The sequence below is a fragment of the Pan troglodytes genome, chromosome 21 (assembly GCF_028858775.2).
Source record: "Pan troglodytes isolate AG18354 chromosome 21, NHGRI_mPanTro3-v2.0_pri, whole genome shotgun sequence".
Taxonomy (NCBI): Eukaryota; Metazoa; Chordata; class Mammalia; order Primates; family Hominidae; genus Pan; species Pan troglodytes.
This window is the reverse complement of record NC_072419.2, coordinates 31,834-103,922: the sequence shown is the minus strand read 5'-3', so window position 1 is coordinate 103,922 and position 72,089 is coordinate 31,834. Positions and strand designations below refer to the sequence as shown.

Below are 72,089 nucleotides of genomic sequence, written 5' to 3'. Positions count from 1 at the left end.
TTGGGAGAGCTATGGGAGCTCTCACACTCCTTCCCGAGCCAATTTTTTAGGGAGTGAGAGAAACATGGCCTGTCCAATACTTGTTGTGGGTCAAGATATTTTTGAAGCTACGGTTGTTGATTTGCATGGGAAAATTATTATATCTTATTATTTCTTGTCCCACTTTACCATAAGGGCTCCTCAGCTTCTTACTTCAATGGGTCTTCCATGACAAACACACTTTATTAACTCTAAGAGTGGAATTTATTTTAACAGATAATTAGCATAGGTCAATATATGCTTAAAATAGAGTCAAATTAAACCTACTAGCTGTTATAAAGGACAGATGACAAAATCCACATAGAAGCATCGACTCTTAAATAATCTGAAAGTACTATTTCTAAGAGGGGCGGGCATGGGTGAAGGGAATGGTGGACATGTTTCAGAATTTCAAACGCCAACTTTAACCAATCGTTTCCTTATTTTGTTCACCTTCTTGGGAGCTTATGCTAAAGTGAAGTGAATAGCCATAAGGCTGGCTTCAGGAGAAAGGTGGTCTAAAAGAACTGGATAATTATAAGCAAAATTGGTCTCGAATGATTGAAAATTGATGAGAATGTGCTTGTCTCCTGATTTGGCATCCTGAGTTAGATTCAGGAATACTGAACATGGATCCCAAAGGCTTTGGTCTTTTTTGATATCCTATTGGATAATCATAAGCAGGCTAGAAAAATAGGAAACTAGAATTTATTCTCTTTGAACTGACAAATCTGACCAGTGGGCTGCATTCTCTATATCTGAAAAATCTTAGTTTTGATTGAAAAAGTTAATTTTACAAAGCAATTTTCTTTTTTTAAATTAAATTTCATTTATTTTGAGACAGGGTCTCACTTTGTTGCCCAGGCTGGAGTGCAATGGTACAGTCTTGGCTCACTGTAGCCTTGACCTCCCCAGATTCAGGTGATCTTCCCACCTCAGCCTCCTGAGTAGCTGGGGCTATAGGTGCACGCCACTACGCACAGCTGATTTTTGTGTTTGTACTACTCATAGGGTTTCTCTGTGTTGCTCAGTCTAGTCTCAAACTCCTGATCTCAAGAGATCTGCCTGCCTTGGCCTCCTAAAGTGTCATGAACCACCATGCCCAGCCTACAAAGCAATGTTCTAGGAAAAACTACAGTTACTCTTTGATTATGTAATTGCTGGAGAAGAAAAGCATGGCATTTCTAAAATGATGAACTATATTACTTATATTTTAATATCTCATAAAGTTTGAAATAGACATTTCAAACATAAACATGTATAAAAATTTTTATAAATTAAAAATATAAAATAAAAAATATTTTACAATTATTTTATTATAAAATTATTATAGAATCAAAAACATTATAAATTTAAACAACTTTTTAAAAAATTTATTTTGGGATTTACCATGGAGTGATGGAGAATAATGAGACTTGGGAGAGCTATGGCAGCTCTCATACTCCTTCCTGGGCCAACTTTTTTAGGAAATGGGAGAAATATACCCTGTTCAATGTTTATTGTGGGTCAGGATATTTTTGAAGCTATAGTTGTTGATTTGCTTCAAACTTTAAAAAAATTATTATAAAATTATGGGATGTAAAAAAAATTATTATAAAACTTTGAAATTTTCAAACTTTCAGAAAAGCAGAGAGATGAGATTAATGGCACTCACAGGCAAGCATAGAACATAGATTGTAAACATTTTGCTATATTTGTGTCATGACTATTTTTTGCTTGTGTTTGAAAGTATATTAAAGAAAATGATATTTTACCCCTAAATTCTTTAGTACAGATTTCTAAAAAAATAAGAACATTTTCCTGTATAGTTACAAAATCATCTTTTCAAACAAAATAAAAAATGGCTTTTTTATATCATTTATTACCCAGTCCACATTCAGATTTCCTCAATTATTATGAAATGTCCTTTTATTTTTTGAGACAAAGTCTTGCTCTTTCACACAGCCTGAAGTGCAGTGAAACAATCATAGCTCATTGCAGCCTCAAACTCCTGGGCTCAAGTGATCTTCCTGCCTCAGCTTCCTGAGTAGCTAGGACTAGAGGTGCACACCACCATGCCCAGCTAATTTATTGTTTTTGTAGAGATGGAGGTCTTACTACGTTGCCCAGGCTGGTCTCAAACTCCTGGCCTCAAGTGATCCTTCCAGCTTGGTCTCCCTGAAATATCTTTTGTGGCTGGTTTGTTCAAATTAGTTTCTTCTAATCAAGGGACACACATTGCATTTGATTATTTAGCTCAAGACTTTTTTAACCTGGAAAATACCCATACTCTTTGTTTATGTATCTATTTAGTGAAATTGACTTGTTGAAAAACTAGTCAGTTGTCCTGTAGAATATTTCCCCTTCTGGAATTTTCTGGTTGCTTTTTATGGTGTCATTTAACTTTTCACTCTGTTTTTTCCTGGTTAACTGGAAGTTAGTTCTAAAGGCTTTTAGGCCTGCTATAACAAAATACCAAAAACTGGATGACTTATAAAGAACAGAAATTTATTTCTCACAGTTCTAGAGGCTAGCAAGTTTAAGATCAAGGAGCATGTGGTTTTGATATCTGGTTAGGACCAACTTTCTGGTTCATAGATTGGCCTTCCTGCTGGGCCCTCACATAGTGGGAGAGACTAGCTAGCCCTCTGGGGCCTCTTTTATAAGGGCACTAATTCCAATCATGAAGCCTCTGTCCTTATGATCTAATGACCCCCTAAAGGCCCCACCTTTTAATACCAGCACCTTTGGGGTTAGGATGTCAACATATTAATTTTGGGAAGACATACACGTTCAGCCCATTGCAAGGTTTAGTTAGATTCAGGTTCAACTTCTTTTTTTAAAGACTATTTCATAGGCAATAATGTGTATTCACATCCCATCATTAGTGATGGTGAGATGATCGCAAGGTTAGGGTGATCACTGCCTATCTCCTCTGCTATATTCCCCCTTGGGTCAAGCCAGTAGTCTGTGACGTGAACTTTGTACCATGTGTATATTCAGTTATATTCTGTATCAATAGTTACTTGATTGTTTTAGCATTTATTAATGATCCTTGCTTGAGTTGATTATTTCATTAGGGGTTTCAAAATGGTGAATTTCTAATTCTCTAATTCTATCTACATGTTTTAGCTGGCATTTTTCTATAAGCAGACCATTTTCTTCACAACTGGGTTATTTGGCTACCCTGAAACATAGTTCCTTCCGGGAAGGCAGAACATGTTTATTTCTGTCTTTTAAAAATTACTGGTGTTTGGAGTGAAGATTAGGTGAGCTAACTACCTCCACAGGTGACAAATGAATTTTGTTTTGTCTCACTTTTGCTTTTTTGAATATCACTGTGGCTGCTTGGATTTTTATATTTAATTTGAATGGATTAGGGAATAAATGAGAAGATAGGTTTTATCTGTTTCTGTAGTTTTTATGTGGCTGTGTGAACTTATTTTTAAAAATTCCCAGAAATATTTTAATTCCCCTTTAAAGATATAAACTATGTCTTACTATAAAGCAAAAGAAAAACCAATCATGTGAAGAGTAAATAGTATCGTTTAAACGAATTGTGGTTAAGCTTAGTTTGTAACTAATTAGTTTTTTATTTTCTTTCTACTTTTATCTGCTTCAGAGCCTCTTCAGTGGTTTAGATCTTCTATGTGTCAAATTATTCTAATCTCTTAAAAAGTTTAAGAGCTAAAATACAACACAATGACTACAAGAATGCCTTTGTCCTTTTCTGGGTAGGTACACCTAAGGCAACTTCTTTTTCTCTTCTTTGTTCTCTTCTTCTTTCTTATTCTTAAATCATCTTCAATATTGGACAGATGACAGCACTATGCCTGCCTCAAGAGGTTTCTGACTTTTTCTTTTTCTTTTTTTTTTTTTTTGAGATGGAGTCTTGCTCTGTCACCCAGGCTAGAGTGCAGTGGCACAATCTTGGCTCACTACAACTTCTGCCTCCTGGGTTCCAGTGATTCTCCCAACTCAGCCTCCTGAGAAGCTGGGGTTACAGGCATGCACCACCACGCCTAGCTAATTTTTTGTATTTTTACTAGAGACGGGGTTTCACCATGTCGGCCAGGCTGGTCTTGAACTCCTGACCTCAAGGGATCTGCCTGCCTTGGCCTCCCAAAGTGCTGGGATTACACGTGTGAGCCACTGCGCCCGGCCGTTTCTGACTTTTTCTAAAGTCTTCTTTCTCTGGAGATGACATTATATAATAGCACTGTTCAATAGAAGTTTCTTTGATGATGGAACTGTTCTATAATCTGCATTGTCACAGCCACTAGCCATATGTGACTACTGTAACACTTGAAATGTGGCTAGAGCAACTGAAGAACTGAATTTTGCATTTTACTGAATTTTAATTAATTAAAATAGAAATGCAAATAACCGTAAGTGGTTAGTAGCTACCATACTGGACAGCAAAGATCTATAATTCAGCATTTAAAATCAATTTTGTTTTGTTTTCAAAAATGGAGTCAGACTGTTACAACCCAAAAGAACTGTAGGTTAAATTAAGGTAAATCACCAAATACTACATACACATTTGGGAAATCCAAACCAGATTTTTTCATGTGATAACCACACCCTCTTTTGACTTTAGCCTTGGAGGTAATGGAGTATGGCAGAAAAAACCCTGTATCAGCAGCTGGAAGACTCATCTTCTTTTCCTAGCTCTGCCATATATTGACCAAAAGAGTCAAAGTCCATTCAGATGGTTGAGGGGCCTTGGAATTTTGTTTTTGGTTTTCACATACAAGTTGGAGGGCAGATGCGTTAACCTCTTGAAATACCCAGAAACCACTTGTTTCCTCATCTAAAAATCAGGTATGACAGGATCATTTAATTATCCTGGAAATCAGATGAAGCACTGCATATGAAAGCACTTTGTAACATCGATAGCACTGGGAAATGTAAAGACCTTTTACTGAAATATAAAGGTGTATGGTCAACTGAATATATCTCAGATAGTTAGGATTTGACTGTATATATTGAATATAACCTGTAGTGGGCCCCTTGGTAAACAGCTTACAGTTTTGTTGCAAGTTTTAGCCAAGAGAAAATTTATTTGTTGACTAGTCATGCCCTTTATTGGCCACATGATGAGCAGCCAAGATATTAACACACAGTGCACCTTGCAGAATTCAAGAATGTCTCAGTGTCTTGTGAACTAGGAAGCTGAAATGCAGTGTTATGCAGAAGGCTGGCTCAGTAGGAGCCTTGGGAGTGTCCTCCAGATAGATGTTTGTGCAGGTTGTATTTGATTCCAGTTGGCCATGAAAAGCTGGTTGCTCTAAAGAATGAGAATATACTTGGTTTTGCATTTACTAGAACTATCTGGGGAACAAATCTTGGGGTGGAAGAAAGAAGGGAGGGAGGGAAAGCTGTGCTTCAATACCTAGGGCTTCTTTCCTGGAATGGATCTGAGAATCTGGGATTGGGTGGCTAATATCTCATCTCTAGAAGGGAGAAAGAACTGGGTGGTGATGGCTTTGTATTTTTTATTGGAGTTCACTACAGAATAGGTGAATGGAATGGGCTGCTATGATCCAGACATTAGGGAGGACAGGTTTGTGATACATTAGAAAACTTGAATGAGCCCTTCTATGGTTCTCTCTTCCCTCTTTCTACTTCCCGTTCTTAATCACCATCCGCAGGTTGTGGAATTAGCAAATCTATTATGTGAGCAATAGCAAACTTACAGGAGCCCTTGGCTCCATCTATCTCCCTGTTTGTGTCAGTTCCTTCTGGATGCTTTTAGTCTGTGGTCTTCATTCGCTCTTTTTATGGGGAAGTAAAAGGAGTGGGACAGATTATGAGAACAGCTGGGTCCTCCCAGTTGCTGGGGTGGTTATTTTAAGCTTTGTTTAATGTGTCCAGAGACCCAGATGGCATTTTTAACTAAGCTGCTTTATTAAATCTTGTGATAAAGCATAGTGATGTTTATTGAAAAGGCAGACACGCATCAGCAACATTATGCGTGAAACTTGCTCTAAGAATTTTCTATAAAACATCTGTTCTCTTTGAGCCTTTTGTGAACTCTGGAAGTTTGCTAGTTTCTATACAGACTTGAGGACAAGAAGTTGGAACCCACTTTTGGAGATGTCCAAGCATAGGTATTGGAATCATTAATCCTAACCCTCTCAGTTTTAAGGCCCCGGATACCCTTCTGTTAGACAACAGTAACATGAGCAGGCACTGTAATAACATTTAAACAAGATTATTTGGAAATAATGGACAAGAAAAATTAGTATAAATTGTTTGGGGATTTTAAAATTAAAGATAAAAAGCTAGGGCTTCAATGACCTGTGCCAGCCTATAGCCTTAAGAGTCAATTTGCAAACACACAAGATTTGGCCAATATGCCTCTACTACTTCTACTTAACACAGTCAAAGGGAAATTTTTAGATTCTTTCATCTGATTTGACTCTCTTAGTTACGAATAAGAGGATATCTAGAATATATATGTGACTTGTTAAAATGAAAATCCACCTTCTCTGAGTCTTCAAATATCTTTCATATCTTACATTTTTAGTCACATCAACTTTTGAAGTCATGTCCGTAGTTGTATGAAAAGAGAAATTTCAGGAACATTCAACCTCAAAAGTTCTTTTTCTTAGTCTGAAGTCGTAGAAGCATTTGACTTTTACTTTCTCTTTTTAAGTTTGTACTAGTAGGTATTTTGTATAAATATAATATTTAATTATTGCCTTTGTATTCTTTTTCTCTAGTAAACATCCTGGTTTTTAGCTATCAATATGTGGTTTTACATTTAGGGATTTCTAATGGAAAGAGAAAGGAATCTGAAATCAGAGGACGAGAGTTTATTCTACTTGACCAAACACATACACAATACTGGAAGGAGAGTTTTACAACAAATATTTAATATCTATGACATGTAAAACGTTTTTTGAAATCAAGAAAATTCAAACAATTCAATACAAATATCATCAATAATAACACATGAACAGGTGGCCAACCTTATTAATAACCAGAGAAATATAAATTAAAACAACCCATCAACTTGTAAAAAAGATGAAATTACCCAGAGTTGGTGTAGGTGATGGAAAATTTTCACGTTTGTATACTGTTCATAGAAGTTAAATTGACATAACTTTTTGGTCAGGCAATTTGGAAGTATATATCTAAATTAATAGAGTAGTTTTCTAATAACCTGGGAATCTCTTAATCTAAGAATCTTTACTGTAGATTTTTCTAGAACAAATGTACAAACATCTGTGTACAAGGGTACTCACTGCAGCATTTTGCTAAGGAAAAACTCAGAAAAAATCTATATGTTCAACAGAGAACAGGTACATAATTTATGACACAACTGCACTATATACACCACTAAAATAAAGGATATAAATTTATATGTAGTATGAAAAAGATGTGAATGATAGCTTGTTGGTGAAAAACAGCAATGACTGGAATATTGTGTGTAACGTAATCCTGCTTTTCTGTATATAATGTAGGCATAGAAAATAGGATTGAAAGGACATACTCTAGTCAACAGTGTATATAGCTTGGTTGGAGGGGGTGTATAATGGGGAAGGAGAGTCCCTTTTCCTATCTATTCCATATACATCTCTGGATTTAAAAGATCATACATGCATATGCATTACCTTCAAAATTAAAATGATAAAGACAAAAGGAGAAGCTTTGGATTTGAATCATGATACTACTGTTTGCAACTTCTATGACCGTGGGGAAGTCGCCTAGCCTCCTGGGGTTTATTTCCTCATTTATAAAAGTAGGGAAAGTAATAATACTTGTCTACATATCTTCTAGGGTTGTTGGGAGGATTGAATGTGATAATGGGTTACAGCGTTATGAATTATTTATTCATAGAACACAATTATTATAAAAATATTTTGCTCTGATTAAAATAAAAGAAGGACGAGATCGTGTGTGTTTTTCAGTCCCAGTAGCTTTACTAACCAGAAAGCGCCTGCTGATGTGGTTATCACAGTTGCTTTGGTGCAGCTTCCTCTTGACTTTTGGCATTTCTCCATGCTGCTAGCTAAGGCTGAGGTGGCGACTGTGGAAGGTGTGATCTCCTCCCCCTCCCAGCACACATTTGTGTGCATACTCACACTCATGCACACACAAACACACACATGCACACTCTATCACAGTACATGAGGTGGCAGCAGCTGCTCCGGCATAGACTTTCACACAACATAAAGGGCTTTTTTGGTGTGGTCTGTGCATTATTTCCTGTTAAGCATGAGCTGAGTCAGTGCCATGCTTTTCCATCTGAAACCTTTCTGAGGCTCAGGCTGTGTTAAGAGCAAACCCTCTCCCCTCCATGCCCACCCCATGGCCCTCTACTGAAGCCAGATCATAATCTGCTCATTTCATGAGGATTTTCAAACCGAATGGACTGGGCCATGTGAGAGATCACTGAAAGGAACAGACCAAGCAGAGGCTAAGAGACTCCATGCTAATCTGCTGAGTCGTCTGAAAATGCACAGCTGTGGGAGCTCACGGTGCTTTAAAGTACTTTGGCAGGATGTTTGTTCAGGGGGCCTGTTCCTGCAGCCCTGCTGAATGTTTGGTTAGGAGTCATAATCATTTTTTGGACAGGATCTCCCAAATGTAAAGTGATAGATGCTAATGTGGAATATAATACAGAAGATCCAGCTTGGGTGTCATAAATAACAATAAATTGTTTAATCTTGCTGAGTTGTAAATCTATGATTACCAGAGGTCTTTAGTTCACTGGAACATAGTATGGGGGCAGGGGCACTTAGCAAATAGGCAGTTATTATTTTCCAACCAGACAGAAACTGGTCTGATGGAAGTTATCTAAAAAGGCATACACATGTATTTTAATTAATTGTGACAATTACTCAGAGAAAACACATGGCCCTAAAGAGGCTGAGGGGTTTTTTTGTTCTACCTATAAATGTATATGTATATTCACCTATATTCTACCTATGTATAAGTAAGAGAATGAGTTTTTGTTTTGGGGATATATATTTATACGTGTCTATACAGATAGATATACACATACTTAATTTCTGTCTACCTATTAAGGTGCGGTGCCAGATGGAAAGTATTTCTAAGCATTTAGATAGCTTATTCTATAGCATATGTGTGCATATAGCCCCCCCCATAAAGCTTTGTCTCTTTTCTGGATATATTTAACAAGAGGCTAGAACAGAGTCCAAAATGTCAGAAATGTTTGAACATTCCATAGAAATGAAGGAGGTGTTTCCAAATGACCTATGTTTCTATGGCAATAAATAGAACTTGTGCTGCGTTGGATGGGTCAGGAGTAAGGAATATAAACAGTGTAAGTATGACTATTCCAGGCAGAAATCTACCTTGTAAGAACAGCTTTGTGCAGTGAGCTCAACAACATTGATCAGTTAGCAGTCCGGTTCAGTACAACATTGATCAGGTAGCAAGCCGGTTCGGCAGTGCCAGTCGGAGACACAGATGGGGACAATCAAAGAAGATGCAGGTCAGGACAAGGATGCAGACATGTACCTGTCATTACCATGGACTTCAGCAGCTTCTTAGTGAGCAGGTTTATGATCAAAGAAGAAAGACATCGTTGATATGTAAGCATGTTACAATTAATTTGCTGTTTAGTTATTAGCAAACTACATCCAGTTTTTAGTTTTTAGGTTTTTTTTTCTTTTTTCTTTTTGAAACAGGTTCTTGTTCTGTCATCCAGGCTGGAGTGCAGTCGTTATCCAAGCTCACTGCAGCCTTAAACTCCTGGGCTCCGTGGATCCTCCCACCTCAGCCTCCCAAGAAGCTGGGACTACAGGTGCACGCCACCGTGGCCAGGTAATTTTTCTTATTTTTTTGTAGAGATGAGGTCTTGCTGTATTGCCCAGGCTGCTCTTGAGCTCCTGGCTTCAAGCCATCCTCCTGTCTTGGTTTCCCAAAGTGCTGGGACTATAGGTGTGACTCACCATGCCTGGCCTACATCCAGTTTAATTTATACTACAGTGTGGGTTTAGTCCTCAAACATGTTTTTGTTTTACATATAAAAATTTGAGGTAAAAGAACATTTTTACATTGGTCAATAATGGTACATTTAAACAATGGACGACTATATCCATTAAAATCGTGTTGTGGAAGAATATTCAGTGACATGGAAAGATTGACTCAAGGGCAAGTGAAACGTGTCAAGAGTCTGTTAGGTACTAGACACTGTAAACTGGGTCTTGGCTGTGTTACTTGCTTACATCCTCCATCATGTGATCTTTTAGATAACAAAATCGAGATACATAGGGATTTGGGATCTTGTGCAAAGTCACCCAGGCAGTAGGTGGCAAAGTCAATTCTTACATTCTTTCCCATTGAAAACCAAAATCTCAGCTTACCTCAGGGCACTCAACTCTGCTTTCTTGACCCACACCCAGGTAGACCCAATGGACACTTGTAGTTCTTATCCAGCTGGGGTGGTCACCTCATAAAATGGCAACAAGTGGGGCCCTTTCTTGTTCTAGTGAGTCAGACTGTATACCTTAAAGATTTCAGAGCACTTCCTATGTACTGAAATTGCCTCATTACCAGGAAGGACGTACTTCCAATTTTCACCACCTCCATTTTGCATCCAAGGAAGATTAGATTTCTTGATCTTCTCAATGAAATCTTGAGAAATGGGTGGGCCGATTGAAGAACAGGACTTGGGCCACACTTCTAGATGCCTGTGACTTTTCTGCACTTATTCAGATATTAGGAATTGATTATGAAATCCATGGTGGTTGGATGCTAATGAACTCTCATCTATCTCTCCAGCATGTGTGTAAAGACTTCCAGAGGTACAGGAAGTTGAGGATGAGCTCTCTTACTTCCATCTGGTCTCCATGTAACAAATCATATAACTGCACAATTATCCAAATGCAAATGAAGGAGTCCCTTGATGTTTGGATAACCACATTCATGCCTCGAGTTTGTTATTTCTTGAAATTGCCCTTATCCATCACCTGTTTACCCATGGACAACACTACTTCACGGCTGGCACTCTGCAACCCACGGCAGCTTGGCTTTGGGGTTCCTTCCAGTGTTTTGTTTTTGTTTTTAACCGAGAAGACAGGAAACAGGCATCTTTGTGTATATGGCTTGCCACAGCCCTTCGTAGATGGACATGGTGGAGGCTGTGTGGTCCTGGAGAACACTTCCTCTGTGAAGCATCAGGGAAGTTTCTGTTCATTGTGTCTTCACTCTCTCCAATTCACTTGTGGAGTGATAGGGATTATAACACAGTGAGCAGAGGATATTGGGGAATGCCATGCTTAATTTTCTTTTCTTTTTTTTTCTTAAATGACATTTAAAGCTAAAAGAGAATCACAAAGGGTAAGTCTGATTTAAGACATTTCACACATGAAAGAAATCCTGCTTTCATGCGTGTTATGTCACAGGAAAAACTCATTTATAGTCAACATTCTGCACCTACTCCGAAATTTTAGCCTGAGGGTTTAAATATTACCTCGCTGCTCTCTAGGACTTTAATTTGAGCTAATTAGAAATGGAACTCATACTAAAACTAATTTAGGAAAGAAGCTGTTGATGTTCTGAAGAAAAACAGCTGTCAGAAATAAGATCATTAAAAAACCATAGTTGTATATGGCACAAAATGTAAAGGAATAGAAATGCTGGGAGAAAGCTTTTATAGAATAACATTTTATCTTTCTTTGGACACTGGTCTAAGGCATGTGAAAGGGCATATTGATTCCCTTGGCACCTGGTATGCTCATTTATGGATGAAAAAGCCCAATTACATAATTTAGGTGAGGTTTAAGGCTTGATGGGAGGCATTGGTGCCATTAGAAGGACGGACACAAAGAGTTCTTAAGTAACGGCATCATGGGAAATGATAATTGCACACCCCTTTCTACTATGTCTTGGTTTTCCCAAGCATTTAGAAGTCACAGCTGGGTAGGAACAAATTTATCATGAGTCTGTCTGTGTGTTTGGGAATGCATATGCCTCACAGATGTGTCTGCAGGGGTCTGTGTGATAATGTTCATATATGTGATAGATGTGGACCCTGGGATCTGTATCTCTGTGAACCCTGGGATCTGTACGTGTGTGTGAGTGACAGTGGACTAGGGTCCACTTTGCCCCCTTTTCCACGTGGGAGTTGAAGGAAATGCCCCTTAATGGCAGTAGCATCCGCTTGGGTGTGTGCACCTTCTGGAGGACTGGGTGAGGTTGCCCTTCTTCCAGCCAAAGCCAGACCTTATGGTGTGGGATGTTCAGCGGGGAGCAACAGAATGCCATGGCTTGGTCCTCCCTGGGCTGTGGTCTGGATTTCACTCAGGAATGAAAGTCAGATATTGCCTGCTTCAATGCTGTAAACATAACTAAGGATAATTATGTAAGTAGACCATCTTTTCCTTGCAAGGTAGCGGTCTGCTGCATTGACAGAGGGTAGTATTTCTAGGACTTTTTCAGAGAGTAAAATGGTACTTTAAGGGATAATCTGCTATCTAAAGATGAATTTTAAATGTTGGAGGGGGTTGTGGGATTCGGGGAAGACAATAGAATAATTTGTGTCATGGTTAATTTAACAAAGGGTTTTTGTTTATAGAATCTGATCTTCGGTGGATTTTAACAACACTCTTCTTCCTTGGCTTTTCAAATAAAGACGCAGAGCCTCAGAGAAGTTAAATGATTGATCCTACGTCAGGGGGTAGAGTCAAGACTCATACCTATGCCTTTTAACTTCAAGTTGAGTGCTTTTTCTTTATACAAAAGGGCTTCCAAAAGTTATATTTCTTTTTATCAATGACTAGATCTTGAAAGCCATACCTTTTCTGATGGCATTTATCCTGGGCTAATTGATAGAGAGAGGGTGAACAGAAGAGAAGACATAGACACGCAGAGAAGAAAGTGACGTGAAAACAGAGGCAGAGATTGGAGTGATGTGAACACAAGCTCAGAAATATGTGGAGGCAACAGAAACTGGAAGAAGCAAGGGAGGATCCTCCCCTAGAGCCTTTCGATGAGGCAGACCCCCAGTGACACCTTGATTTTGAACTTCTGGCCTCCAGAACTGTTAGGGAATAAATTTTAATTGCTTTTAGCCACCAAGTTTATGGCAATTTGTTATAGCAGCCTTGTGAAGCTAATACAAACTTCGTATTAGATTACAAACTTTGTATTCATTTCCTAGGACTCCCATAACAAATTACCACATATTTGGTGGTTTAAAATCACAGAAATTTATTCTCTCACAGTTCTGGAGGCCAGAAGTCAAAATCAAGGTATCGGCATGGCCACACTCTGTAGATGCTCTAGGGAGAATCTGCTCCCTGCCTCTTCCAGCTTCTGGCAGCAGAATACATTCCTTGGCTTCCCGGGTGTGGCTGCATCACTCCAATCTTTGCATCTGTCTTCATATCTCCTCTTCTTTGTGTCTATTCTAGTAAGTACAAAGTGTTGCATCTTCCGTGATGGAAGTGGCCCAAATTAACCAATCTACCACCAGGTAGCTGGCTGATCATTTGGGGAATGGTACCATAAGGAGACTCAGTGTTGGTCCCTGCTGCTGGTAGAGTAGGCACTCTGCAGTGGCCATAGCCAGGTCAGCCTTGGTGAGGGAATGTCCATGTTGTTGAGCCCATGCATAGCCTTCATCCCTGCCATCACGGCCATGGTATTACAGCATTCTTGCATTGCTATAAAGAAATACCTGAGGCTGGGTAATTTACAAAGAAAAGAAGTTTCCTTAGCTCATGGTTCTGAAGGCTGTACAAGCCTGGTGCCCGCATCTCCTTGGCTTCTGGTGAGGCCTCAGGAGCTTTTACACATGGCGGATGACAAAGTGGGAGCAGGCATATCACACAGCAAGAGTGGGAGCAAGAGAACAAAAGAGAAGGTGCCACATACTTTTAAACAAGCAGATCTCATGTAAACGCAGAGCGAGAACACATTTATCATCAAGGGCATGGTGCTAAACCATTCATGAGGGACTCGTCCCCATGATCCAAACATCTCTCACTGGGCCCCACCGCTAACACTGAGGATTACATTTCAATATGAGATTTGGAGGAGACAAACATCTAAACCATAACAGCCACTTGGCTCATGAGCCCATTGGACAATGACAGGAATGGCTGGGGGAAAGCCACTCATTGACATCCACAGAACTGGTCATCCTGTTGTTAAAATCCTCCTCTGCCTAGGTCACCATTTGGTGAGTGTCCATAAGGGACACAAATATCTTCACGATTTTCCATGTCTTACCTCAGAAGCCCCATCACCCTCTCTTTCACATCTCCTCCAGTACTTATCCCCCAGATGATAGGACCATGTCCAGCAATATCTCTTCTCTCTGGTATTGATGGGTTAATGAGCAGATCTCACATAGGTAAAATTTCCAGATATCTAGAATTTAATCTTCTGTTAATTCTCCAATTATAACTAAAGTATTTCAGGTTGAAACTTTATTCAAGTGTAATTACTCACTTTAACCTTCTTAAACAGAATGTATATTACCTTTTCAAAAATAACTGAAATGTAATAAGATAAAAATGTATCTATAATCGTTCCTACTTAATAATTTTACATGTTTATTTCTGCATTTATCTAAGTCCTTGCCCCAAAGTGGACATAATTTTATACTGTAATAGCATAAAATAATTTTGCATTTGACATTTTTGATTTGGCATTAAACTATTGTTTATGTTTCTTTTGCTACTGCTTAAGAAAATGTGGGTGGTTGTAATAAATAAACCTGAAATGTAGGCAATTTTTATTGCCTTAAAAACAATAGAATGTTATTTCTCACTCACACAATAGTCCAATGAGGATGTCCCTGGTGGGCAAAGACTATTGTCTACCAAATGGGATGGGGACTCAGTTTCCTTCCCTCTTGTGACTCTGGCATTGCCTAGAGCCACATGATTACCTGTACTGAATCTGTAGAAAGAAAAATAAGCAGTGTAGAGATGATATGTCTGTTTTCTGATATCCTCAGCCTAGAAGAAACACACATTACTTCTGTTCTTATTCTCATACTAGTTTATCACCCATTGTCCAAATGCACCATGTGGCCACACCTAGATGCAAGGGTGGGTTGGAAAATGTAGCCCCTGGCTGGGCAGCTGTTCCTCAGCATTGACTCTGTGCTATGGAAGGGCTTCCTAAGTTTTTGTGGACTGCTATCCCAGTCTCTCACCACTATACAATCTTCATAATTTTCCCTTTAAATGGCCGAGAGAAAATTTTGAACAAAAGCTACAAACATTTTTCAGATTCTTGATTCTCCAGACTTATTACTTGAGGGCAGTGACTAAATTATTTTCAGTTCTATATCAGAAGGTTCTTCCATATTGCCGGTTTCATGGTAGATACTCAATAAAATGAGTTGAATGACTACATAAATTTTAGCAAGAGCATATGGAAAATAATTTATCATGACTTTGGGTAATACTATAGGTGTAATTATTGTCCTTTCTCTTTCCTGACTTGATTAATAGCACCACTATCCATTAAGTTATTAAAGTTAGAAAGCTGAGATTATTCTTGACTCCTTTTCTCACTGGTCCAGTATTAGTTATTTATTGCAGTGTAAGAAATTACCATGAAACTTAGTGGCTTAGTTGGGGCTTGATGGGGGCTGGAGGATCCACTGCAAGATGGCTCAGTCACTTGGCTGGCAAGGTGGTGCTGGCTGTTAGCCTCCCATCTGATCCTCCTCTTTCCACTCCTGCCACTCTTCAAGGTATTTTTTTCCAGAGCAGCCATTCATCATTCATTTATTTTTTCCCATTAATTAATTCAACAGATATTTATTGTATACTTACCATATGCCAGATTTGTTCTAGGTTCTTGGAATATAGCAGTGAAAAAAAAACAGTCCTTGAATCTTATATACAGTGGGGAAATAAACATATAATGTAGAAAATTAGATGGTAATATGTGTGAGCACATATATTTATTATTTCTCATCATTTCTGAGACAGGAGATGGATATTCTGGCTTGGGGACTCACATGAGGTCACAGTTACATGTTGGTATTGGTTTGGTCATATGAAGGCTTGGTGGGGGCTGGAGGATCCACTGTGAGATGGCTCAATCCCTTGGCTGGAAAGCTGGTGCTGACTGTTGTTGGCAGGCCTTGCTTCCTCTTCACAGGGCTTCTTGAGTGTCTTCATGACATGGCGGCTGGCCTCTCCCAAAATAAGCTGTCCAAGAGAGCAGGGAAGAAGTGTCCATGCCATTTACGGCCTCACCATGGAAGTCACACACAATCACTTCTGCAATATATACTGATTACCCAGATCTGCATCGTTCAGTGTGGGAGGGGACCACAAAAAGGCAAAAATGCCAAAAGGCAAGGACTATTGGGGCCATTTTGGAGGCTATTTACCACAGCCCCTCTCTTCCATATTCCAGTCCACCTGCATATTCTGTTCATCCTCCTTCCAAAAATGTATCTCAAACCAAACGACTAATTTTCATTTCTGTTGGCTCTAGCCTAGTCCAAGACTCTATCAACACTCGACTTGAAGAGTCTCCCATCTGATATTTCTCTTTCTGCTCTTGCCCCCCTTCAAGGTATTTCTCCCAGAGAAGCCATTCATCATGCATTCATTATTCTCCATTCATTAATTCAACAAATATTTATTGTACACTTACCACATGCCAGATTTATTTTAGGTACTTGGGATATAGCAGTGAAAGGTCCTTGGGCTTTACATACAGTGGGAAAATAAATAATATGGAAAATGTTAAAGGCAACATATGTGATCCAGAAAATTATAGCAGGGTGAAGGAAATAGGAAACAATAGAAAAGTTAGGGACTTCTGGCTATAGTATTATATAGGGCTGTCAAGGATGCTATCTCTGATTAGCTTACACTGAAACAGAAACCCAGAAGACAGTAGAAGGCAGGTATGTTAATATCTGGGCAAGTATTGTAAGCAGAGGAAAAAGAAAATGCAAGGGCCCTGAGGCAGGATCATGTTTGGTATGTTTGAGGAATAGCTGTTCTGTTCCGTTGTGGCTGGAACAGAAGAAGGAGGGTGGGAGGGCGATGGAGAATGGTACATGATGGAGGTCAGATTATGTAGGGCCTTGTAGACTACAATGAAGACTTTGGCTTTGTTTTGGGTTGGTGGGGGACAAGGAAAGCTATTGGAATGTTTTAGTGACTTGATGTGACTTACTTTTTAATAGGACCATTTGGGCTGCTCAGCCCATGATGTTTAAAAATGCAATCAGGTCACTTCCACTGTTTAAAACCTTTCAATGGATTCTGGTTGTACTTAGAATAAAATCTAAGCTCCCTTAGCTATTATTATTATATTATTATTAAAATTGACGTCCTTTATAACAGCAGTCTAATTCCTTCCTAATATGTACCTCACTAGTAACTATTATTATTATTGCTTGTTTATAATCTGTCTCCTCTACTTGAAAATATGTAGCCTGGGGATCTTGTGGATTTCCATACTAAATCATCCCAAGGCCACTTTGCTTTTGAGCTCTCTCTCTCTCTCTCTCTCTCTCTGTGTGTGTGTGTGTGTGTGTGTGTGTGTGTGTGTGTGTGTGTGTGTGTTTTGATATCTTCTGTAATTTTTTTTCCCCTGATCTCGCTGATTGTTATATTTGGTCAGTGACTGACCTCTAGCAATGATGGTGCCAGGGCAACTTTGTTGTTGAACTGTATGTTAAGGTTTGTTTTGGCTTGTTGGTTATATCAGTACTTATCAAATGAATTATCTGGGAAGAGAGGAGAGGATCTTATTAAAATACAGGTTCTTATTCGGTAGGCCTTGGGTGGGCCTTGAGGTTCTGCATTTCTTTCTTTCTCTTTCTTTCTTTTTCTTTCTATTTCTTTCTTTCTCTTTCTTTTTCTTTCTCTTTCTTTCTTTCCCTTTCTTTCTTTCTTTCCTTCCTTCCTTTCTTTCTTTCCTTCCTTCCTTCCTTTCCTTCCTTCCTTCCTTCCTTCCTTCCTTCCTTCCTTCAGACAGAGTCTCACTCTGTAGCCAAGGCTGGAGTGCTGTGATGCCATCTTAGCTCACTGCACCCTCTGCCTCCCAGGTTCAAGCAATTCTCCCACCTCAGCCTCCGGAGTAGCTGGGACTACAGGGGTGCACCACCATGCTCAGCTAATTTTTGTATTTTTAGTAGAAATAGGGTTTCAACACATTGGCCAGCCTGGTCTCGAACTCTGGAGCTCAAGTGATCTGCCCACCTCAGCCTCCCAAAGTGCTGGGATTTTAGGTGGAGCCACCATGCCCAGCTGAGGTTCTGCATTTCTATCAAGCTTGCAGGTGATGCCCATGCTGCCAGCCCTTTGAGTAACAAGGGGGCTTTATTACCGAGCTTGGCTGAACATTGGGATCATCTGTGGAGCTTTAAAACTACTAATGCTGGGCTCTCAACCCCAGAGATTGCAATATCATCTGTCTAGAATGCAGTTTGAGTACTAGGATTTTGAAAAGCTTCATAAGTGATTCTATTTTGTAGAAATATTGAGAACTACTAGATTGGATGATATTGAATCCAATTTTAAAACAAGGTGTAGCAATAAATGTTCTTCAGCCCTGTGTTGCTGACTTTTTAGAAAGTCAGTTTTGTAGCTCTAGAAAGAATCTGGCTGCATCCATGGATGACCTCCAGATCTCTGCTTAGCATGGCTGGGTAATTTCTCCAATGTCTCCAGCACATGCTGTCACTTAACAGCAGAAAGAGAATTCCTACTTTCAGGAGAAAAGTCATTCCTGAAGATTACAGTTAAAATATGCCTACAGATGATGAGGTTGTAGTAAATCAGTCCCCTTGCTCTCTGAGCTTGTTCTAAGTTACAGGAAGCAGAAGAAGCAGAGAAGCACTCCATTTCTTTTTTCTTGTAATCTCTAGCATGTTCATATGCATAGTTTCTGAGTCAGTAGCAAACTAAGAACTTCTTGTGTGATTCAAGCTAACCCCTCGATTATCAGAAGCAGATGTTTCAAACGACTGAAGATCAGTGAGGCATATCCTATTTACAGGTTAATAATTGACTACTAGATGCAGGTGCACCAAATGGTCTTAGAGACATTAGATAGGAGAGACAATGTCAGTGCTCCCCCTACCCTGCCTCCCCTAATCTAAAGCCTACTCTGTTTCTTTTATCAAGTGATTGGCTGTATGTTAACAGAGCCTGGGGCACTTTCCTGTTGAAATGCCTTTAATCCCAAGCAACTGGATTGATTTTTTTTTGGATGGTTTAGATTGGACGACTGATTATTGGACAGAATGGCATCTTGTCTACACCTGCGGTTTCCTGCATTATCAGGAAGATCAAGGCAGCTGGTGGAATCATTCTAACAGCCAGCCACTGCCCTGGAGGACCAGGGGGAGAGTTTGGAGTGAAGTTTAATGTTGCCAATGGAGGTATGTGGTTCAGCATATGCCTTAATAATCACGATTTCTTTCCTCTTATATTATTATAGTCTCACAGTGACCCTTTGATGATAGACAAGCAAGGTGCAGAGGACCTAGCTCAGAAAAATTTAGTGAGGTGCCCAAAGTGACCCAACAAAGAAGTGGCATGAAGGGCTCATGAACCCATTTGGGTGGTCTCTTGGTCCCCTGTACTCTTCAGCATAAACTATTGAATAGTTGATGCTTATCTGATATGGAAGGACTCTGAATTTTAACATTAAAACATACCCTGAAGGTCGTTGTCTAAATGACAATGACCCTCATTTTACACATGAACAAATCAAAGGCCTGAGAGGCTGAGTTACTGCTGAAGGCCACAGGGTTGATCAGGGTCAGATTAATGATTTTTAGCCCAAATCCTGGGCTCTCTTTTTCCTACAGTGTTGACTTTCTCTCAAAATCATAGAATTGTTTCACTTTTTCTTATATTCACAGCAATTTATAGTTTGGGGGTCCTTAGTGGAGGGGGTGGGATATATGTATGGAGTAATTTTCTTTTAAAAATTGAACACACAAAAAAATAGGGAGAATAAGAAATAGATAACATGTACTCATTATCTTGTTTTTCTATTTTGCTTATCTTTTTTTTCTGAAGAATTTTAAAGCAAATTATAGCACAAGAACATTTCACACCCAAATATTTTTGTATGCATCTCTTAAAAAGAAAGACACATTGCTGCATGACCGTGCTAACATACCTAACAATAATAACATTAATTCTCCAATATCACCTGAAAACTAATCTATAGTCAAATTTTTCAATAATCCCCAAAATATTATTATTTATAGCTGTTTTATTCAAATCAGGATACATCTAAGGATGCCATGCATTTGCTTGGCAAGTCTCTTAAATCTCTTTTAATCTAGAACGCTGAGTTTGCATGAATGTGGGTAGGAGCCAAATTTTAACCAGCAACAGTTACCATTATAAATTATTCCTCATCCCAGGCAAAGCAGTGCATTCTGAAGGGAAAACTTATTATCTATCCCTCCTTGTAGACGTTTTACACGTTATCCAAACAAGAAAGTGTATTCATGTTGAATATTTAAAAAACAATATTGTAACCACAAAGCAGAAAACTAAACCACCAAACCACAAAGGTAGACAACAATAGAGGAAGAAGAGAACAAATTATCTACAAAGTAACCAGAAAACAATTAGCAAAATGGCAGGAGTAAGTCTTTTACTATCAATAATAACCTTGCTGGTACATGGGCTAAACTGTCCAATCAAAAGATATAGAATGGCTGAGTGGATCAACAACAAGATCCAACTAGATGCTGCCTACAAGAGACCCATTTTTAAACTTTAAGAATAGGCATATATTGAAAGTAAAGGGATAGAAGGAGATATTCCATGAAAACAGACAGTTACCAAAAGAGAGCAGGGGTGCCTATACTTATATCAGATAAAACAGACTTCCAGTAAAAAGCTGTTCCAAGAGACAAAGAAGGTCATGATTTAATGATAAAGAGGTCATCTTATCAAGAGGACATAACAATTGTAAACATACATGCATCCAAAATTGAAGCACTTAAATATGTAAAGCAAATATTAGTGGACATGAAGGAAGAAATATACAGCAATATAACACTAATAGGGGACTTCAGTACTCCACTTGCAACAATGGAGAGATCAACCAGACAAAAAATTAACAAGACAACAATAAATTTGAACTATACTTCAGACCAAATGGACCTATCAGACCTACATACATCCAACAACAGCAGAATATACATTCTTCTCTAGCATACATAGAACATTCTCCAGGATAGACCATATGTTAGGCCACAAAATAAACCTTAACAAATTCAAAAAGATTGAAATCATGTCTAGTATTGTTTCCAACCACAGTAGTGTGAAGCTAAAAATCAATAACAGGAGGAATCTTGGAAAATTTACAAATATGTGGAAATTAAACAACATGCTTATGATGAACTAATGGGTCAAAGAAGAAATCAAGAGGGAAATTAAAAAATATTTTGAGATTAATGACAATGGAAACACAATGTATCAAAACCTACAGTATGCAGCAAAGTCAGTTCTAAGAGAGAAGTTTATAGCAATAAATGCCTAGATTAAAAAAGGAAAAAGATCTAAATAAGTAGACTAACACTATGCCCCAAGGAGCTAAAGAAAGAACAAACTAAACCCAAAGTGAGCAAAAGGAAGGAAATAATGAAGATCAGAACAGAAGCAAATAAAATGTAGTATAGTAAAACTATAGAAAATATAAATAAAATCAAAAGTTGGTTCTTTGAAAAAATAAAATCTACAAACTCCTAGCTAGATTCACTAAAAAAAGCAGACTCAAATAAATAAAATCAGAAATGAAAGTGGAGACATTGCAATAGATACCTCAGAAATAAAAATGGTCATAAGGGATTATTATGAACAATTTTATGCCAACAAATTGGAGGACCTAGAAGAAATGGATAACTTTGCTGCTACTCAGATACATTTTATTTCAAAAACATACACTAAGGTGTTGCTGTTGGATCTTTCCAAAAACGTATTCACACAGAACTTTCAATCACACTGAGCCATATTTGAACAATCTTTCAAGGTCAGCTCTGGCATAAGCTAACATTATACCATTTAACTCAGAAATTTCTTTAGTATTTGATTAATGGGTTTATGTTTGATATGTAATGTAATTTTCTAATGCTAAATCAAGTGGTAATTTTGTTAGTCAAGTTGATTTAGTGGCTTGGGAAGAAAGCTTTTAATGTTCCCCTAATTTTTCTTACCTTTGACATGATCCTTCACATGTCTTATTTTGCTTAGTGATTTTTCTTTTTTTTTTTTTTTGAGACAGGGTCTTACTGTACCACCCAGGCTTGAGTGCAGTGGTGCGATCACAGCTCATTGCAGCCTTGACCTCCCAGACTCAAGCTATTCTTCCACCTCAGCCTCCCAAGGAGCTGGTACTACAGGCACATGCCACCAAACTTGGCTAATTTTTGTATTTTTTGTAGAGACAGAGTTTTGCCAAATTCTCAGGCTGGTCTGGAATTTCTGGGCTCAAGTAATCCTGCCTTGGCCTCCCAACATGCTGATATTACAGACATAAGCCACAGTACCTGGCCAGTTTTCTTTTTTAAAAAATCTCTTGGTTATTAATTTGAAGCCTTCCTTTTCATAGCTGTGCTCCTTAATTGGGAGCAAATATGAATGGACCACAACTTAGCCAATTTTCTATATACGATCTTTGCCATCCTAATTTAAAGGAATATTAATTCTTTCTTTTCCTCTTTCATTCCACAAACCTGTATTGACTACATCTAAGTTCTAAATGGTGCACTGGATGTTGAAAAAGTTGATGATGAGCAAGAACAAAATTCCTCCTTTCAGGAGACTTACAGTTCAATATGGGAAATATAATTTGTTAAAATATAAAAGTGCAATTGTGTTACATGCTGTACGAAGTACATGTTGACATGTGAGTATATAATAAATGGGCTGGAGGCCAGAGGATTGCCAAAGAGAATGGGCCTCCTGCTAAGATGAAAAGTTGAACAGGGATTAGTTGGCGAAAGTGGAGGGATGATCCTTTCTAGGCAGGAGGAAGAACATGCACAGAATCTCTGAGGTGTGATGCAACAAAGTCTATATAAAAAACTGAAGAAAGGTCTAATGTGGCTTAAATACAGAAGCTAGTAGGAGAGGAGTTGAAAAGAGGCTGGAGAAGTAGAAAGTGTCTGCATTCTGCAGGAACTTATATTGTATAAAAAGAATTTCTCTTTATTCTAAGTGCAATGTGAGTCATAGAACCCCACCCCTGAGGACTTTTGCAGTTTAAATAGCAATCTTGAGTAGTTTTCAAGTTTTTATTTTTTATAATTCTTCAGAATTCCTTTATTAAATAAACTCTTACATGAAACTCGAGATGGATGCATAGGTGGGTGGGCAGATGGATGGATGTATGGGTGGATGTTTGGATGAATGGGTGGGTGAATGGATGGGTTGGTGGGAGGGAGGGAGGTAAAACAATGGGAACAGTGTAGTTAAGCAGACACACCCTAGAGCCAGACTACAAAGGCTCGAATCCTTGCCTTGTCATTTACTAGCTGTGTGACCTTGAGTAGTCACTTAGACATTCAGCACTTCAGTTTCTCATCTGATGATGGGCATAGAAGTTGAAACCCATGTCATAGGAATATTGTGAGTACTGCATGAGTGAATGTATGTGAAGCATTTATGATGGCACCTGGGGCAGTGGGTACTCTGTAAATGTTTCCTATTATTATTATTATTTGAGACGGAGCCTCACTCTGTTGCCAGGCTGGAGTGCAGTGGTGCGATCTTGGCTCATGCAACCTCCACCTCCCAGGTTCAGGTGATTCTCCTGCCTCAGCCTCCCAAGTAGCTGGGACTACAGTCACACACCACCATGCCCAGCTACTTTTTGTATTTTTAGTAGAGAGAGGGTTTCACCATGTTGGCCAGGATTGTCTCGATCTCCTGACCTTGTGATCCAACCCCCTTGGCTTCCCAAAGTGCTGAGATTACAGGCATGAGCCACTGCACCCAGCCTCCTGTTATTATTATTACTGCTGACTGAAGCTGGGGAGAATCTCCCCTGTCCCGACCAGTGCAATTCCTGAGACATCAGAGCTCCTGGGAAACATTGCTTTTAGGCCACTTAACTAGTTCCTTTTCTTATTTAATGGAGCAGATAATGAGGCCCAGAGAGAAGATATCACTTGCCCAGGCTCACACAAAGCCAGATTTTGAACCCAGGTCTCCTGGCTCTTGGGCTTTGTGATTCTCAGAGATCTTTCTGCATGTGATGAAAATCAAGGCAGTACATGAGGAATTTGAGAAGGTCCAGCAACCTGTGGCTCTGACCTTGACTGAGCTGCTCTCTCTGCTCCCGGACCCCTCCAGGATGGGTCCAGAGGCCTTCTGCTAATGAAGTAGCAACTCGAACTCTCTTCTGGAGCGGCGATGGAGGTGGATGAAGGCAGTGAGCTATGAGCTTAGTTCACACTTGGACCATGTCTTAAGAGCATAGGATACAAGGTGTGACCTGCAGTACATGCAAAGTGCGGTGATTAATTCACAGATAAGCCTTGTCAGCTTCCCCTCATACCCTCCCTCTCACTCTTGCTCTGACATATTAGAGCAACTGTCTCTCTCCTCTCCAGAAAGATAGGCAATCACAGGCAGTGGTGCCCCTCTGATATTTATGTGGGATCTCCAAGGTGATGGAGGAGAGAGGCCTTTAGTTTGTATCAAAACCAGAAGAACTGTTTATCTTCTATCAGGTGACAACCCTTCATTCCTTTACTTAACACATTGATTAGCATCTGCTATGTGGCCATGTGCTAGGCAGGGCCACTTTCTGAGTCCTGCGAAGTCAGTTGCATAGTGTCCTGCACTTGAAAGTGCCCCGCATTCGGTTTAACACTCTGCTGTCACATTAATAACGATATCTTTACACTTCTGTTTTGTCAGCGAAGTCCTGTAGGACAAGGGGGCATGCACAGGAGCAGAGGAGCCACATGTGATGTGTGTGGCCGCCGTTCCCTGCCGCCCCATTCACATAATCTTCTCCATGCCCCTGGGGAGCCATGCTGTGGGATGTGCAGGAAACTCAGCATGCTGTGAGTAGAGGCAGGGTTGTTAGTCAGTGACTGAGTGAGCGGGGCACTAACCAACTGGAGAGGCCTCACTTTCCACTGAAACCAGAATGCGCTTGTACACAGAAAGAAGGCAATGACATTTGTAGAGACACAAATGACTGAGGAGCTCTGTTGTATCCTCTTATTGGAGTTACTTCCCTGTGCTAACCGACCCCCGTGTTGAGATGACATGAAAGGAAATGGCAGGACACTATGGCCACAGTGCCCTGAGGGTGCCCAATCTCGTCTCAGAAGCTAAGCAGGGCCTGGCCTCGTTAGTACTTGTATGGAACAAGGAAAGGGGAAGAGAGAGCAGCCTATAGCTCCTGTCCTTTCAGTCCTTCCTTAGTGTCCATGATCCCAAGGTAGAGAGTATTGCTGGAGTGTGTGGGTGTCAGGAAGTGAGATAGAAAGAGCTGAGCTAGTTTTGTGCAGCGTATCTACTGTTTTAGCAAGAATGAAATACATACACATGGATGAGCTATGGAATGTGAACTGTGTAATTGTGTTGATTCTACATATGAAGTCAATGCTAATATTTTCATTTATACCTTGCATCCTACAATATAAAAACAAATGTTAAAAAGTCACGATAATTTAAATTTATTTTTTATTTTATTTTATCTTATTTTTTTTAGATGGAGTCTCGCTCTGTCACCCAGGCTGGAGTGCAATGGCATAATCTTGTCTCACTGCAACCTCTGCCTCCCACATTCAAGCCATTCTCCTGCCTCAGTCTCCCGAGTAGCTGGGATTACAGGCATCCGCCACCATGCCCAGCTAATTTTTTGTATTTTTAGTAGAGATGGGGTTTCACTATGTTGTCCAGGCTTGTCTCGAACTCCTGACCTCATGATCCGCCCACCTCAGCCTCTCAAAGTGCTGGGACTACATGCGTGAGCCATTGCACCCAGCCTTAAATTTGTTTTTTAACTTAGCATGACATTAAATAGCAAATAAAAATACCATGACAAGTCAAGTGAGAGAGAACACAGAAGAAAGGAAAACACTGTATGTTTGAGCACCTTCAATGACACTTTTTCCTGCTCTTTGAACAGAAGCACTGCATTTTCATTTTGCCCTGGGCCTCATGTTACGTAGCTGCTCCTGGTGTTAGGTACCCGGACGCACCACAAACGAAACAGATTCGTTCCCCACAGAGCTTATTAGTCTAGTGAGAGAAACATACTTTGAATAGTCCCAGAAATACATCATTATAAGATAAGTCTATGAAAGAAGTGTAGAGCATTCCTATTCTTGTCTCTGAACAGGGCAGACTTCTTGGAGGAAGTGAAATTTGAACTGCGATGTGAAGAATGAGCAGGAGTTAGTGAGGTGAAGATGAGAGAAGGAGTGTTGCAAACACAGGTCAGTCTGTGCAAAGGCCCTGAGACACAAGGAGCCTAGAACCACGGCTCGAAGACAACTGTCTGGCTGGGGCATGGCTCGTCTTACAGATCACATTAAGGAACAAATAATTATGTTAAGAGTTATGGGCTGCCATTAAGGATTTGGATAAGAGAGTCTTACAATCACATCTGTGTTTTCGAAAGGCCTGACACTGATTGGTACATGGAGTACAGCCTGAAGGGAACAAGACTTGTTAGAAAGGAAGCTATTGGCTGGGTGTGGTGGCTCGCGCCTGTAATCCCAGCACTTTGGGAGGCTGAGGTGGGCAGATTACTTGAGGCCAGGAGTTCGAGATCAGCCTGGCCAACACGGTGAAACCCCGTCTCTACTAAAAATACAAAAATTAGCGGGTTGTGGTGGTGAGCACCTATAATCCCAGCTGCTTGGGAGGCTGAGGCAGGAGAATTGCTTGAACCTGGGAGGCTGAGGTTGCAGTGAGCCTAGACTGCGCCACTGCACTCCAGCCTAGGTGACAGAGACTTCCTTTCCAAAATTAAAAAAAAGAAAGAAAGAAAGAAGAAAGACAGAAAGGAGGCTATTGCAGTAATGCAAGTGAGAGACCATGGTGGCTTAGGCAATGGTGGAGATGGAGGAATTTGGGGGAATTGATTGGGTTCAAGAAATAGGCAGGAGGAAACACGATGGATTGGGTGGGAGTAGGGAAACAGATGAGAAGAGGTATCAGGAAAGCTGCCTAGGTTTCTGGTCTGTGCCACTGTGTGGATGATGAGAGAATGTGTCAGCGGTGGAGGCCAAGGTCTGAAAGTGGAGGGGGTAAGAGTGAGAGAGAAAATTGTAAGTTTACCTTTATGTTCAGCTGAGGTCCTTTCGAAACATACAAGCAGCAGTATGAAGAATTCCATTGATATATTTGTCCGGAGCCCAGAGTGACGTTTAAATAAGAAGAAATAAACTCGCTAGTAAAAATTGCAGACACACAAAAGGCTTGAACAGGCACTTCACAAAATAGATTTTCCAAATGACCAATAAACACATAAGTACTCAACATCATTAGCCATTAGAAAAATGCAAGTTAAAACCACAATGAGATACCATTTCACACTAGAATGACTAAAATTTTAAAAGACTGACAATGCTAAATGTTCCCAGGATGCAGAACAACCAAAACCCTCATATATTATGGGGGACATGGAAAATTGTACAACTCCTTTGGAAAACAGGTAGTTTCTACAGAATTTCAATATATACATACGATACAACTCAGCCATTGCATTCCTATTTACCCAACAGAAATAAAATCATTTGTCTACTGAAAACTTTGCAAAATAATGTTCATTGCGGCTGTAGCCATTATAACCCTCAAACGGAAACAACCCAATGTGCATGGATTGTGAATAGATGACAAATGGTGGTCCATCTATACAATGGAATATTGTTCTTCAACAGAAACAAACTACAGGTCCATGTAACAACATGATGAGTGAAAGAAGTCAGATGTAAAAAAGTACATATGTATGATGCAATTTATACGACACTCTAGGCAAAACTAATCCTTAGTGATGAAATCAGATCTGAGGTTGCCTGGGGCAGAGATGGGGGTAGCTGACTGCAAGGAGGTGTGGGGAGGGTTGTGAATTTTGGGGAGTGATGGAGCTGCTCTGTATCTCAATTGTGATGTGGTTACACAACTGTATGCATTTGTCAAAACTCACAGAACTACACTCTAAAACGTATACATTTTACTGCATGTAAATCTTACCTTAATTAAAAATTAAAAAAATTGAAGATGTGGATTTAGGTAAGATTCACTAAGTGATAAAGATAGAGTTGAGTTACAAGAGAATTGTTATCTCCATCTTGCATGGGAGAAAAATGAAGCTCAGAGAAGTGAAGTGGCTTCCCAAGATCACACAGCTACTAAGTAGCACAGCTGGGGCTCAAAGCCAGAGCCATGTGATCAGATGGCCCATATTCTTTTTGTTCCCTACCATCAACCAAGCTCAGGCCCATGGCTAAGCATGATGGCCAAGCAGGGAGGAGGGTCAGCTCCTCTTCAAGGAAGAAAACAGCATGCTGTTCTTTATATATGTAAATGATGTTCTGTTCCTCACCCATCACCACTAACCCTAACCCTAACCCTATAATATATATATATTATATATATATATATAATTCACTTGTTTGTTTTTAGACACATAGGTTGATTCCATATCTGATTATTAGAAATAGTGCTACAGTAAACATAAGAGTGCAGATATTTTTCAAACACAATGATTTCATTTCCTATGGATATATACCCAGTAGTGGGATTGCTGGGTTATGTGATCGAATGATTGGTTTTTTTTGTTTTTTTTTTTTTATTTTTTAGCAAACTTCTATAAAGTTTTGCTTAATGGTTGTACTAGTTTACAATCCCATCAACAGTGTGTAAGTGTTCCCTTTTCTCCACTTCCTTGCCAACTCTTGTTATCTTTTACCTTTTTGGTAATAGCCATTCTAATGGGTGAACTGGTATCTCATTGTGGTTTTGATTTGCATTTCCCTGATGGTTAGTGATGTTGAACATGATTTTATTATATATTCGTCTTGACCATTTCTATATTTTCTCTTGTGGCATGTCTTTTAGTTTATTTTGTCCTTTTTTTTTTTTTTTTGAGAAGGAGTCTTGCTCTGTTGCCCAAGCTGGAGTGCAGTGGTGCAATCGGGGCTCACGGCAACCTCCATCTCCCTGGTTCAAGCAATTCCCCTGCCTCAGCCTGCTGAGTAGCTGGGGTTACAGGCACACGCCATCATGTTTGGCTAAATTTTTATATTTTTAGTAGAGAAATGATTTCACCATATTGGTCAGGCTGGTCTCAAACTCCTGACCTCAGGCAATCCACCTGCCTCAGCCTCCCAGTTTTGCCCATTTTTAAATAAGTTATTTATGTTTTTGCTGTTGAGTTGTTTAAGTTTCTTATATAATCTGGGCATTAACTCCTTAGCAGATGTATAGTTTGCAAATATTGTATCCCATTCTGTAAGTTGTTTTTGCACTCTGTTAAGTTTCCTTTGCTGTGCAAAAGCATTTTAGTTTGATGAAACCCCATTTATCTATTTTTGCTTTTGTTGCCTGTGCTTTTGACGTCTCATTTAAAAAATCCTTGTACAACCCAAAGTTATAGAGAATTTCCCACATGTTATCTTCTAGTAGTTTTTCATAGTTTTCAATCTTACTTTTAGGTCTTTAATCGCATTTGAGTTGATTTTTGTATAAGGTAAAACATAGGGGTCTAATTTCATTATCCCACATTAGATATCCAATCTTCTCAGTACCATTTAATGAAGAGACTGTCTTTACCCCTGTGTGTGCTCTTGACTCCTTTTTTGAAAATCAGTTGACTTTAGGTATGAGAATTTATTTCTGAGCTGTATATTCTCTTCCATTGGTCTATGTGTTTGCTTTATGGCAGTGCCATGCTGTTTTGCTTACTATGGCTTTGTAGTATATTTTGAAGTCAGGTAGTGTGGTGCCTCCAGCTTTGTTATTTTTGCACAGGATTGCTTTGGTTATTTGGGGTCTTTTCTGGTTTCATACAAATTTTAGGGTATTTTTTTCTATTTCTCTGAAGAATTTCATTGGTATTTTGATAGGGATTGCATTGAATCTGTAGGACATTTTGTTAGTATGGTCATTTCAATAGTATCAGTTCTTCCATTCCATGAGTATATAATGTCCATTTTTTGTGTATCATAAATTTTTCCATCACTGTGTTATAGTTTTCATTGTAGAGATCTTTCACGACCTTGATTACATTTATCTGCAGATTTCTTGGTAGCTATTGTAAATGGAATTCCTTTCTTGATGACTTTTTCAGATAGTTCACTATTAGTGTATAGAAACACCACTGAATTTTCGGTGTTGATTTTGTATACTACAACTTTACTGAATTTATTTATTATTTCTAGTAGTTTTTGGTCAAGTCTTTAGGGTTCTCACTCTATATAAGTATATATAGAAAGAACCCTAAAGAGAGAGAGATCATATATATCTATATGATCATATATATAGATGTATACATATGTATGTGAGATCACATTTTCTACAAACAGAAACAATCTGACTTCCTTCTTTCCAGTTTGGATCCCTCTTATTTATTTCTTTTGTCGAATTGCTCTGGCTCTGACCTCCAGTACTATGCTAAATAGAAGTGGTAGAAGTTGACATCCTTGTCTTCCTCCATATCATAGAGGAAAAGCATTTAACTATTCACCATAAATAAGATGTTAGCTGTGGGTTTGTCACATATGGCCTTTACTGCGTTGAGGTACACTCCTATACCTACTTTCTTGACAGTTTTTATCATAAAGGAATGTTGACTTTTGTCAAGTGTTCTTTTTGCATCTGTTGAAATGATCACATGGTTTTTGTTTTTCTTTCTATTGTGGTGGTGTATCATATTTACTGATTTGTGCATGTTAAGCCATCCTTTCATCCCTGGGATGAATCCCACTTGATTATAGTGAATACTCTTTTTAGTGTGCTGTCGAAGTCAGTTCACTTGTATCTTGTTGAGAATTTTTGTATCTATGTTCTTCAGGAATATTGGCCTGATATTTTCATTTTGTGCATGTGTTTGTCTGGTTTTAGAATCAGGATATTGCGAGCCTCATAAGATGAGTATGGAAGTATTCCTTCCTCGTTACTTTTGTGGAAAAGTTTGTGGAGAATTGGTAGTTATTCTTTAACTGTTTGGTAGAATTCAGCAGTGAAGACATCAGGTCCTGGGTGTTGGTTGTTGTTGTTGTTGTTTTGATGGAAGATGTTTTATATCATTATTGATGTGTTCAGATGTTATATTTCCTCACAATTTAATCTTGGTAGTTGTATGTGTGCAGAAATTTATTCATTTTATTCTACGTTATCAAATTTGTTGGCATATAGTTATGAGTAATGTCTTACAATCCCTTATATTTCTGTGGTGTATCAGTTGTAATGTCTCCTTTTTCATCTTTTATTTATTTGAATTTTCTCTCTTTTTGTCTTAGTTTAGCTAAAAGTTTGTCAGTTTTACCTTTACACTTTGTCTTATTTATCTTTTGAAATATTTTTTAGTGTCTGTTTCATTTATATCTGCGGTGAGCTTTATTATTTCCTTCCTTCTACCAATTTTGGGTTTAGTTTGTTTTTGATGTTCTAGTTACTTGAAGTGTATAATTTTCCTTTGTGATTTGAAAATCTTTCTTCTTTTTTGGTGTAGGCTTTTATTGCTATAAATTTCCCTCTTAGAACTGCTTTTGCTACGTTCCATAGGTTTGGGTATGTTGGATTTTCATTCTTACTTGTCTCAGTGACTTTTGAAATTTTCCTATTAATGTCTTAATGAGACCTATTGATTTCTTGGGTGCATGCTATTTAATTTCCATGTTTTTATAAAATTTCCAAGGGCTTTCCTGTTGTTGATTTCTGGCTTTATATCACTGTAATCAGAAAAGATACTTCATATGATATCTGTCTTCTTAAGTTTATTAAGACTTATTATGTGTCATAATGTATGATTGGTCCTAGAGAATGTTTGGTGTACAGTTGAGAATAATTTGTATTCTGCAGCTGTTGGATGATGTATTTGTCTGTTTTCATACTGCTGATAAAGACATACCCGAGACTGGGTAATTTACAGAGAAAAAGAGGTTTAGTGGACTCATAGTTCCACGTGGCTGGGGAGGTCTCCCAATCATGATGGAAGGCGAAAGGCACATCTTACATGGTAGCAAACAAAATAGAATTGAGAACCAAGTGAAAGGGTTCCCCCTTATAAAACCATCAGATCGTGTTAGACGTATTCACTACCACAAGAACACTATGGGGGAAACTGCCCCCATGATTCAATTATCTCCCACTGATTCCCTCCCACAACATGTATGAATTATGGGAGCTATAATCAAGATGAGATTTGGGTGGGGAAATACAGCCAAACCATATCAGGTGAGATCTTCTTTACCTGCTAGGTCCATTTGGTCTATGGTATAGTTTGAGTCTGTCATTTTTTGGTTGATTTTCTCTTCATATAATCTGTCCATTTTTAAAGTGGAGTGTTGAAATTTCCTACTAATATTGTATTGCAGCCTATCTCTACCTTTAAATCTAATATTTGCTTTATATATCTGGTTGTTCTGGTGTTGGGTACATATATAGTTACACCTAAGTGATATATATGTTATGTCCTCTTATTGAATTGGGCCTTTTATCATTTCATTATACAGTGACATTCTTTTTTATATAGTTTTTTTATTTAAAGCTTTTTAAAATATGACATGACTGTGGCTACTCCTGCTTGCTTTTCATTTGTTTGCATAAAATATATTTTTCCATCTCTTCACTTTCAGTCTATTTGTCTTTAATAGTGAGGTAAGTATCATGTAGGCAGCATATAGGTGGGTTTTGCTATCTGAATCCATTTATCCACTTTATATCTTTTAATTAGAGTTTGATCCACTTCTATTCAAGTTTATTACTGATAAATTAGGACTTCCTTCTACCATTTCATTAGTTGTTTTTTAGATTACTTGTTCACTTCTTCCTTTCTTATTCTTTATCTCTCTAGTTTGGTGGTTTTCTGTGGTGCTAAGCTTTGTTTCTTTTCCCTTTTTGTGTGTGTGTGTGTGTATCTGCTGTAATTTATTTCTTTCTGGTTAGTGAAACTAACATACAGAGTCCTGTATTTGTAACAGACTATTTTACACTGATAACAACTTAACTTCTGTCACATAAAAATACTCTTGACTTCTCCCCCCCCACACACAATTTATATTTTTGTTACCTTACATTGCATCTTTATGAATGGTAGACTCCATGGAACATAGGATCTATGTCACAACTAAATAAATTATTTAATGGCAGCATTAAAGCAGCCCAAAGAATGTGAAAAACTGGTGTGGGTGTATTTAACTTTTTAAAAACTATGTTTCATAATGTTTTCATTAAAAAGTCTTTATCAGTTTGCTAATGCCTAATTTTTACAACCAGCCACCATAGATTTTACAGGATAAATATATTATTTCAGTAGTAATTGAAGCAGAATTTTTGTTGCTCTTCTTACCCTTAGAGATTGTGTATTATCCTCAGACGTAATTCTTTGATTTTTTTTCTTTTCATGTTGTTACACATAGTTACCAACAATCAATGTGAGAATAACCTTTGAATATTTTCAAGCATTAAGATTTGTTTATACAGCTGCACAATTAGACAACCAACACTCTTGGGTCTTTACCTCTCAGCATACACCTGATTATTAACTTAAAGGTATGATGGGAAAAGTATCAATTTTTCTTGGTCACCTAGATTTAGAAATATGTAATAACCATAAGCTTGGGTCTGCTTCTTCAGAAGCCTAGGAAGTGGAGTGATGGTTCTCTGAAGAGGCTGGAAACAAAGTATGTGTTTCCAGAAGGCTTAATAGAATATGTTGAGACATAGGCCATTAACACAAAAGTGAAAGAAATGCAAAAAAAAGTATGAAAGTAAGGATTTGAGAAGGGAAATTTTATTTTTAAGTCTAAGATTCCTATGAATTATATGAAAGTAAATGTCCTATCCTTAAAATTAGCCAAAGGAAGCACTTTACTTATCAATATGATATGACTTTTCATACTCTTATCTAAAGATATCCTAAACTAAGATTCAGTTTTCTAAGAAAAGACCTTTTACTCATGCTTTAAAGCATGTTAGAGGATTCCTACCACATCACATCATGTTGTTTACATGTATGATTTAAACTGCATTTATTCTTCAACTCACTGGTTCCTTAGGCTTCTTATCTTTCCTTGCACGCTTAGATAATTTTATGTAAAATTGATTTTTAGAAGTTTAGTTGCTGGGCGTAGTGGCTGTCACCTGTAAACCCAGTACTTTGGGAATTCAAGGCAGGTGGATTGCTTGAGTCTTGGAGTTTGAGGCCTGCCTGGGAAATATGACAAACCCCATTTGTACAAAAATAAAAATATTAGCAGGATATGGTGGCACATGCCTGTGGTCCCAGCTACTCCAAGGCTGAGGTGGGAGGATGGCTTGAGTCCGAGAGGCAGAGGTGTGAGCCAAGATCATGCCCTGCTCTTCAGCCTGGGCAATGAAGCCAGACCCTGTTTCAAAAAAAAAAAATCTAGTGAGATTTGATTTCTATTTCTATGTGATTCAAAACTAGGAGAGCTTCAAGGCTAATGACTATTAAAAAATGGCCATTGCTACTTGCATTTTCTATGAAGCCAGCATACACAGCAACGTGCAACGTGCAACCTAAAAACCAAGCTATTTAATATGTAGCTTAGATTTCAGGTTTGATTGTCTTTGAGGTTTGATTATTGCAGAGATCAATTGCCAGACCAAATATAGACTAATTCTGTATTTGGTCTTTTTATCATATGAAACATCCCAGCCTTGGGTATAAATTAAGAGCAAATACGGATGTCCTTGTCAGGTGGTTGCTTCTCTGCACCTCCCGTAGGTGGCCAGTGAACTAAGACCATCAAGAGAGGAGAAGTCACAATAGTATCTTAGATGGTGTTAAATTACATTACAGTAACTCATGAACTCTGTACGTGAGCTTGCATCATTGCTGGAGCATACCTCTTAGAATCCAAGGGATGAAAAGCAGGTACAAATAAATTGTGTATTGAGTGGCTTTCAGACTGCACTAGAATTAATTTTGTTTCAGTGTTGAAATGTTGTCATGGAAGAAGTCCTAGATTCCACATGAGCTTATACACTGAGAGTTCACAATGAGATGCAACATTATTTTTAACTATAATCTAGGTAATGTGAGGAACTGGAGAAAGCAGAATAGATTCTTAGGAAGTAGAAATAAAGAGAGAGCTCATCTAAATTACAAATGATTTTTTTGTGTAGGCTTTAGCTGGTTTTATAGGAGACTACAAGGTACAAACTGAATCCTCAATAGACTAGGGAAAACATAGCAAAAATTTTCTTTTGAGCAATAAAATAAATAAATGTATGCATATTGTATTCTCCCCACATTGCATGGTTGAATAGAAATTTGATTTAAGAGGAACTGATAATTCATTCTTATCTCAGTTATCAGGTCAAGTAATTTATATTCCTAGGACTTTTATTTGCATGTGTGTGAAAAAGTATAAAACATCTCAGTTATCAGGCAGAGGACTTGATATCCCTGGGAATCCACTTGTCCTTTTTAACACAGAACTTAGATTAGATTAGTAGCTCTTAAATTTTCCTAATTATCAGAAAAACCTAAAGTCTTATACAAAAATGTAGATTCCCTACAAACACCAATATCAAAAGCTCCAGAGGAGAATCCTAGGAATCTGTATTTTTAGCAAAAGCTGTTAGTGATTCTGATGGTAAGAAAGACAAATTGGGGAAACATTAGATTAAGTGATGTGTAAAGTAAGTGCCATGCTATTGAATGTCACAATATATTTTAAAAATTTCTTGAGATGAGTTGTAAATGTGACAATTCATTCTAGCTTATCTCCTAAATAGCATCAAGGACCCTATATTCTCTCTTTAAATTTCATTACAAAGATGCTAACTTAAATGCAGTCAGTGGAAGGTAGCTGAATTATATAAAATGATGATGTGTCAAACAGTTAATAAGAGCTTTTGTTAATGGTGAAGATTATATCTGTGCTTTTAGTTCTGTGGTGTCAATACAGTATCCCTTTCTAGTTGGTAGACAACTGACTATATTAGTTTGCTGATACTATCTCAATAGAATATTCCAGACCTCTCTCCCTCTACTTTATCTGCTTAGCAAACACTTCTATCCTTCATTTTGTTCAAGTAGATTTCCTTTCCTGATAACCATATTTTGATAAACAGCTAGCATAAATATTCAGACACATGTAGAGTTATATTTTCATTTTGTATTAAGTAACTGGCATTTTGTTTTATGGTTACTTTATGGGGATACTGTCCAGGTCACTGAAGACCAGACACAAGCTGAATATACCCAGAGGGGGAGACACCATAAGAGGCTGGCATGAGGCGCTAGTGCTTATTTTCTTCTGCTGTAAGATGCCTGGGCATGAAGTGGGAAAAGCCTGGATGTAATTTGATCTTGAATTTCTGACCTAATGCTTTAAAGGGATTTCTGATTTGAGGCACTGCTTGAGACAAACTCATCCTCTTAAATAGGAGCCTGGGGCAGTGGCTGGACATCAGAGTACAAGAACAAAAAATAGAACTCAGGCTTATCTTGTGACAGATGAAGCTGAGGTGATTGCTTGAATATTTACCCCAGGCATAACTGAGATAAAAGACCATCCTGCTGAGCTGCCAGATAATGCAATGATAATGGTTTTGATAAGTAATTCCCAGTTTTCAGGGAAAGTAGTATACTAATTTGTCAGAATTGAATACTTAATTTTTATTTCTATATGTACAAAAATATGATGCTTGATCAGTTTGGGAAAAGCATTAATGGACAATTTCATCAGTTTGATATAAAGGGATGCTCTCTATCACTGAGCTTAATATGAATATGTGGCTCTATACAACAGTGTGTTTCTTTTTTCTTTAGTTGTGTGACTTACTGACATCAAAAATCCCATTATACAAATGTGTATAATGAGAAAGGCTGCCACCTGGTTTAGTGAAATTATGATGAAAGATGTTTAGCAAAACTTTGACCAAATATATAATCAAAAATAGTTGATTTGCACAGCTAGTCTACATAGTGCCTAGAATCTCATGAACTGAAGATCTAGAAAGTTCTTGCAAATGGAATTTTTTTAAATAGAAAAGCCAAAGGGCTTGTTGGTTGTACTACTGCCACATCTTCACAAACTGAAAAAGAAATACAAAAACAAAAAGCCTTAAGAAATTAATGACCCTCAACATGTTCAAAAATTAAATTACTCCATTAAAAATATTCTCTTAACATTCATCACATTAAGAAATCACATAAGTAATGAAATAGCTGTTAAATATTCAAGGATAACTTGGGTTGCAAGGGCTTCCGAAGGTATAAACCACCAAAGAGATTTTACTCTAGATTTCTAGAATTAAAATTATCTATTTTTTTCAAGCAGTTAAGGAGTGATGTTTAGTTTCTATGTTAAAGAGTTTGCAACACTTATGACTATTCCTGTGTTCTTATGATTCTTTGGTCTTGTAAGGTCTGTTTTATATATATTAGCCTTATTGTAAGGAGAAATTTATGTTAAATTATAGATTTTGATGAACTAAATTCCCCCACCCCCAAACTACATTATAATGTGCACATCGTGTCACAGTTAATGTTCAACATACCCTCAAATACCATTTTGAGAATCAGAGGCTTAAGTGACACCAAAGCATTTCCACATGTAAATAATAAAAAAGATAACATTAACATTATATTTTTATTTTCAAGGAAGTCAGATTTGAAGAGCAATTACAAAGTGGACAGGAACTTGACAATAAAAACTTAAAAGTTACATTTCAAATGAAATACTATAACTTTTAAAGAAGAAAATGTTATTAACAGCATTAATTTTGTTAAAATAAAAACTTTACCCACGTTAAATTTAACATAATTTAATTGAGCAAGGAAAGATTCATGAATTGGGCAGCACTCAGAACCAGGAGAAGTTCAGAGAGCTCCACCCAGTAACATGGGCAGGCAGTATTTGTAGACAGAAAAAGTAAGTGACATACAGAAACAGCTTGATTGGTTAGAGCTCAGCATTTGCCTTATTTGAGCATGGTGTGCTAAGGCCTTTGCTTTATATGAACATGGTTTAATCATTTGTGCTGAACTTTGGCTGCTGTGATTGGCAGACACTCGGTTACAAGAGTATACGCTTAGATTGCTGGTTGTTTACATACTAAGGTTGCTGTTTGCTATGTAGGGATTCAAAGTACTACGTAATAACTATGGAGGAAGCTTTAGGCCAAATTTAATTTAATCTAACAGTTTCAAAAGCAGGTATTATTTTCACTAAAATGAGATTTTAAAATCTAAATTGAAAAAAGTTTATTTTGGAAAAACATTTATTATTACAGAACTTGTTCCTCTTGTAAGGGTCCAAAGTCAGTTACATAATGAATATTAAGGTGCCATGAAAAAAAATAAAATGTGACACATGTAGAAAATGTTATATTATTAGTATAGTGCTAACCACTTGGTAGATGTTACAATTTTATAGTAAGAATTAATAGTTGTTTAAATATAAATAACTGTTTAAATTGGTTTTGTATTATTTGTATAGCTTCCTCTGTCATTTGACACCTATTAGTGACTATGTGATCAGTAAAAAAAGCAAGAAGCCTTGTAAAAGAGAAAGTGAAAGTAAAAATTTGAAGCATTTGGACTTTTTAAACCAGTCAAGAATTAGACTCTTTGACTGTTTGGACATCATTTAACCAATGGTCTTTCTATGGGCCTATGGATGAGTTATTTAAATTTTGTGGGTCTCATTTATTCAGATCTAAACTAAGAATTTTAGATTCTAAATGTTCTCTATGGACCCATTTAGTATTAAAATGATAGATTTTAAAAACTATGTTGTAAGACTGGCCACAACTAATAGCTATTATACAGATGTATAACATATATGATATACGTGTATATCATATATGTGTATATGTTTTAATTTATATTATATATTTTATAATATAAATTATATGTTATATATTTATTTTAAATATATTTATATGATATATAATATAAATTAAAACATATACACACATATGTGTGTATATGTCTCTGTGCACATACACATATATATATGCATACACACATACGTGTGTGTATGTGTGTATATATATTTCTTTTAATTCATCTAACAAATGAAATTGATATTACTCCAGATAGAAAGTGATGCTTGATAAATAACCGAAGATTGAAGGAAAGGACTTGGAAATGCAGGCATAAGTTGGGGAATGGAAAAAGGAGGACAGTCATGGCAAAACTATATAAATGTAGGTAGAAATCGAATTGGAATCCAGTAACTAGGCCATGTAAGGAAGAGAAAGACACGGTTTCAAAGTAAAAGGATGCAGGATTTGTCAGCAGTTTAGATAGTAGTGTGAAATATTAGCGTAATCAGTATCTTTGGCACATTTTTTTTTTGATAATTGTATGTCATGTAAAACAGATGGGATATGGCATGGCACCAAGTGTAACACCAACAGTTTTAGTTGAAAGGGGAAGTTTCTTTTTTTCTTAAAATACATTAAGAGCTTATAATGTGCTAGTTACTGTGCTGGATGCTGTGTTTGCAGCGCTTGTGTCCTTCAGTGTCCCTCCTGGAGGTTGTCCTTAAAGTCTCATAGAGAAGACGAACATTAAATGCACAAATACTTATGTGATTATAAACAATAAGAAGTTTGTAAAAAGAAAAAGAAAATAGCCTTAGCTTGAGTGGTCAAGGAAGGCTTCTCTGAGAAAGTAACATCTAACCTGGAACTTCAGATACAATTTTTAATTCACAATAACTAATGAGTGGGTATGTGGGACATTGAGCTAGAACAAAAGACAAATATGGGTTAGTTAAGGTTTAAGTAGAGTTTAAATCTATCTTTTTTTTATTTCTACTTTAGGTCTACATCAGTGTTAAGTTGCTACATAGAAACATAAAAATGGGGGAAATTTGGGATTTGGTGTCTCCTTTTACAAAGAGAATGAAAGGCATGTGATGATTTTTTGTAGAAAGACTTGTATATTAAAATAATAAATTAGAGTTCAACTCTTTTCCTTAAATATTACCTTTAATGGTATGGAAGATAAAATTAGTCTGATGGGAAAAAAATGACATTTAAGAATTTTAAAACTATGCTTCCTAAATAAGAATTTAATTTTGGCATGTGTGAGCCTATTGATCGGACAGTAGTGCATTGTATTCTGTTAAAATCTTATACCTTATGATGTCATTTTTAGATAATAAAAACACAATTTAATGAAAATTTTAATCAATAGCTCTGAACCTTCTTCACTTTTTTCTAAAATATCAACCAGACTTTTTTCAATTAAATCATTCATTGTAACCTTTAGTAAAATAGGTTCCATATAATTTTTACAATTTGGAAAAACTGAGAATAATTTGTCCTCATTCACATAATATATGAGATGTGAAGTGGGTTACAGGGTATATGGGTTCTCAGAGGGTATTTTAAAATAGCATGTGAGTGTGCAGAGTTTCAAGTAGCAAACTAATTTCAAGATGATCAACACTGATTCTTTTTAAAATTTACTTAGACAGGTTTCAGGAAGGCATTGTTATATATTAGAGGCAAAAACACAAATGTGCCCCAATTTGGGCCCTTTTTTTGCGCATCTAAAAACACACAGAGGAAAATGGAACTGAAATGAACTTTGTGGTTTGTGAATCCTTTAAAAACCGCAAAAAGCAAATTAATCTCATATGACTTGAGTACTTAGAGATGATGTGTGTGATGATATGTGTAAGACATTTGTTTAGATTCCAAAGTAATGATCAGCTCCCCACATCCTCCCTCTCTCTACCTCTCTCTCTCTCTCAATGTGTGTATTCTCTTTCACTCAACAAGATTAGCAGGAAGAATTCTCTGTAAGTAAAAAATCATGTCTGAGGTTTTGAATGGCCCAATTTCTTAAATCTTTTTTTATTTCTCTTTTAATATTATTATTATTATTTACTCTCTGCCCTCAACGCAGCAGAGGCCTTGATGGGAAAAGGCTTTGTGGGCAAGCAGCAGGTGGGTAGTTGAATCTGCAAGACTCTAACAAATGAGACTCCTTCCTTCAGAAGAGTATGAAATGAGACATTTTATAAGGGGAGGGGAAGCTGAGTTGATTTAACCATTCCAGTGTGCAGATACATTAGAAAAGAATTAAGGGATCGTAATGCTTCCACAAATGAAATATTTCAACCATGTAGCACCATCCAAGTGCCCTGTTTGGAGATAATTCTCCACAGATTTCTCCTGTTTGGCACAGTTCAGCCTTTGAGCAAAGGGCGTATTTAAATGGTCTTTACCTTGAGACATTTGCTTACATTCCAGAGTAAAAATAAGCTCTTCTTGCCACCTCTCTTTCTCTGGAGGGGAGACTGGGCAGACATGCCAGCAGCCTATTCCAGCTAGAGTCTCCTCATGTTGTATTCCTCTCCTATGGTGTGACTGTCTCACATGCAGGTAAACATCCCTGCCTCCTCATATTGCCCTGTGAGAATGGAAGGTACTTCTCTGGCTGTTGCTTTTTCCTGTCTTTCTGTATCAGGGATCTAGTGTCTTATATCAGTGTATATATATGAAATAGTGGCAAATTTACTCATTAGCTTCCAAGTAGGGTAAAATCTCAGGCCCTTCATGCTTTCTGATTTGAACTGTGCAAGGAATGGCAAATCCAAATAACTATGGGAACCAGACATGGGACATGAATTGAAAGAAGTAGGTGATATGGTTTGACTGTATGTCCCCCACTTAAATCTCTTGTTGATTTGTAATCCCCAGTGTTCGGGGCAGGACTGGTGAAAGTGATTGGATCATAGGGGTGGATTCCCCCTTGCTGTTTTCATGATAATGAGGGAGTTCTCATGAGATCTGGTTGTTTAAAAGTGTGTCGCACTTTCCCCCTTTTCCCTTCATTCTCTTCCTCCTACTCCAGCCATGTAGGAAATGCTGGCTTCCCTTTGCCTTCTGCCATGATTGTAAGTTTCCTAAGGACTCCCAAGCCATGCTTCCTGTACAGGCTGTGGAACTGTGATTCAATGAAACCTCTTTTCTTTATAGATTACCCAGTCTCACATAGTTCTTTACAGCAATGTGAAAACGAACTAATAAAGTAGGTGAAGTTTAAAATAATGAATGGCAGCTGACAACCTTGGTGTGGGTGCATAATAGGGAGGACTAGTGTCTGCAGCAGCTGAGGAGCAATGTCTTCTTGTGAGATATCCTACTTTTAAAATATTGGCAACCAATCTGACTCAAGAGCACTCATGGAGTTAAACTAAACTGTTATGGACTGGGTCCAGCCCAAGGGCCACCATTTAGTCTTCTCTATCGTAAATGGTGAGATAGTCAAGGATGGGGATGAATTTATTCCTTCCTGTTAACTGTGGAATCACTTGGCACAATGCCTAAGTAGGCACTCATTTTTCTTTTTTTAATCAAAAGTTCTCAGCAAGCTATAAGCCAGACATTAGCTAAGAAGAAATACAATATAATGCCAAAAGATCAACATAAATTTTGTTATGATTTTGTTTCCCAAAATAAGAAAAGAGATTTGGTAGACATCATATTTTTTTGTAAGTAATCATCTTATAGTTCTTGACTACTTATATATCCCAGCATTTTATTTTGTCTCTACTATTACAACAATGTTATTATTACCCATTCCTTTGCCTAGTTTCTCACACAGTTTTAATATGGCACTTATGACCCTTGTTTCATGATAAATGGTTTTCATATGTCTACTATAGTAGTTGAAAAACTCCAATTATTCTGCAGTTTTGTGTATGTGATAGAGTCAGCCACAGAGTTAGAATCATAAAATTTGTCAGGCCAAATCTGAGTTTTATTTCATAGAGATTGGTTTCAGGGTTGTGCAAACAATTGCAAAGATGATTTTAAAACCCTTTTATATTGTATCCAGCAAATAGTTCCCCCAGTATTGGCCTAAAAAGTTTGGAATTCTAAGCTGATTTTCTAAAAGCTCCCAAGAATTGTAGGTTATGTGGTTAAATATTAGATCGTACTCTGAATGTGTTTATAAGAATTTACTTAACACCTTAGGTGTTAAAATGGGCTAACAGAGAGCTTCATGTAATGCCTTTCATTCTGTTTGTGCATTTTTGATTATTGGAAAATGCAATGAAAAATAAGTGGGTATCATTAAGAAGTATAAGAGAGAGCGTAAGTATTTGTCCTCTAGGAAATTATAAGTGGATAGCAACAGAAAATTGTTCATAGCTGAATTGAAGAATAGATTGAGATTCTTGAGATTACTATATGCTGGTTATAAAATGCCACACATTAAATTAGCAATTGAGAAAAAGACATGAAAGTAATAGACACATTGATGACTTTTGGCAATAAGTATAGAATAAATGCTTTGTATTTGTTTATTGAGGTATAATTTATATGTCGATTTTATCCTGTTTAGGTGAGCAGTTCTATGAATTTCAACAAATGTACAGTTGTCTTTTGGGATTCAGAGGATCAGCTCCAGGACTGCCGCCATGTAACTAAATCAGCATATATTCAAGTCCTACACTGGAAACAAAGTGTTGGCGCTCTGTATCTTTCACAGCCACAAGTATTTTTTATTGTGTTTGATTTAAAATAAGCCACACATAAGTGGACCAAGGCAGTTCAAATTCATGTTGTTTAAGAGCCAACTGTATACAGTTGTGTAAGCAACCACTACAACCAAAATAGAGCATATCTCCACCATTCCCCCAAATCTTCCATTTCTTGATATAGTCAATCTCCTCCTTTTACACCCCCAGCTCCTGACAACACAAATCTGATTTCTTTCCCAATTGATATGGTTTGGTTCTGTGTCCCCACCCAAATCTCACCTTGAATTGTAATACTCACCATGGGTCAAGGGTGGGACCAGGTGGATATATGGGGGTGGTTTCCCCCATACTGTTCTCACAAAATCTGATGGTTTTATAAGGGGTTTCACCCTTTGCTCGGGTCTCATTCTCTCTCCTGTCACCATGTGAAGAAGGACATGTTATCTTCCCCTTCTGCCACAATTGTAAGTTTCTTGAGGCCTCCCCAGCCCTACGGAACTGTGAGTCAATTAAGCCTCTTTTCTTTGCACATTACCCAGTCTTAGGCAGTTCTTTATAGCAGCATGACAGTATTCTAATACACCAATAATTCTGACTTTTCTAAAATGGCATAAAAGGAGCTGATAAATGATACAGGCTTTTGAGTCTGGCTTCTTTCACTTTAATGCTTTTGAGGTTCACAGCTTTTGTTGCATACATCATTGTTCCTTTTTGGTGCTGAGTGGTATTCTATTGTATGAATATACTGCAATTTGCTTATCTGCTTACCAGTTGGGAGATATTTCGGTTGATTTGAGCTTTTGGAGATTATTAAGAAAGCCTGTATAAACCTTGTTAATGGATTCTTGTTTAGACACATCTTCATTTGTCTTGAATAAACAAATACCTACACGTGCATTGCCATGTCATATAAAAGTGTATGTTTAATTTTATAAGAACCTGCCAAATTAGTTGTATTAATATGGCTGTGCCATTTAGGATTCTCATCAGGAATGCATTGGAGTCCCAGTTGCTCCACATAGAATATATGCTTTTTATAAATTTTAAACTAAAATTTCTGCCTCAGATATAATGTATCTTCATATAAAATACATTATGTTTGAGACAGAAATTCTTATTTAAAGTTTATAAATTTATAATATATCTGAAAATACATTATAGTTATAAAACATACCAATTTTTAATATAATGTGTCTGAGGATACATTATATTAAAAACTGATATGTTATATTGGAATTGTGTAATATTTTACAAATACATGATGGCTAAAGTGAAAGTAAGCAGCAGGTTGAATTAATTCCATTTCTCTTATGAGTTAACGGAGGCTAAAACATGTGTTTGTATGTGAGGACAATCGTTTTTATATCATTTAAAATTTTGGTCAGTCATTCAGTTTCCTAAATACATAGAAGGATGAGTTCAGGAAAGTTGCCAGAGCCTCATTAATGTTTAAGCCTCAAAGTTCCAACGTGGTTACCAAGGCCAGTCTGTCTTTATGTGGAGCAGGTGGCAGCCCATGCAAAGAACAGCTTGGATGAGCTGGTTTACTTCATAACATTTCCAAGACGATGATAGTTCTAATATAAGTAGAATTGACCTGTACAGATAAGGCAGGTCATTTAAACTAAACTGGATTTTCAGTTGCCCTTTGAGGCACTCCGTAAGGTAGCAATGGGACTTAGGAGTAAAATTCGACTTCCCTAAAATTCCAGAATCAATACTATCTTATATACAGTGTATAATACTTGTGTTTTGATAATCTTCTATCCGTTCTCAGGGAAAAACACCATAAATGAAAGTGACGTTTTCATAATAGAGGCATTTGGGTTTATTCTTTTTGTGGTCATTTTCTTAGGACTAGTATTTTAGAATAATTTACCAAGCTTTTTTGCAAGACTAAAATATAGGGTTAAAGTAGGGTTAAACCTTAACAGTCATAACTTTGTTCCTGAAGTGTGATTATTATCAAAAACTCTTTTAAAAATGCTTTTCTTAAATATTCAAAAGAGATTGAGACTATCATACAAATGGACAATTTTAGTTTCTCAAATTGTAAGTATTGTTCATTAATTCTCAAGAATGCTAACATTTAGAGGTTAGCAAATTGAAGATATTTTGGTAAAAATTATGATTAAATTATGTATTAGAGAAAACCCAACTGTCTTCTGTCTTGGATTGTTTCTGTCTTCCCATTGGCCTTGAATGCAGATAAAAACAATATTAAAATACTTCTCATGCAACATGAAGTAAACTCCAAAGGAAAAATGCCTTGAGCAAATCACATTCTGTAACCTGTTATGGCCCTCTCTGGGTTACAGAATTTTGTCTTAAATTTTCATAAATAGCCAATTCTTTAATTTGTGACTATATAAAGACAATAAAAAGTCTTGGAACAATTGACTCCAAACACCAGAATGGAGCTATGAATGTGTATATATCCCTAAAACTGGTTTACAGCTACTTATATGTACAACAGCCTCACTCTCTGTGAAGTGGGATGTTAATATCAATTTTCTATTCCTTCTCATTAATAAGATAATGATAATCATGAGGAGTGAGGCCAAGTCAATAGTATTTATTTTTATTTACCCTACTTTCTTCTTTCTTTTGCTGTTTCTTCTAAGCAATTTGTTAGCATGTTCTGTGTTTTATTGCAGTGGGATTTACATGTATGGGTACAGGACATTAATTGGTGATTAATTTATATTTGTGCCTTTTCCCCAATTGTTCACCCAACTCTATTTTAAAAAATAAAACAGAGTACGTTTTTCTGTAGTATGTTCTTTCAAATTCTGTCTGCTAGTTTAGGTTTATTGAAAATAATTGTATGAGTTTGGACTAAACATTCTTTATACATTTTTGTTTTCTCTGCCTATAATGCCTTTCACTCTTGATGGTGGTGGGAAAAAGGATGCATTTTTATGTTTGGAGAGACTCATTGTAAAACAGCAGGACACTTCCTGTACAACACCATTAAATGTTGTTCAAACAATGTCAGGGGGACTATATTTGCCCACTAGTTCTATGCAGAAACATGTCCCAAATTAATTAATTTCCTGAGTGACAAATCAGGGAGAAAATCCTGGTGGACCTCAAGAAAGGGTAGAAAGTTGGAGAAAAGTGTTAAGAGGTTTGAGGTCAGCAATTTGACCTTTTAAAACTTTCTTTCATAAGGAGAATGTCAAAAAATAATGTTTGTGGTAACTTCAAATGAAGGATAGAGCTTGAAAAGTAAAACTTCAACTCCCACATATAACATTTGTGAGGAAAATGAAATGAAAACATATGTTCATATAATAATGGGAAAACATAATGTATTTTCTAAGTTTGAGTTTGCTAGAAGTTCTTTATTATTAAATTATGCTGGGATTCCTAGTAAGCATGCAACACATTTGCGTAAGTATTAAAATAATTCATCATGATCAATTCTTTTACAGTAAATCTCAACCCTAATCACAATCTACCGTATACTACAGTGGTTCATCTATATGTGGTATTTCATATTTTACTAAGTTTTGGTGGAACTGCAGCTCCTGCAGCAGCACAAATGTCATCTGAGTTCACTGTGATTAATGTGGCCCTGAAGGAGATCTAATCACGATTAGCCAATTTCATAAAGTGTTACAGAATCAGTGTCATGTGAGAAACATTTTAAAGCCCTTAAAACTGTATATCCTAGCAAGTAACTCTGGTAGAAAGTCTAGGAGGATGAGGAGGTTTAATTTGGGAAACAGATGACCAAGGAGGATGAGGGAACAATTATTTGCCTTCAAATACTTAAAGGACCAGAAGGGAACAACACAAATCTAGAACTAATGGCTGAAAGTTATAGGGCAGTGGATATCAATCTAATATACTGAAATTTCAAAAATGGAAACTTATCAGAAATGCAGTGAGCTCTATGGGTCTAATAGGCTCAATGAAGTATGGAGGTTTCTGTTACTAGGAGTATTCAAGGCAAGATTACCACTTCTGGAGACTACTGCAAAGTAATTTTTTAATGGCACAGAAGGTTATATTTGGGTACATTTTAAATTCCTCTTCATCCATTCCATAACTTAATTTCCTTTACCACATAAACACATTTCTTATTTTTATTTTTTATTTTATTTTTTTAGATATTGGTGGAGGCTTCAGTGGGAGATGGCTTCACTGGAGATATTGCGATTGATGATCTGTCATTTATGGACTGCACCCTCTACCCTGGTAAGAGAGAACATTTTAATTTGGGGTTATTTCTAAATCTGTTTACTTGGAAAACTTGCAAGGAAATCAATATTTCATTTCTACAAAATTTCCAACATGACCTTGCTTTTATTCTTTTTCTCGAAACTATTAACTCTGGAAAAGATTTTTTTAGATCCTTGCTAGTAATTAGCTTTAAAGTGTCAAACATAGTCAAGATGTTTGAATCACTTATGTCTATGACTTATCACATGCAAAATACTAGAAAATCATATCTGAAGTTAAAATGTAATTCCATTATATTTAAGGAGTTACAATAACCAAACCATTTGCCTTATAATTACATCACATTGGATACTTTATTAACCTCTCAGATTACCCTCGGGAGGCACTTTAAATATTTCTAACAATTGTTGTCAACCATTTCCTCACTATTTTATGGACTTATGTCTATTAAAATGACATAAATGACATATTTTCCAGATATATATCGATTTTCAAACTTTCCCCTAACTCCAGACTCATATACTCACTACCTACTCAACAGCTTAACCTGGATGTCTAGAAGGCATCTTAAAGATAATGATAGAAAATAACCTAAAATAAACACAACCCAGGCCTTGAATAGTGTTATGAGGAGAAACCCATTCTGAGAAGTGCATAGTGATCTAAGAAGACTGGATATTAAACTAATGGAGTTTGGCACTCAGACTGAGAGCTCTTAAAGTGCACGACAAGAGGGAACATGATCTCCTCCCTGGAGTGATCAGAGGCTGGGGCCCAACAACATTCTCAATTGCCGAAAACTTAACATCCATCCCTGCTCTATCATCTTAGCCTCACTGGTCTGCGGAGCACCAGCTCCATCCCATGCAGAGTCAGGGGATGGGGCTGATTCCAATATTTTCAGTTGTAGCTATGTGACACAGCTCTGATCCTACCCACCACTCAGCATCCTAACAGGATCGATTGGTGTCACCACTGTGTGTCATGGTTTTCATAGAACTCTGGAGACAGCCGAATCCCTCTCTTGAAGGCTAGTAAAACAAGAGGCAGAATTGAACATATTTACTTTTACCTCTCAATGCCTAAAAGTGAATTCCTGATTACCAGTTGCCTCTCAATCCTGCCACTCCTGTATACCTCCCTATCTCAGCAAATGACAGTTTATATCTAGCTGCTTATTCCATATTAACAAATCTGGTTTATATTAACAAATTTGGTTTAGTACCCACTCCTCATTGCCCTCACCACTTTCCCCGTGGTCCAAGCAACCAGTGTCTATGCATGGATTATTGCAATTGCTTTTTAAATAATATCTGCTCCTACCCTTGAGTGCTGTATTCTGAAAACAGCAGCCCACGTTTCTTTTCAAACTTAGATGAGATTAGGCCATTCTATTGTCAGAATCTTCCTATGACTTTCTATCTCATTCAGAGCAAACCTCAAACTAATGATAGCTTCCAAGGAATAAATGACTAACCCCTTATACCTCTTGAATTCACCTTTCACCAGTGTATATCTCATTCACTTTTTCCTACTACAAAGGTCTCTTAGCTAATACTTGAGCACTTCAGCCAATTTATGGTGTATTAGTCCATTCTCACACTGCTAATAAAGACATACCCGAGCCTGGGTAATTTATAAAGAAAGGTGATTTAACTGACTCACAGTTCTACATGGCTGTGAGGGCCTCACAATCATGGCAGAAGGTGAAGGAGGAGCAAAGTCACATCTTACAAGTTATAGGCAAAGAGAGTGTGTACAGGGTAACTCCCCTTTATAAAACTATCAAATCTTGTAAGACTTATTCACTTTCACAAGAACAGTGTAGGAAAGACCTGCCCCCGTGATTCAATTACCTCTCAATGGTTCCCTCCCATGACATTTGGGAATTATAGGAGCCATAATTCAAGATGAGATTTGGGTAGGGACACAGCCAAACCATATCATATAGTTAGGGCTTTTCCATCTGCTTTCCCCTGTTCCTGGAACAGGTTTCCCACAGATGTCTATCTGACTCCCTCCCTTACTTCCTTCTGGTCTCTGCCAGAGTTTCTTCTTCAGGGAAGCCTCCTCTGAACACAACACAACACAGTTTCTTTCTTATCTGGCATTTTCTATTTCTACTCCTGGTGTTATTTTTCTCCACATCACCTATCACCCTTATGGTTAAATTTCTATTTTCCCCCATAATGATGTTAGTTGCATGAGAGCAGGTATATCACCTCTTCACTGTTTAATCTCCAATTCCTAGAACAGTATTTGACACATACTAGTACTCAACAAATACTTGTTGGATGGATAAGTAGGTAGAGGAATGTCAATAATTTTAGGTGTTTTATATACTCTCGTTATATATTTTAGTTTAGTTTTAATATTATTGCTAAAATATTAAGTATTTCTATGTGCCAGATACTATAGTATATGTCAGTCAGCTTTTGTTGAAAGCCAAGTCTCAGTAGCTTATGACTACATTTATTTCTTGCTCTCAAGCGTGTGGGTTGGCAAAGAGAATAAGAGCAAAGAAATAGACAGACAGATAGATAGACAGACAGATCTTAATCATATCTCTGTGTAATTTTATGTAGCTCTAAGCTATGTGTCTCTGTTTCATGTGGTCCTATCTCTCTGAGACCATGGCTAAAAGACCAAGTCCCTATTTGACACATTTCATAGAGGATGGAAAAAAAAGCATATTTGAAATTTCAACTGGGACATGGTATACATCTTACTGTGTCTGTTCATGTTCATTATCCATTGATCAGATCCTAACAATGGGGCAGAGAAGTATTTTCCACCTACAGGGAGCTCAGCAGGGGTAGGGGAGATAGAAAATCTTTACAAGAAAGAGAGGTGATGTGTACGGACAATATTACAACCTGCCATTCATACATATTTTATTTTACTTAATCTTACAATGTTTTAAGAGTCTAGAAGAGTGCCTGGTCCATCATAGGTGAATAGATGTTGTACGTGGGGCAGGATTAATGCCTTTATTATACCAGTTTTATGGAGGAAATTTAAAAGGAGATAAGGTGCTCAAGGGTACCTAGCTGTAAAGTGGCAGGACACAGTCACTGCTTCTTGGAACCATAATGTTCACCACTAGTATTATAGGGCTCATCAAACACACTAAACCTGAAAGGAAGAGGCTACAATCTCCAGTTTACAGATATGAAAAATTAAAGACATAAGTAGCGTGGATGAGAATACAAAATTAAGGATTGGACTGTGATTTTACCTAAGCTGGTATGATTTCAGTGGCCAGGGCTTTCCCAACATTGCCCCCAAATCTGAGATTAGAGAGAATCACTGTGACCTCAGAGTGAGAAGAGAACAAAAAAAGAACACAGGAAAGAAACACAAGTCACCATTGAAGCTATTGTTGCCCTAATTATCCGGCTAAATCCATTCTGTGGCTCACAGTTCCCAGGGGAGGTAAAACAGCTACTAGAAGCATAGGCAGAGATGCGAAATATCAGTTACTGAGTGTTGGTCCTAATTTTCTGTTTCAAGTTTTGGAAGAAAAATAAAAAAACTTGAAAAACTGTAGGAGCTGTGTTTTTTGCAATGGCATAACAAAATAAACTATGGGTCAAAACCACAAGGCTTGTTGAATCCATAGGTTTGATAAAGGAATTTGATAAAGGAATCTTACCATAAAATGAAACAAAAATACAAATTGAGCTCTACGTAAAAAAAAAAAAAAAAAAAAAAAATGTTGCTCTTGATGCTTTCCAGTCATTTTTTTCTTCATAGCATCATGTTATCTGAAGTAAGAATCATGCTTGTAACTTCACTAAGGGGCATTGATTTCCTTTTAATATTAACTGATTATTTGTTTATAGCATTTTTCTTCTTTGGCTAATAAAACAAAGCAAAATAAATAAAAACTCAAAGTCACATACACACAAACCAGAATGTTGACCTAATCCCCAAGATGTGGGTTTCTATCTTACCTACAACTTTTATTTCATAGAAAATGACTGAGCAGTAGATTATTTTACTTTTCTTCGGTACTTCAAAATCAACCTTTTCCCCTCGTGCCTGCCTTGTAATTTTAATGAAAGCAGTGTTCTCCAGCAACCTGGGCTTGAATTTCCGCAGACATCTTTGACTTTCTTCTTAAACCTCTTCGGTTGTAAATTCCACTGACTACAACTGCAAGATATTTCTCGGACCTTCTGTTTTTTTCCATTACTGTAATTCAAGTCAGTGTTGACTTGAATGAAAAACAAATATTAGACCAAAAATGTTATTAATATTCCCCAATAGTTTTTATGCCCTTAAATTAGTTTATTTTTACTTTGTCTTAAAACATCATCATTTGCTCTTCCAAGTCTTCTCTCTCATATTCTGAGCTATAGCTTTTTTCTAATTTAATTTTCAAATCATTCTCAATTATTAATTATACCTGATTTGTTTCAATACTTTTATAATATTGTTAATTTATTTTTCCTACTTTATTAAGATATAATTGGCAAAATGGTATATAGTCAAGGTGTACAATATGATTTTTTGACATGTCTATATATTATGAAATAGTTACCACAATCAAACTATTAGTAATTGACACATCTCTAACCTCATATAGTTACCCATCCTCTGTGTGTGTGTGGTAAGAGAACTTGGCTGGGCCCGGTGGCTCATGCTTGTAATCCTAGCACTTTGGGAAGCCGAGGTGGGCAGATCACCTGAGGTCAGGAGTTCAACACCAGCCTGGTCAACATGGTGAAACGTGGTCTATACTAAAAATACAAAAGTTAGCTGGGCATGGTGGCACACACTTGTAATCCCAGCTACTTAGGAGGCTGAGGCAGGAGAATTGCTTGAAACTGGGAGGTGGAAGTTGCAGTGAGCCAAGATCATGCTACTGTACTCCAGCCTGCGCGACAGAGCAAGAGTCTGTCTCAAAAAAAAAAAAGCACTTAAGATCTACTCTCAGCAATATTCAGCTGTACAATATCTTGCTGCTGACTATAGTCACCAGAACTTATTCTTCGGATAACTGAAAATTTGTACCATCTTACCAACATATCTCCATTTCTTTCATCCCTCGACCTCTGCTAACTACCTCTCTACTCTGTTCTGTGAGTTCAACTTTTAGATTCCTCTTACATGTGCAATCATGCAGTATTTGCTTTCTGTGTCTGTCTTATTTCACTTAGTGTAATGGACATGGCATTATTCTAATTTCATAAAGACAGGATTTCTTGATTTTTTTAAAGCTGCATAATGTTCCAATGTACATATATATTAGATTTTCTTTATCCATTCATCTATCTCCATACATGTAAGTTGTTTCCCTATTGTAGCTATTGTGAATCATGCTGCAATGAACATGGGAGTTCATTGGAGTCCAGATGTCTCTTTGAAATAGTGATTTTATTGCCCCTGGATATACACCCAGAACTGGGATTGCTGGATCATGTGGATAGTTACATTTTAAATTTTTTGAGCAACCTCCATACTGTTTTTCATAATGGCTGTATCAATTTACATTCCTACCAACGGGTATAAGTGTTCCCCTTTCTCCACATCTTCACCAACACTAGCTATCTTTTAACTTTTGATAATAGACATCCTAACAGATGAGAGTCAATATCTCATTGTAGTTTTGATTTGCATTTTCCTGATCATTACTGATAATAAGTGCCTTTTCATATACCTGTTGTCTATGTCTTCTTTGGAAAAAAATGTCTATTCAGGTATTTTGCCCCTCTTAAAATTGGATTATTTGTTGTTGTTTTTTGTTTTGTTTGTTTTTGCTGTTGAGTTGTATAAGTTTCTTACGTAGTTTGATATTAACTCCTTATTGGTTATATGGTTTGGAAATACTTTCTCTTGTTGTGATTTTTGTACATGATGTAAGATAAGAGCCCAATTTCATTTTGCTTTGCATGTAGATATCCATTTCTTTAACACCACTTATTGAAGAGATTATTTTTTCCCATTGCATATTCTTGTCACTTTTTTTATTGATTACTTGACTTTATATGTGTGGGCTTATTTCTGTGCTTTCTATTATGATCCATTGGTCCATGTTTCTGCTTTTATGCAAGTACCATGATGTTGTGATTACTACAGCATTGTAATATAATTTGAAATCGGGAAGTATGATGCCATCAGTTTATTTCTTCTTGTTCAAAATTGCTTTAGCTATTTGGAATCTTTTGTAGTTCTCTATGAATTTTTGTCTTAGAGACAAAGATTTGAGGATCTTAGAGGAAAAGCTTTTAACTTTTTACCATTGAGTGTGATGTTAACTTTGGGCTTGTACAGGGGTTCGCTTTTACCCACATCCTCCCAATACTTGTTAAAAGTTTTAAGACTGTTACTGTATTAAGGAGCATTTCTTCTATTCCTAATTTGTTTGGAGTTTTTATCATGAAAGGCTGTTAAATATTGTCAAATGCCTTTTCTACATTTTTTGACGTGATCATAAGATTTTAAGCCTTCATTCTGTTAATGTAATGTATCACATTTATAAATTTTCATATGTTGAACCACCTTTATGTCCCAGGGATAAATTCCACTTGGTCATAATATATGATCCTTTTACACTGTTATTGAAATCAGCTTGCTAGTATTTTGTTGAGGATTTGCGTCTATATTCATCAGTCATATTGGCCTGTAATTTTCTTTCCTTGTAGTCTCCTTTTCTGGCTTGGAATCAGGCTGAATTTTTTTTTTTACTTTTTCTTTTTTTTTTTTTTTTTTTGAGACGGAGTCTTGCTCTGTCGCCCAGGCTAGAGTGCAGTGGCATGATCTTGGCTCACTGCAAGCTCCGCCTCCCAGGTTCACGCCTTTCTCCAGCCTCACCCTCCCAAGTAGCTGGGAGTACAGGCGCCCACCACCATGCCCAGCTAATTTTTTGTACTTTTCGTGGATCCGGGGTTTCACTGTGTTAGCCAGGATGGTCTCGATCTCCTGGCCTCGTTATCCGCCTGCCTCGGCCTCTCAAAGTGCTGGGATTACAGGCGTGAGCCACCACGCCCAGCCCAGGCTGATCTTAAAAAATGAGTTTGAAAGTGTTTCTTCCTCTTCAGTTTTTGGAGGAGTTTGATAAGGATTGGTTTGAATTCTTTAAATGTTTGGTGGAATTTAGCAGTGAATCCATAAGGCCCTGGACTTTTCTTTGGTGGGAGATTTTTGGTTAATTATTCAATCTCATTACTCATAATTCATCTGTTTAGATTTTTTTATTTCTTGTTGATTCCATCTTGGTAGGTTGTATGTTTGTAGGAATTTATCCATTTCTTTAATGCTATTCAATTTCTTGGAGTATAATTGTTCATAGCAGTCTCGTATGATCCTTTGTATTTCTGTGGCTTCAGTTGTAATGTCTATTTCTGATTTTATTTATTTGGGTCTTCTGTTTTTTTATCTAAATGGTTGTTAATTTTATCTTTTCAAAAAATTAATTTTCAGTTTCATTGATCTTTTTATTTTTTTTCTTCATTGTAATTATTTTTGCTCTGATCTTTATTAGTTCCTTCTTTCTATTAACTTGGAGCTTAGTTTGTTCTTTTTCAAGTTCCTTGAGGTATAAAGATAGATTGCTTATTTGAGTTTTTTATTTCTGATTTTTTTTTATTTTTTAGGTATTCAGTACTATAAACTTTCCTCTTAGAACTGCTATTGCTGTATCCCATAAGTTTTGGTATGTTGTGTTTCCATTTTCATTTATCTCAGATTTTTTATTTCATTTTGATTTCTTCTTTGACCTACTGGTTTTTAAGGAGTGTGTTGTTTTAATTGCCATGTTTGTGAATTTTCCAACTTTTCTCCTGTCAGTGATTTCTAGTTTCATACCATTGTGGTTAGAAAAGATGCTGGATATGACTTCAAACTTCCTAATTTGTTAATGCTTGTTTTGTGAACTAACATATTATCTATCCTGGGGAATGTTCTGTGTGCTCTTGAGAAGGTGTATTCTGCTGCTGTTGAATGAAATGTTTTGTATATGACTGTTAGGTCAATTTCCTCTAAAGTATCATTTAAGTTCAATGTTTCTTAATTGATTTTCTGTCTATATGATCTATCCATTGTTGGAAGTGGGATATTGAAGTCCTTTACTATTATTGTTTTGCTGTCTCTTTCTCCCCTCAGATTTATTAATATTTGCTATACATTTGGGTTCTCTCATATTGAGTACATATATTTATAATTATTATATCCTCTTGATTAATTGCTATATATTTATATAATGACTTTTTTTCTCTTTTTACCATTTTTTGCTTAAAGTATATTTTGTCTTACGTAAGTCTAGCTTCCTGTGCTCTTTTCTGGTTTGCATTTGCATGAAATGTGTTTTTTGTTCTTTCAGTTTTAGTATGTCTGTGTCCTCAAAGTGGAAGTGAGACTCTTGTACGCAGCACACTATTGGATATATATTTTTTTAATCTGTTAAGACATTCTATGTCTTTTTGTTGTAGAATGTAATTCTCTTACATTTAAAGTAATTATTAATAGGTAAGGACTTACTATTGCCATTTAAAAAATTCCTTCCTAGCTGTTTTGTAGATCTTTTGTTTCTTTCTCTCTTGCTATCTTCCATTGTGATTTGATGATTTTTCTGTAGTGGTATGCTTTGATAGCTTTCTCTTTACCTTTTGTGTATTTACTATAGGTTTTTGCTATGTGTTTAAATAAGGCTTACAAAAACCAGCTTATACTTACAACAATTCATTTTAAGCTGATAAAAACTTTATTTTAATTCCATACAAAAATCCTACACGTCTTCCCACCCCAACATTTATGTTTTTAATTTCACAATTTACATCTTTTTATATTTATAATATTTAAAAATAATTCTAAATTCAGAATACAGAATACACACTAGTACTGTAATGATAATATGTAAATCACTTATAATTCTAAACACTAAAAGATAAATGTTATTAAAAATAACTATAGCATCAGTAATTTGTTAATGGATATGCAATATGTAAATAAATTCCTATTTTTAATCTAATCCATTAGGCAAAATTAATTACATTTCTAGTAGGAACTTAGCCATGTAATACATTTCTACAGTTCTTTGCATAGCTGTAAAATGATGTTGTCTATTACCTGAGGAGACCACGGTGAGGAATGATGACAAAGTTAAAGATTTCCTTATATCTTGAATCAGATCTTCAGTTTAGATTAAGAATTGCTCTGAGACATTTATATTAAAAAGTGTGTATCTCAAAGGAAGTATTTGCTTTTCATTATTCTTTCTGTCCTTCATTAGAAAGGCCAGAATTATATTTTCTTCAGCTGAGCATATATGACAGGAATTTTCTTTCTTGCACCAAGGATTAATGGTGAGATAGCTAGTTTATTTAGAAAAATAAAACACTGACTACATCACAAAATACTGTCTGCAAATTGAAATATAATTTATGTGCTCTTTATTCTCTTTTAAATTTTCAGATTTCAGCATGCACATTAGAATTGTTAGTTACTAAAATTATTAGTTATTACAATTTAAGTATTATATGAATATCCATGTTTACATTATTATTAGTATTTTGTTTTCCCCAGGAACTAAAGCAGTGGCACATTGTACAATTGATGATGCCTTCAAATTGATAAAATATGATGACTATTTTAAGGACGCTTAACATAATTTTTATGATGTCCTCCCCCACCCCTCAGACATTAAATGTGTTGTTTTGTCGTTGTTGAACTGGGTTGATTACATTTTTGGCATCCCTTCTCGTTAGCTTCAATGTCTCACCAGCTTTATTTACAAATGGTGTTTAAGTCTTCCTTTATTCTGCAGAGATGAATGTTTGTTTCAGTGTGGATCAAAAAGCAAGGGGAACAGGGTAAATACTATTGGCTTTACTTTTAAGATATCACCTGCAGCTTTTCATCTTCTAATACGCTGTTTGGCGTGTTCATTATATTTGTCTCCGAATAATAAATTACATGAAAGCACTGTGTTTTTAAATATGCCTTTCTTTTGTATTTTTCTAAAGGAGGAGTAGACTCAGAAGAAAATACCAGATTATTGGAAAGTTTTGCAGTTTAAGATTTCAGGGGAAAAATAAAGAAATTTGAGCCTTGGTGATTGCAATCTTAAATATTCTGGTTTTAGCTTCTTTGGTGTAGTCTGTAAATTGATTTAGCATATATATAGGGAAAAAAATTTGGCCAAAGTCTGCGATATGTTCAATTAACAGTTTTATTGTGTTCTTAGAAAATAAAATTGAACAAATTATTCACTTAACTTATTTTAAAGTTAAAACTTTTACATTGTTTCACATTCTCTCTTAATTGAGAGAAATGCTAAATGTTAAACATGGAGAAGGTTGTCTAAATGGTTAGTTCACAGCTTGGAAATTTTCCATCTGCTACTTCAGTCATTTGTAGTCACATTCAAATATAGTAGAATGCCTGTAAAGAAGGAAAATGTCATTGAATCTTTGTTATAAAGCAGAAGTATTTCAAAAATTGCTGATTGGCTACCGGAGACAGAAAAAAAAAAAGCACTGCATAGTTTGTGGCAAACAGCTATAACACAGTTGTTATAATAGTATCCAAAGAATAGCTATGCTTTCATAAAACCTTTTCACCTGGAAAGTATATCTAACACAGACACTTCCATAAAATCATACTAAACATAGTTCTTTCAGCTTGTGAGTATAACTCCAATTTATTGTACTAAGTGAAATAGAAGAAATGTATGATATTCCCCAAAAGCTATAGATATTTAAACATTTTAAATTTTCTAAAGAGACTGTTTAAGCTTCAAATACGCTTTTACATTTTTATATTAAATATATTTCTTAACTCAAAAAGTCACAGGGAAAACATGCGTTGTTAGCTACAGATAGATATAAAGTACAATGATTCATATTAGTCAAGCAATTCATTCAGTAATCATATGTCTAAAGTTGGTAATAATTTATCAAGGACTAGAGATGTTAAAATGTTGTTTTTATTTGCTTAATTATCAGTGTGGGAATGGCTGTAGGGAGGGAAGTCTAGTATAAAACAAGTTGGAAAATCTATTTTACCAGAGAGAATATATTAATGTAGCCTGAAGTTTGTCATATTTGTTACAGTGAAGTTACAGAGCGAGGAGTTAGATCACTGAGTCCATTTGGAGCCTGAGACATCTACTTATGAAATCTTCCACACGACAGATGTGCAGGTAGTTTGGTTCCCCTGTGGCTCAGAGATGTGGAAGAAGATCAGATCAAACCAGACTAATCTCTGCTTCTTAGTGAGTGCAAACTTCAGTCATATGCATTTCATCTTTTCAATTTTTGTTTCATCTGCAAAGATTTTAATGTTCTTTGTTTAAAGAGACTTAAATCTATCATTGCTACCAACTTTAGCCTTATTCTAAGCAATTATAGGCCAACAAAACCCTATAAGCTTTGTAATAAGTTGAATATTTGCCCCACTCCACAATGCATATCTTGAAACCTTAATCCCCATTGAGATGGTATTTGGAAGTGGGGCCTTTGAGAGGTAATTTGGAGTAGATTAGGTCATGAGGATGAGGTTCTCATAATGGGATTAGTGCTCTTACAAAAAGAGGATGAGACAGGAGCTCTCATGCGCTCTCTCGCTCTCTTGCTCTCTCTTTCTATATACTGCATAGTCATTTCTAGCATCACCTAAGTTAAGAGTGTGATACTTTAGAAAATACTCTTCTAAGTATTTGCAAAGTTAAATGAGTTGACCTCATGTCCCTTAGAGGAAAGTCTAAACAATGTGTGAGGACCAGAGAGTCCATCAGGAATCTTGCAGTACTTGTCATGCCTCAGTCACACATGAAGAACTGGCCTGACCATGTTTCTGGATTCTATTTTACTTCCACATCACAGAATCTGTGAAATCAGCTGCAACTCCACCTTCCCAGTTACAACCACCACCAATTGCAAAGTTCAGCTCCAGAAGAAGAAACGCTTTTCTCATTTAGCTCTTTTAGTGCTCTTCTCTTCAATGCAAGACATTGGACTTACTTGGTTTGTAAAATTTCCTCATTCTGGTGGAGTAATAAGGAAGTAATGAGAATAGGACTAAGAATTATGAACTCTTACTATGTTTTTGCTTAGAGTAGTTGTCCTTTTACTTATTCTCTGAAACCTTTTTAAGATAAAAATGAATTGTCTCTACTTTTCCTCAGTATGAACTCATCGGTCTCTCTTTCAAGTCATCCAACTCATGTCCATGATTTCTCTCTAATGATTATTCTCTAGTTAAGTTGAAATCAGAACTAAAGATGCAGTTCAGACTGCTGGTTTTGCTGAGTGTGGTGGCTCATGCCTGTAATCCCAGGACTTTGGGAGGCCGAGGCGAGTGGATCACCTGAGGTCAGGAGTTTGAAACCAGCCTGGCCAACGCGGTGAAACCCGGTCTCTACTGAAAATACAAAAAATTAGATGGGCATGGTGGTAGGTGCCTGTAATCCCGCTACTCAGGAGGCTGAGGCACAAGAATCGATTGAACTGGGAGGCAGAAGTGGCAGTGATTCGAGATCACGCCACTGCACTCCAGCCTGGGCGACAGTGAGACTGTCTCTCTCTCTTCTCTCTCTCTCTCTCTCACACACACACACACACACACACACACACACACACAACAGACTGCTGATTTTAGTAGTATGGAAGATCAGATGACCTAAAAACTGTGACACTATTTATTCCTAGAAATGTCAACTATAACATAACGTGCATTGATTTAAATGTCAAGCTGAGCTTAAAAAGGGGAAATCTCCAGGTGAGAGAAAAAAAGAGAGAGTATTGAGAAATAGAACAGAAAGACAAAGTAAATGCCAGAATTAGGGAGTAAGAGCATATGGGATGGACAAGATGGAGAGAAAGGGGAGAGGAGAGCCAGAAGTGAGTGAATTGCAAAAGAAGCACAATTAGGCTGATGACTGACTTCTTAACAGCAAGAACAGAAGTCAGAGGACAGATATAATTTTCAGAGTTCTAAAAACTATTAATTGTTAGCCTAAAGCAAAGCAAAACTTTTTCAGGAAAGAGGGTTAAGATGGCATTAAAAGATAACACACACACACACACACACACACACAAAATAATATTATTTCACTGCACCAGATTCTGCAGTTCAGACAAATGAACTATGTAAATGTGAATCTCAGAAAGACACAAAATGAGCTCAACCAGGGATGTGATGAAAAATGGCAAACACATGGATAAACCTAAATATACGAATGAATGGCAAGTACATATTGTATGTTGAATGTTTATATACTGCTGGGAAGTATAGAATTACTTTGGAAACTGGTTTGGCATTATCACCTAAGGTTGAAATTGTACTTACCCCATAACCAAGCAATTCCATTTCTAGATACATAAGGAGAAATGTGCAAAATGAGAAAACAATACCTTAGAAGAATCAACCCCAAAATCATTAACGGTAGAATGGCTAACTACAATATATTTTCATATAATAAAACACTAGACAGCATTCAGAATTACTGAATTACAATATACATATTAACACTAATGAATTAAAGTACTATCTTGAGGAAAATACCACATGGCATTGGTTAAAATCTCTAATCGTTATAATCTCTGTTGCTGATACAGAGAACGCTTCCATTCATCTAAAGTTAAAAACCCAAATACCATTTTATTTAAAAAGGACCTCCCTGATGTTTACTATATTCTGTCACTATTATTAGAATTTTAAAATGTTAGGCCGGCTACGGTGGCTCATGCCTGTAATCCCAGCACTTTGGGAGGCCGAGGCGGGCAGATCACGAGGTCAGAGATCGAGACCATCCTGGCTAACACGGTGAAACCCCGTCTCTACCAAAAACACACAAAAAACTAGCCAGGTGTGGTGGCACACGCCTGTAGTCCCAGTTACTTGGGAGGCTGAGGCAGGAGAATCACTTGAACCCGGGAGGTTGAGGTTGCAGTAAGCCGAGATGTCACCACTGCACTCCATCCTGGGCAACAGAGCGAGATTCTGTCTCAAAAAAATAAAAAAGTTAACTCATTTAATCACATAACAACCTAATGAAATAGAAACTGTGAGAGGATATTTGGTGCACCTGCAAATGAAAAAAATCATAAAAGCAAATAAATGAAAAATAATTCAGTATACTACTCACCTTGAGAGATGAGCAATGAGGGGTTAGAATCAGCAAGAAAGACACTGGAGGCTTCAAAACTATAAGGAGATTGACATTTCATAAACTGGTAGGTTCATATCTTTTATTCTTTAAAGCAGGCATATATTTTACTCATTTTTATTCATGTGTAATAAAAATTTATACATTTCATAATAAAATGTAAATAAGTGAGAAAAGTTTGTGCTGCTCAATAGACTAATCGATCAAAACTGGCTATATATATAAATTAGATTATAATCATAGATAATATACAATAAAGTCTAAAGTAAAGACTTAAATGTGCAAACCACAACTATCAAAATTTAAAAATTATAGAAACATCTCGAATATTAGAGAAAAAAATTAGAGAAACTTTAAGGCATTAATCATAGAAGAAGTGATTGATAAATTAAAGGTCATTAAATTTTTTTTTAGTTTGAAGGACACCATACAAAACAAAAAGACATTTCACAGACTAGGAGAATATATTTGTCATACAGATAAATAAGAGGATTAGAATGGAGTATGTGGAATATAAACCTGTAAATAAGAAAACTATAATCCAATTGGAAAAAGAATAGGAGATATGAACCATCAGTTATAAGCCAGAGCAAAATACCAAAGTGGCCCTTTAAAAGTATATATTTAAAAATATTTCATTTTAAATTTTATCTTTTATTTATTTTTATTATATTTTAAGTTCTGGGATACATGTGTAGAACGTGCAGGTTTGTTGCATAGGTATACATGTGCCATGGTGGTTTGCTGCACCCATCAACCATTCATCTAGGTTTTAAGCCGTGCATGCATTAGGTATTTGTCCTAATGCTATCCCTCCCCTTGCCCTCAACCCACCACAGGCTCCGGTGTGTAATATTCCTCTCCTTGTGTCCATGTGTTCTTGTTGTTCAACTGCCACTGTGAGTGAGAACATGTGGTGTTTGGTTTTCCGTTCCTGTGTTAGTTTGCTGAGAATTATGGTTTCCAGCTTCATCCAAGTCCCTGCAAAGGACATGAACTCATTCTTTTTTATGGCTGCATAGTATTCCATGGTGTATATGTGCCACATTTTCTTTATCCAGTCTATCATTGATGGACATTTGGGTTGGTTCCAAATGTTTGCTATTGTAAATAGTGCTGCAATAAACATATGTGTGCATGTAACTTTACAGTAGAATAATTTATAATCCTTTGGGTATATATCCAGTAATGGGATTCCTGGGTCAAATGGTATTTCTGGTTCTAAATCCTTGAGGAATCGCCACACTGTCTTCCACAACGGTTAAACTAATTTACACTCCCACCCAAAATATTTCTTGGTGTAAAAATTACATAATTTTTACAATCTCAATAATTTTCATAATTTCCATAATTGGGAAAATACAAATTAAAATGTCAAATGTGAAATGCAAGGATGTGGAGCAACAGGAATTCATGTTCATTGCTGGTAGAAATACCAAGTTATATAGCCGCTTTGAAAAAGGTTTGATATTTTCTTCTAGAATTAAACATAGTCTTACCATGTCATCCAGCAATCAAGTGCTTTAGTATTTACCCAAATGAGTATATTCACACAAAAAACCTAGATACAGATAGGTGTTTATAGCAGCTTTATTCACAATTGCTAAAACATGGAAGCAACCAGGATGTCCTTCAGTAGATACATAGGTAATAAACTGGATCACATCCAGAGAAAAATATTATTCAATGCTAAATAAATGAGCTGTCAAGCTGAGATATGAAGGAAATTTACGTGCCTGTTACTAAGCAGAAGAAGCCAGTATGAAAAGGCTACATACCCTATGATTCTGACAATATGACATTCTGGAAAAAAGCGAAACTATGGAGGTAGTAAAAACATTAGTGTTTGCCATTGTTTAGGGGAGAGGGTGGGATGCATAGATGGAGGATTTTTAGAGCAGTAAAACTAGTCTGCATGATACTGTAATTGCTGATCTAAGTGCTGACAGGAATAGGGTGTCAGATTTGGGGTTGATGAGAACAAAAAGATATGCCAGTGTCCAACAAGCATATGAAAACATGCTCAACATGATCAAATAAGGAAAATGGAAATCAAAACCACAATGAGACATCACCTCATACACATTAGGATGGCCACTATCCAAATAATAAAAAATAGCATTAGTGAGACTATAGAAAGATCAAAATTCTTGTGCATTCTTGGTGGGACTGTAAAGTGGTTTAGCCATTATGGAAAGCAGTATGACCATTCCTCAAAAAATTAAAAATAGAATTATCCTATGATGTAGCAATGCTACTTTCAGATACATATCCAAAATAATTCAAGCAGAATCTTGAGATTTTTGCCTCCCCTTGTTCATTGCTACATTATTCACAATAGCTAAGAGGTGGAAGAACCCAAATGTCTATTAACAGATGATTGGATAAAGAAAATGTGGTATATACGTACAATGGAATATCATGCAGCCTTAAGGGGGAAGGAAATCCCATCACATGCTACCACATAGATGCTGTGGACTGAACATATTTTCCCAAAATTTATATGTTGACATTCCAACCCCCAACGTCATGGTATTTGTATGTGGGGATAATTAGGTCAGGAGAGTAAAGCTTTCATGGATGGAATCAATGCCTTTATAAAAAGACAGGAGAGAGCTTGCTTTTTCTCTCCCTATTCTCTACCATTTGAGGATACAAGGAGAAAATGGCCGTCAGCAAACCAGGAAGTGGGCCAGACACCACTTCTGCTGGCACCTTGAGCTTACACTTCCCAGCCTTCAGAACTAAGATAAATAAATGGCTGTTTAAGACACTCAGTGTGTAATGTGTTATAGCAGCCTGAACTGACTAAGACAATGGATTAACCTCGAGGACATCATGCTAAGCTAAATAAGCCAGTCAGGAAAGTACAACCATTGTAGGACTCAACTCATATGAATTATTTAAGGTAGTCAATATCATAGAAACAAATGTAGAAAGGTGCTTGCCGAGAGCTGGGGGGAGGGAGGAAGGAAGGAGAACAAGTGTTTAATGGATATAGTTTCTGGTTTTTGAGATTAAAAAAAGCTCTAAAGATCTGTTGTACAACCTTGTGAATAGCCTTAATAATATTTACCACAATAAAAACAATTAGAAAACAAACATGAGAAAATACAAATTGGTACAAACTATTATTTGGATAAGGGTCCCTCTGAAGGCATTAGTGAAGGGGTAGAAAGAGGAAGAATGAGGTCTGAGCATTATAGAAAGGTTTTCTTTCTTTCTATTCTTTCTTCCTCATTTATTTGTTAATATAAGGATCTGAAACAATGCTATAATAACAATTTACTTAGTCTTAGTGGTGGAGTCATGTATCTATTATATAATTTTCTTAATTTATATGAATGTTTAAAGTTATTCATAATTAAAGTCATTTTTTTAAAGAAAAGATGTAATTGAATCTGAAGCAGTTCAGTCGATGTCTTCTTTGTCTCAAATGCAAAGTTATTGAAACTCAATTCGCTGGGCTTCTGTCCTGCCCTGAAATGTTCTTCTCTTGAAGGAAGAATAATAAAATCAGAAATCGGCCGGGTGAGGTGGCTCACGCCTGTAATCCCAGCACTTTGGGAGGCCAAGGCGGGCGGATCACGAGGTCAGGAGATCAAGACCATCCTGGTTAACACAGTGAAACCCCGTCTCTACTAAAAATACAAAAAAATTAGCCTGGCATGGTGGCGGGCGCTTGTAGTCCCCGCTACTTAGGTGGCTGAGGCAGGAGAATGGTGTGAACCCGGGAGGCGGAGCTTGCAGTGAGCTGAGATCGTGACACTGCACTCCAGCCTGGTCGACAGAGCGAGACTCTGTCTCAAAAAATAAAAATAAAAATAAAATAAAAAATAAAATCAGAAATCAGTAAATCCTAGGTATTTGTGACTAGAAGTGTATTATCGAGCAAGTTTAAAGTAGTACAATCAGTGAAGAACATCATATATGTGTTTCCATTTAGCTGTTTATTGAAGTTTCTGTGTATTAAGGTAAGATGATTAATTGTAAATGTCTACTTCCATAAATATACATAATATACAGCAATTGTGAAGAATAGGAAAACATGTGTGATCCACTGTTTTTTAAGACTTTTACTGTTCTAGTAATGTGTATTTACCCTGAGCTTGGAACACAAATTTACCCATTCTCTCTTGAAATTAATGCATTTCAAAATGGCTGCCTAAATTGGAGCATAGAACATTTTTCTCAGTGCAAATGACAGTCATCTCTGTGGAATTAAAATCTTTGTCTTAAACTAAAACTTTATTATCTAAATATGGAACAAACCAGCTTGGATGAGCATGTGCTAAAGTGAAAGAACTTGACATCCTGCTTTGGTTAAAGGAAAACTTTCATTGAAACTTTGACGAAATACATCACTTTCCAGATGCCATTTTTGATATAGGACATACAAATAAAAGTTTACATGCATCTTCTAATGCATTTTAATTATATATTTTTTTTCAGTAAAATTATGTAAGTAAATTATGCTCTGAAATGGCACAACAAATTTAGCGATCAAATTAGAAGATTATTTTTAAGACCTTGTATTTAAACATTTTAAAAGGATGATTTTCAAAGAAATTTGTTCCATATATTCCACTGAGACATATAAAATATCCATCAACCTGGCCATTGAATGTTTTGCAGTTCTCAGCAAATTCCCTCAGAAGTGATTTTTATAATCTCATTATAGATTTATTTGAAAATAATTTTTCATCAAGGCTAGCGAATTTTTCTTTCTCTGATTCAAACTCTGTCCTTCAAGATCTTCAAAGTCATCGGCATTCAGAAATGATAAAATGATTGTCTTTTTAATTTTTTTTTCACATTTTATTATAACTTTGGATGCGTCAGATTTCTATGGAAGGTAATAACTTTCACCTCTAATTAGGTTCTTATTTTTGCTCAATGACTTAGACGTGAGTATATCCAACTGGATGTGAGATAAAGTTTCCAACCTGTTAGGATCTCCTTTTTTGTGTGTTGTTGTCATTGGCTTTCTATTTTAGGATAGAAAATATTTCTTTTTACATTTATTTTATTTTGATTGTTTAATTTTTTATTTTTTGTTTGGGTTGGGGGGTGGGAAGGTGGGGTCTTACTCTGTCACCCAGACCAGAGTGCAGTGGTGTGATCTCGGCTCACTGCAGCCTCAACCTCCCCAACTCAAGTGATTTTCTCACCTCAGCCTCCCACGTAGTTGGAACTACAGGTGTGGGCCACCATGCCCAGCTAATTTTTGTAGTTTTTTATTTTTGTAGAGATGAGGTTTCACCATGTTGCCCAGGCTAGTCTCAAAATCCTGAGCTCAAGTGATCCACCTGCCTTAGCCTCCCAAAGTGCTGGGATTATAGGTGTGAGCCACCACACCTGGTGAGAAAATATTTCTTATCCCTAAAAACTGACTCCTCTTCTATGTTTTATATATCTGATCTTGGGGAATAGAATGCTCATTTACTTAACAATCGATTAATCATTTCAAACTCACCCCTATGGGATCAGAATACTATTTCCTTGGTCTTAATCTCTCATGTAGACTGAGCTGTATCTGGCAGCCTAATATTCCTGGTCTCTCTTCATCCTCTTATTCATTCCTTCCCAGAGGAAGGAAGAGCAACAATGGATTGGTGAGTTTTCAAGAAGAATCTGAGTATGCATGCCTGGTCCCTCACCTCCTCTTTTCTTTTTAATGTTTACTAGCTGAGGAAATATGAAATCTGGTCAACTCTTCCTTGCTATAGTTTCACACAGGGTAGCCTGGAAGACACAGTTCGGGGTCTTATTTCTGGGTTTCACATTTTAGAAGACCACTTGTCTACAGAAATAGGAAATTTTCTTCAGGATTAGCTATATCAATAAAAAGTTGATATTTTGATCTATCTTCCATCTTAGGTCTTAATTGCCTCTGCATTTGAGCTAAGAAATAAACTACTAGTTATTGGACTTTCCCCAGATTCCCAACAGCATGTAAATCCCCAGTCCTCCAGATACTGGACGTTTAGTATTGCTCAGATTTTTGCTCTTTCCTTTAAACCATCTCTGTTTTGGTTTATTAGTTGACTGGATTAAAGAAAGAGGTTAACTATTCTAACTATTATTTTTTTTCAGTGTTAGAGCAACCTACAATTCATGCTTCACACTGATGCCAAAAAGTACATCCTGAAATAGACATTTTATATCTTGTTATTTCTCCATATTTTTGTGTGTTTATTTCAGACTCCCAAGTTGATTTCAGCTGGCTCTTTATGGTAACTGTCTACTCTCCAGTTCCATATCTAATGAGTCAATCAGACGCATGCTTTATTATCATATCACCAGATATTATCGTGTTAAATTCTCACAGTATTTAAAATAAAAAAACAGTTTAATGTATTTCCATGCATTCACACAAGTTTTTTCTCATTGCCCATAAAGACCTTGTATTCTTTTTCACCTAGCAAGATGAGCTCATCAACCTTTGAAAGTCAGTTTAAGCATCAGTTTGCCAAGGCATCTTATTTGACTCCCATCTGATATTTGGTTTTCCTCTGTTTTCTTTCAATACACTGTGAAATCTTCCATTTGTTATTTTATTCATTCATCCACTCTGGTATTCATTCATCCGTCCGTCCATCCATCCATCCGTCCATCCATCCATCCATCCATCCATCCATCCATCCATCTATCCATCCATCCATCCATCCATCTGTCCATCTATCTGTCCATTTATTCACTTGTCAATGTCAGTATACCTACCATATGCCATGGTCTGTGAATTGTGCTATGGATGCAGGGATGAAAGATACCATTCTTGCTTCCCTGGAGTTATATTTTTACCATAAATTTATCCCAAATGCCTGTAATGAAAGATACATCTGACTGCCTTGTCCACTAGATGTAAACTATTTAATGGCAGAGATGGCATATTTGACTTGTGTTCTGTGCAGAAAATGCACGAGGAGAGAAGGAAAGACACACACACAATACCTTTAAGGGTAAACAAGCTTTATCCCACATAAATAGCAATGCAGATATAATAAGCAAATGATATAAGCAAATTAACATAAGCAAATTTATATAATAAGCAAATGATATAATAAGTAAATTGCAATGGGAAGGGGAGAAGGGAAAAATATATACATATTTACACTCACCAGACTATGGAGGATTCACCACCAAACTGGGAAGCAACAGCCTGGGCTCCAGAGTTGGACACTGCACTCACCAGACAATGGAGGATTCACCACTAGGCCCGGAAGCAGCGGCCTAGGCTGCAGAGTTGGCCAGTCGTCCATGCACAGAGGAGGAGAGGTCTCATGAAGCTTCGGAGCAGCCTGGGACCCTAGCTCTTTTTGTAATGAGTTGTTTGGCATGAGGTCCATTCACAAGGGTCCTTTGTGACTGGGCCCAAGGAACACAAAAAGGTTGACTTGTTTTGTGACTCTCTGTTGTTTTTCAATAACTAACATATAGGAATAGATTGAAATAGAGATTTCTTCTAAACAACACTGGATGAAAGCCTGAAGGGGCTCACACAACCCGTTCTGGGACTTCGTGATCATTCTTTGTGTCCATGTTCAATTTAGTTCAGGTTTAATATTTAACTTTTTCTCCACAGCGTGGATTCCCTGCATCTACCACGTGTATGGCACAGACATGTTATCAATACATGTTTATTGAATAACTTATAAATCAGTCATCATCTATAAATGTCTTCCATCCTCAGTAATTTCAGAAATTGTAGTCTTGTATAAAATTTCTAGATGAGGATTTCAGGTTTGACTCTTTCCTGAAACCTTGAATTTTAAATAAGTGAAAATATGTTAAACAAAGATGAGGAGATGTTAGATTTATTGTAGCAGTGGAAGGACAAAGGTTATTTACCTAGTAAATTAGAAAGTTATTTAGATCTTTACTCTGGCTCTTAATTCCAGAATCTGAAACTCCCTTGGTTCCTGCTGATTCTCTAAGCCCTGGCCTTGGGCCTCCCATTGATTTGGTGAGCTCTGAATAGCTTTCCAGTAATTTCCATCTGTACCTTCATCATTTTTCATGATCGAAGATGTTTAGTTATTTACTGTTACTAAAAACAAGAACCTCAATTTTATTTTAGCAGAGTAGCTGATACTACCCACTGTTCTCTATGATATTGTGAGGCATATTTAGAAAGCTTCATTGTGTAAAATCTCTAAAGAAGTAGAAAACCAGAAAACCTGCTAAATGATGCCTGTATATTATTTCTTATCAAGGTAATTTGCCAGCAGACCTCCCAACTCCACCAGAAACGTCAGTTCCTGTAACATTACCTCCACGCAACTGCACAGACAATGAATTTGTCTGCATATCTGATGATCACTGCATCGAAAAAATGCAGAAATGTGATTTTAAATACGACTGCCCTGACAAATCAGATGAAGCATCCTGTGGTAGGTGGATTCTTAAAATTTGTTTAAATATTGCCACAAAATAGAAAATACAAGTGTAATCTCTAAGTAGCACAGCCTAGCATCATAGTTAGATATTTTCAACATGAGTTAGGGCAACTTCTAAATGTAACAGTTATTCATACAGAAAATTGTAATGGAAGAATCAGAATGCATTTTCTGCCAGGCCCAGTAAGTGGTAAGTGTCTTTAGATTAATGTTTTGGATTCAAAACTATCGTTTTCACAAACTTTACTTGACTCTGGGAGTAGCATTTAGTAGCTCTTTCCATCCATTCCCTTTGATCTGTACTCCTGACACTATAAAATAGGGAATGTTTAGGGAGGTAGCTTTATAATACTGTCAAATTAATTCATTCAAATTTTGCCATTGCCAAAATGCACATACAACATTAGTACTATTAAAATATGCGGAGTTCATGAGAAAACCTATCTTAATGCAAATGAGACTTTTATCCCCTGTGTCCTGGTTTTTACCTGCCAATTCAATGGTACCTGCCAATTCAATGGCTTTTCCTAAATGGATCAAAGACAAACTATTTAATTTAAAAATGGACTTCTCAGCCAAAGATACAGTCTGAGAGGAGAAAAATTAATCTGTGTCTGAATGAGCAAAGCATAAGATCAGAAGGGTAAACACTTTGAAATATCTTTCCCTTCCCTGTTCTTTATGGAGTAGCCTGTGAATTGACTGTACCATCATATTTCTCAAGTGTCTTGATAATATTAAGGGCTTAGAACAGACAGATAACACAGAGAGAGTATTGAAACCCTTGTTTTATGTCAACCTTGTGAAGAAATTCTAGGACTTAAGAAATCCAGTGAGGTTCATATTTATTCTTTTAATCTAGAAAAAAAGGTTTTTTAATGTACAAATACACCACCAATTAACTATCTAATCTAGACTAAAAAAGTCATAAAATCAAAGCTGACTCACTTCGTGCATAAGATGAGACAGTAATTAACTCAACCTAGCCAGGGATTTATATCATGCATCACAGATGGAAAATAATACAGTGGAAGGTGTGGTGGTGTTCAGACTTGCTCATCGGAAGGCATTCGAATCCCCTTATGATCTTATATAAGTTGTAGTGTTTGTAAGAGTTTATACAAAACCTAATTAATTACACAAAATGAGTATCTTTAGGGAATACTGAATTTCCTCTAAGTTCAACTTTGTCATTTTAGTCATGTTGTTTATGATTAGAGGGGAAGTTTTGATAAATTCTTTAAATGTCCTAAATGAGGGCCTACTATTAAGTTATTCTTAGTCAAATAGTTTTTATAATTTTGAACAAATATAAATGAATTATTACCATTTTATTTATGAACAAACTGAGATATTGTCTCTTCCACCCTTTTCTAAGATAAAATAGTATGACAAATCTGCCTGTAAACTGTAGAGATTTTCTAACTGATTTTGAAAATTGTGATAAAAACACATAACATGGCCAGGCGCAGTGGCGCACGCCTGTAATCATAGGACTTTGCGGGGCCAAGGTGAGCAGATCAGTTGAGCCAAGGAGTTTGAGACCAGCTTGGCCAACGTGGCAAAACCCCATCTCTACAAAAAGAATACACAAATTAGCTGGGTGTGGTGGCGTGTGCCTGTAATAACAGCTACATAGCATGTTTATACAGATAGCGGTGTAGATATTTCCATGTTTATACAGATAGCGATGTACATATTTCCATGTTTATACAGATAGTGGTATAGATATTTCCATGTTTACAGAGGTGGCGGTGTAGAT

The 72,089-nt window shown here is 36.8% G+C and overlaps 1 protein-coding gene across 2 annotated transcripts; it reads left to right on the top strand.

Moving 5' to 3' along the window:
• Window positions 1-19,237: 19,237 nt before the first annotated feature.
• Window positions 19,238-71,314, top strand: LOC129138155 (MAM and LDL-receptor class A domain-containing protein 1-like). 2 transcript variants are annotated; one of them, XM_054674356.2, is made up of 3 exons: window positions 19,238-19,354; window positions 47,743-47,830; window positions 70,145-71,314. In XM_054674356.2, exons 1-3 carry the CDS (start codon window positions 19,340-19,342, stop codon window positions 70,363-70,365), a joined length of 324 nt encoding a protein of 107 aa, XP_054530331.1. In that variant the 5' UTR covers window positions 19,238-19,339; the 3' UTR covers window positions 70,366-71,314. The 2 variants fall into 2 exon arrangements, 1 of the variants encoding a protein (XP_054530331.1); XR_010154082.1 differs by lacking the exons at window positions 47,743-47,830; window positions 70,145-71,314 and adding an exon at window positions 26,305-26,863.
• Window positions 71,315-72,089: the final 775 nt, after the last annotated feature.

Coding starts and splice junctions, on each gene's coding strand:
- LOC129138155 (XM_054674356.2), top strand. Junction 47,831..70,144: donor GGACTGCACCCTCTACCCTG/GTAAGAGAGAAC, acceptor TTTCTTATCAAG/GTAATTTGCCAGCAGACCTC.